The 72089-nt window shown below is 44.8% G+C and overlaps 2 protein-coding genes across 3 annotated transcripts; one reads left to right on the forward strand and one right to left on the reverse strand.

The window, feature by feature from the left end:
- Window positions 1-25445: 25445 nt before the first annotated feature.
- Window positions 25446-27585, forward strand: LOC125552031 (DNA topoisomerase 6 subunit A3). The gene is made up of 2 exons (XM_048715481.1): window positions 25446-26915; window positions 27314-27585. The coding sequence occupies exon 1, from the start codon at window positions 25572-25574 to the stop codon at window positions 26895-26897; it is 1326 nt and encodes a 441-aa protein (XP_048571438.1). The 5' UTR covers window positions 25446-25571; the 3' UTR covers window positions 26898-26915; window positions 27314-27585.
- A 3844-nt stretch (window positions 27586-31429) lies between these two features.
- Window positions 31430-39856, reverse strand: LOC125552036 (pentatricopeptide repeat-containing protein At5g02830, chloroplastic). 2 transcript variants are annotated; one of them, XM_048715485.1, is made up of 12 exons: window positions 39134-39856; window positions 37678-37765; window positions 37266-37470; window positions 36645-36752; window positions 35153-35317; window positions 34514-35071; window positions 33940-34005; window positions 33754-33834; window positions 33328-33425; window positions 32436-32646; window positions 32139-32199; window positions 31430-32038 (listed from the first exon to the last, which is right to left on the reverse strand). In XM_048715485.1, the coding sequence occupies exons 1-12, from the start codon at window positions 39726-39728 to the stop codon at window positions 31755-31757; spliced, it is 2520 nt and encodes an 839-aa protein (XP_048571442.1). In that variant the 5' UTR covers window positions 39729-39856; the 3' UTR covers window positions 31430-31754. The 2 variants fall into 2 exon arrangements, with proteins under 2 accessions (XP_048571442.1, XP_048571443.1); XM_048715486.1 differs by having other exon boundaries at window positions 31430-32032; window positions 39134-39854.
- Between the last annotated feature and the right edge of the window lie 32233 nt (window positions 39857-72089).

Consider the following 72089-nt stretch of genomic DNA (forward strand, 5'->3'; position numbering starts at 1 on the left):
GAGGCCCGTTCATGAGAGGCTTTCTTATCCCACACGAGGCCGTTTGAACAATGGTGTCAATCGGCCAATGCAAGATAATCAAAAAAGGGTCAGCAGGCAAGGGTGGCGTGCCAAATCACCAAGTGCTGAAATTTCAGAGCCTAGCAATCAAAAGGAGAAGAGTACTAGTGGTGAGACTATTATGATAGGCACTAAAGAATTAATAATCAAAGAGCCGATTGTTGTTGATAATCCGGCTGATTCTAATAAAGATGTGGCTGCAGTCCAGCAAGGCCCCATGGCTATTGATCATGAAGCTAGCACAAGCAAGGCCATGTCGAGGGATCCAAAATATACTCAACCTAAGTGGTGTCCTTCCGGTCTGACCAAGGCGCAAAAAAGGAGATTGCAGCGCATGAGGAGTCATGAGAAGGAGGAACAGGAAGCAAAAAAGCTAAGGGATAAATTATTCAATGAAAGCCGTCCCATGGTAACCCCAAACAAGTGTGGAAGCCAAAGCAAAAGGAAAACATAGCAGCTTCTGCATTGATCATAGCAACACCTACACCACAAACGGAGGACGATGTGGCTACTATTACATCGTCCACTTTGCCTACTACTTCCTCTTCCCTTGGAGATATTTCGGAGTCAGTGGACATGTTTGCGGAAGGAGATGAAATGCTTGATTATGAGTCTACACCGGTTCATGAAGGTATGGATATTAATATGGTGTATTACTTACCCGCTGAATTTCATGCTATAGATGAATAAGGGGAAGTATCTCAGCTAGATGTTGGTCCTAAAAATGCTATATTCGAGAAGCCAAAAGAACCGGTGACGCACTGGAAGCCATTGTTCCTTAAAGGTCATATTAATGGATCGCCGGTTGCTAGAATTCTTGTTGATGGTGGTGCTGTGGTGAATCTTATGCCATATTCGGTCTTCAAAAAACTAGGGCTGCGTGATGAAGAGTTAATAAAGACCAACATGGTGCTTAATGGATTTGAAGGCAAAGAGAAAATTGAAGCCAAAGGTGTAATGTATGTGGAGCTTACGGTGGGAAGCAAAACTTTGGCTACCGCATTCTTTGTCGCCGAGGTGCAAGGTAACTACAATGTGATATTAGACCGCGATTGGGTTCATGCAAACCAATGTGTGCCATCTACTATGCACCAGTTTTTAATTCAATGGGTTGATGATGAAGTAGAAGTCATTCATGCGGATAATTCGTCTTGTGTTGCTTTGGCCGATGCATCGGTGGATTGGCAACATCCCAATGCTACTTGCTTGACGGGGCACGACTTGTCAGAATTTGATTTTCTTAGCGCCACAAAAAGTGGTTTTGTGCCTATTTCTTTAAAGCCGGTTGGCGATAATCGGCTCCAAGGTATGATGTATTTAAATGGATCCTAACTCAGAGTGGTTACAAAAGCGTCTTGTAGAATATCGGTCCAATGAGAACGATATGTATGAGTCCATAGAAGAGTTAGATGATATGGATAAATTAGGACAAGGTTTTACATCTGCCAATCCATTAGAAGAGATAGATATAGGAGATGGTTCAATTCCTAGGCCGACATTTGTAAACAAAAATTTAAGAGCCGATCATAAAGCTAAGTTGATCGACCTATTGAAAGAATATGTTTGTTGCTTTGCATGGGAATATCATGAGATGCCAGGTTTAAGCCGAGAGCTAGTGGAGCATCGTTTACCTATAAAGGCCGGTTTTAGACCATACAAGCAATCGGCCAGAAAGTTTAATCCAAAAACGTATGACCGGATCAAGGAAGAGATCGTTCGTTTGCTTAAAGCTAATTTTATTAGACCTTGCAGGCATGCCGAGTGGATTTCTAACATTGTACCAGTAAAGAAGAAAGGCTCCGGCAAGTTGAGGGTGTGCATTGATTTCAGAGATTTGAATACAGCCACACCTAAAGATGAATATCCTATGCCAATAGCCGATATGCTTATTAATGATGCTTCTGGACATAAGGTCATTAGCTTTCTTGATGGTAATGCGGGGTATAACCAGATTTTTATGGCCAAAGAGGACATGTCCAAAACGGTTTTTCGGTGTCCCGGTTTCCTTGGTTTATTTGAGTGGACAGTGATGACCTTTGGATTAAAAAATGCCGGTGCCATGTATCAAAGGGCTATAAATTTATTTTTTCATGATTTACTTGGTGTTATACTTGAGGTTTATATTGATGATATTGTCGTCAAATCAGATGCTTTTGAATCCCATGTAGCCGATTTGTGCTTAGCTTTTGAGAGAATGAAAAAATATGGACTAAAGATGAATTCTTTGAAGTGTGCTTTTGGGGTATCGGCTGGAAAGTTTTTGGGTTTCATTATTCATCAAGATGGCATAGAGATTGATCCCAAAAATATAGAAGCTATACAAAAGGTGGAGGCTCCAACATGCAAGAGAGGTATGCAAAAATTCCTTGGCAAAGTCAATTACTTGAGGAGATTCATGGTCAACTTGTCAGGGAAGGTTGATCCATTCACTCCCTGCTACGTCTTGAGCTTGCGTTGGTTTTCCTCGAAGAGGAAGGGATGATGCAGCAGAGTAGCGTAAGTATTTCCCTCAGTTTTTTAGAACCAAGGTATCAATCCAGTAGGAGCCCACGCTCAAGTCCCTCGTACCTGCACAACGCGATAGCTACTCGCAACCAACGCGATTAGGGGTTGTCAAGCCCTTCACGGTCACTTATGAGAGTGAGATCTGATAGATAGAATATTTTTGGTATTTTTGATATAAAGATGCAAAGTAAAAAGTAAAGGTAAAGTAAATAGCAAAACAATATAAAAGTGATGGAGATTGATATGATGAGAATAGACCCGGGGGCCATAGGTTTCACTAGTGGCTTCTCTCAAGAGCATAAGTATTCTACGGTGGGTGAACAAATTACTGTTGAGCAATTGATAGAATTGTGCATAATTACGAGAATATCTAGGCATGATCATGTATATAGGCATCACGTCCGTGACAAGTAGATCGAAACGATTCTGCATCTACTACTATTAGTCCACTCATCGACCGCTATCCAGCATGCATCTAGAGTATTAAGTTAAAAACAGAGTAACGCCTTAAGCAAGATGACATGATGTAGATAGATAAATTCATGCAATATGAAATAAACCCCATCTTGTTATCCTCGATGGCAACGATACAATACGTGCCTTGTTGCCCCTTCTGTCACTGGGTAAGGACACCGCAAGATCGAACCCAAAGCTAAGCACTTCTCCCATGGAAAGAACTACCAATCTAGTTGGCCAAACCAAACGTATAATTCGAAGAGACTTGCAAAGATAACCAATCATACATAAAAGAATTCAGAGAAGATTCAAATATTATTCATAGGTAGACTTGATCATAAACCCACAATTCATCGGTCTCAACAAACACACCGCAAAAAGAAGATTACACGAGAGAGGGGGAGAACTTTGTATTGAGATTCAAACAGAGAGAAGAAGCCATCTAGCTACTAACTATGGACCCGAAGGTCTGAGGTAAACTACTCACACTTCATCGGAGAGGCTATGATGATGTAGAAGCCCTCTGTGATGACGGCCCTCTTCCGGCGGAGCTCCGGAACAGGCCCCAAGATGGGATCTCGTGGATACAGAAAGTTGCGGTGGTGGAATTAGGTTTTTGGCTCCTGTTCTGATTGTTTGGGGTACGTGTGTATATATAGGAGGAAGAAGTACGCCGGAGGAGCAACGAGGGGCCCACGAGGCAGGGGGCGCGCCCTAGGGGGCGCCCCCACCCTCGTGACCGCCTCTTTTGTTCCTTGGAGCAGGGTCCAAGTCTCCTGGATCACATTCAGTGAGAAAATCACGTTCCCGAAGATTTTATTCCGTTTGGACTCCGTTTGATATTCCGTTTCTTCGAAACACTGAAATAGGCAAAAAACAGCAATTCTGGGATGGGCCTCCGGTTAACAGGTTAGTCCCAAAAATAATATAAAAGTGGAAAATAAAGCCCAATATAGTCCAAAACAGTAGATAATATAGCATGGAGCAATCAAAAATTATAGATATGTTGGAGACGTATCAGGCATCCCCAAGCTTAATTCATGCTCGTCCTTGAGTAGGTAAATGATAAAAGGAGAATTTTTGATGCGGAGTGCTACTTGGCATAATTTCAATGCGAATCTTCTTAATTGTGGTATGAATATTCAGATTAGAAAGATTCAAGACAAAGGTTTATATTGACATAGAAAATAATAATACTTCAAGCATACTAACAAAGCAATTATGTCTTCTCAAAATAACATGGCTAAAGAAAGTTATCCCTACAAAATCATATAGTCTGGATATGCTCCATCTTCCCCACACAAAGTATTTAAATCATGCACAACCCCGATGACAAGCCAAGCAATTGTTTCATACTCTAACTTTTTCAAAACTTTTTCAATCTTCACGCAATACATGAGCGTGAGCCATGGATATAGCACTATAGGTGGAATAGAATGGTGGTTGTGGAGAAGACAAAAAGGGAGAAGATAGTCTCACATCAACTAGGCGTATCAACGGGCTATGGAGATGCCCATTAATAGATATCAATGTGAGTGAGTAGGGATTGCCATGCAATGGATGCACTAGAGCTATAAGTATATGAAAGCTCAACAAAAGAAACTAGTGGGTGTGCATCCAAATTGCTTGCTCATGAAGACCTAGAGCAATTTGAGGAAGCTCATCATTGGAATATACAAGCCAAGTTCTGTAATGAAAGATTCCCACTAGTATATGAAAGTGATAACATGAGAGACTCTCTACTATGAAGATCATGGTGCTACTTTGAAGCACAAGTGTGGTAAAAGGATAGTAACATTGTCCCTTCTCTATTTTTCTCTCATTTTTTTATTTTTTTAATTTATGGCCTTTCTCTTTTTTATGGCCTTTCTCTTTTTTTATTTGGGCTTCTTTGGCCTCTCTTTTTTTTGTCCGGAGTCTCATCCCGACTTGTGGGGGAATCATAGTCTCCATCATTCTTTCCTCGCCGGGACAATGCTCTAATAATGATGATCATCACACTTTTATTTTTCTTACAACTGAACAATTACAACTCGATACTTAGAACAAAATATGACTCTATGTGAATGCATCTGGTGGTGTACCGGGATTGCAATATGACAATGATGGATGTGTCATGATGAACTAGATGGTGGAAAGTTGCATGGCAATATATCTCGGAATGGCTATGGAAATGCCATAATAGGTAGGTATGGTGGCTGTTTTGAGGAAGGTATATGGTAGGTGTATGATACCGGCGAAAGGTGTGCGGTATTAGAGAGGCTAGCAAAGGTGGAAGGGTGAGAGTGCGTATAATCCATGGACTCAACATTAGTCATAAAGAACTCATATACTTATTGCAAAAATCTAGAAGTTATCAAAGCAAAGTATTACGCGCATGCTCCTAGGGGGATAGATTGGTAGGAAAAGACCATCGCTCTTCCCCGACCGCCACTCATAAGGAAGACAATCAATAAATAAATCATGCTCCGACTTCATCACATAACAGTTCACCATACGTGCATGCTACGGGAATCACAAACTTCAACACAAGTATTCTTTAAATTCACAACTACTCAACTAGCATGACTTTAATATTATCACCTCCATATCTCAAAACAATTATCATGCTTCAATCTTTTATTAATATTCAACACACTCAAAAGAAAGTTTCACAAATCTTGAATACCAAGCATATTATTATTAGGCAAATTACCATGCTATTAGGAGACTCTCAAATTAATTTAAGTGAAGCATGAGAGATCAATAGTTTCTTTAAAACGAATCCACCACCGTGCTCTAAAAGATCTAAGTGAAGCACATAGAGCAAAATTATCTAGCTCGAAAGATATAAGTGAAGCACAAAGAGAAAAATTATCTAGCTCAAAAGATATAAGTGAAGCACATAAAGCAAAATTATCTAACTCAAAAGATATAAGTGAAGCACATAGAGTATTCTATCAAATTTTAATTCATGTATGGCTCTCTCAAAAGGTGTGTACAGCAAGGATGATTGTGTTATACTAGCAAACAAAGACACAAATAATACAAGACGCTCCAAGCAAAACACATATCATGTTGGTGAATAAAAATATAGCTCCAAGTAAATTACCGATGGAAGTGGACGAAAAGAGGGGATGCCTTCAGGGGCATCCCCAAGCTTTAACTTTTTGGTGTCCTTGGATTATATTGGGGGTGCCATGGGCATCCCCAAGCTTAGGATCTTCCCACTCCTTGTTCCATGATCCATCAAAAGAATTCACCCAAAACTTGAAAACTTCACAACACAAAACTCAAAATAGAAAACTCGTGAGCTCCGTTAGCGAAAGAAAACAAAAGACCACTTCAAGGTACTGTAATGAACTCATTCTTTATTTATTTTGGTGTTAAACCTACTGTATTCCAACTTCTCTATGGATTATAAACTATTTTACTAGCCATAGATTCATCAAAATAAGCAAACAACACACGAAAAACAGAATCTGTCAAAAACAGAACAGTCTGTAGTAATCTGTAGTTAGCGCAAGATCTGGAACCCCAAAAATTATAAAATAAATTGCTGGACGTGAGGAATTTATCTATTAATCATCTGCAGAAAGAATTAACTAAATATCACTCTTCAAATCAAAATGACAGCAGTTCTCGTGAGCGCTAAAGTTTCTGTTTTTTACAGCAAGTTCAACAAGACTTTCCCCAAGTCTTCCCAACAGTTCTACTTGGCACAAACACTAATTAAACACAAAAAAACACAACCTAAAAAGAGGCTGAATAATTTATTTATTACTAAACAGGAGAAAATAACAAGGAATAAAAATAAAATTGGGTTGCCTCCCAACAAGCGCTATCGTTTAACGCCCCTAGCTAGGCATAACAAGCAAGAATAGATCTAGGTATTGCCATCTTTGGTAGGCAATCCATAAGTGGCTCTCATGATAGTTTCATATGGTAATTTTATTTTCTTTCTTGGAAAGTGTTCCATGCCCTTCTTTAATGTAAATTGAAATCTAATATTCCCTTCCTTCATATCAATAATCGCACCAACCGTTCTAAGGAAAGGTCTACCAAGAATAATAGGGCAAGAAGGATTGCAATCTATATCAAGAACAATGAAATCTACGGGCACATAATTCCTATTTGCAACAATAAGAACATCATTAATTATTCCCATATGTTTCTTAATAGTGGAATCCCCAAGATACAAGTTTAGAGAGCAATCATCAAAATTACGAAAGTCTAGTAAATCACACAAATTCTTGGGAATAGTAGAGACACTAGCACCCAAATCACACAAAGCATAAAACTCATAATCTTTAATTTTAATTTTAATAGTTGGTTCCCACTCATCATAGAGTTTTCTAGGGATAGAAACTTTCAACTCAAGTTTTTCTTCATAGGATTGCATCAAGGCATCAACAATATGTTCGGTAAAGGCTTTATTTCGACTATAAGCATGTGGAGAATTTAGCACGGATTGCAACAAGGAAACACAATCAATTAAAGAGCAATTTTCATAATTAAATTCCTTGAAATCCAATATAGTGGGTTTAGCAACATCTAGATTTTTATTTCTTTCCATCCCACTTTCATCAATTTCATCATTAAGATCCAAACACTCCAAATTTTTAGAACGCCCTCTAGGTAAAGGAAGATCATATTCAGTTTCATCAAGATTCATATTGCAAAACAAAGATTTAATTGGAGACACATCAATAACTTTTAGATCTTCATCATTACTTTCATAGGAATTGGAAGAACACGCTTTAATAAAGGCATCTTTGGAAGCACGCATCCTAGCGGTTCTTTCTTTACACTCATCAATTGAAATTCTCATGGCTTTAAGAGACTCATTAATATCATGCTTAGGTGGAATAGATCTAAGTTTCAAAGCATCAACATCAAGAGCAATTCTATCAACGTTCCTAGCCAAATCATCAATCTTAAGCAATTTTTCTTCAATCATAGCATTAAAATTCTTTTGCGAAGAAATAAATTCTTTAATATTAGATTCAAAATCAAAGGGTATCTTATTATAATTTCCATAAGAGTTGTTGTAGAAATTCCCATAATTATTAGAAGGATTACTAGGATATGGCCTAGGATTAAAATTCCCTCTATAAGCGTTGTTACCAAAATTATTCCTACCAACAAAATTCACATCCATAGATTCATTGTTATTCTCAATCAAAGTAGACAAAGGCATATCATTAGGATCAGAGGAAACACTCTTAGTATCAAATAATTTCATAAGTTCATCCATCTTTCCACTCAACACTTTAATTTCTTCTATCGCATGCACTTTTTTATTAGAAGTTCTTTCAGTATGCCATTGAGAATAATTAACCATAATATTATCTAGGAGTTTAGTAGCATCTCCTAAAGTGATTTCCATAAAAGTGCCTCCCGCGGCCGAATCTAAAAGATTTCTAGAAGCAAAATTTAATCTGGCATAATTTTTTTTATAATCATCCACAAATTCAAACCATGAGTAGGGCAATTTCGTATCATTAATTTCATTCTCTCCCAAGCTTGTGCAACATGTTCATGATCAAGTTGTTTAAAGTTCATCATATCGTTTCTAAGAGAGATGATCTTAGCGGGAGGAAAATACTTAGAGATAAAAGCATCTTTGCACTTGTTCCACGAATCCATACTATTCTTTGGCAAAGACGAAAACCAAGCTTTAGCACGATCTCTAAGCAAAAAAGGAAATAGCTTCAATTTAACGACATCATTATTGACATCTTTTTTCTTTTGCATATCACATAAATCAACGAAGCTATTCAGATGAGTAGCGGCATCTTCACTAGGAAGGCCGGCGAATTGATCTTTCATAACAAGATTCAACAAAGCAGTATTAATTTCACAAGATTTAGCATCAGTAAGAGGAGCAAACGGAGTGCTAAGGAAATCATTATTATTGGTATTGGTGAAGTCACACAATTTGGTAGCATCTTGAGCCATCGCGACAAGCAAGCAATCTAACACACGAGCAAACAAAAGCAAACGAGCAAAAAGAGGCAAGTAGAGAGGGAGGATAGAGAGAGGGGGCAAATAAAACGGCAAGGGTGAATTGAGGGGAGAGGAAAATGAGAGGCAAATGGCAAATAATGTAATGCGAGAGATAGGGATTGTGATGGGTACTTGGTATATTGACTTTTTGCGTAGACTCCCCGGCAACGGCGCTAGAAATCCTTCTTGCTACGTCTTGAGCTTGCGTTGGTTTTCCCCGAAGAGGAAGGGATGATGCAGCAGAGTAGCGTAAGTATTTCCCTCAGTTTTTGAGAACCAAGGTATCAATCCAGTAGGAGACCACGCTCAAGTCCCTCGTACCTGCACAAAGCGATAGCTACTCGCAACCAACGCGATTAGGGGTTGTCAAGCCCTTCACTGTCACTTACGAGAGTGAGATCTGATAGATAGAATATTTTTGGTATTTTTGATATAAAGATGCAAAGTAAAAAGTAAAGGCAAAGTAAATAGCAAAACAATATAATAGTGATGGAGATTGATATGATGAGAATAGACCCGGGGGCCATAGGTTTCACTGGTGGCTTCTCTCAAGAGCATAAGTATTCTACGGTGGGTGAACAAATTACTATTGAGCAATTGATAGAATTGTGCATAATTATGAGAATATCTAGGCATGATCATGTATATAGGCATCACGTCCGTGACAAGTAGATCGAAACGATTCTACATCTACTACTATTACTCCACTCATCGACCGCTATCCAGCATGCATCTAGAGTATTAAGTTAAAAACAGAGTAACGCCTTAAGCAAGATGACATGATGTAGAGAGATAAATTCATGCAATATGAAATAAACCCCATCTTGTTATCCTCGATGGCAACGATACAATATGTGCCTTGTTGCCCCTTCTGTCACTGGGTAAGGACACCGCAAGATCGAACCCAAAGCTAAGCACTTCTCCCATGGCAAGAACTACCAATCTAGTTGGCCAAACCAAACGGATAATTCGAAGAGACTTGCAAAGATAACCAATCATACATAAAAGAATTCAGAGAAGATTCAAATATTATTCATAGATAGACTTGATCATAAACCCACAATTCATCGGTCTCAACAAACACACCGCAAAAAAAGATTACATCGAATAGATCTCCACGAGAGAGGGGGAGAACTTTGTATTGAGATTCAAAGAGAGAGAAGAAGCCATCTAGCTACTAACTATGGACCCGAAGGTCTGAGGTAAACTACTCACACTTCATCGGAGAGGCTATGATGATGTAGAAGCCCTCCGTGATGACGGCCCTCTTCCGGCGGAGCTCCGGAACAGGCCCCAAGATGGGATCTCGTGGATACAGAAAGTTGCGGCGGTGGAATTAGGTTTTTGGCTCCTGTTCTGATCGTTTGGGGTACGTGTGTATATATAGGAGGAAGAAGTACGCCGGAGGAGCAACGAGGGGCCCACGAGGCAGGGGGCGTGCCCTAGGGGGCGCCCCCCACCCTCGTGACCGCCTCTTTTGTTCCTTGGAGCAGGGTCCAAGTCTCCTGGATCACGTTCGGTGAGAAAATCACGTTCCCGAAGATTTTATTCTGTTTGGACTCCGTTTGATATTCCGTTTCTTCGAAACACTGAAATAGGCAAAAAACAGCAATTCTGGGCTGGGCCTCCGGTTAACAGGTTAGTTCCAAAAATAATATAAAAGTGGAAAATAAAGCCCAATATAGTCCAAAATAGTAGATAATATAGCATGGAGCAATCAAAAATTATAGATACGTTGGAGACGTATCAGGCATCCCCAAGCTTAATTCCTGCTCGTCCTTGAGTAGGTAAATGATAAAAAGAGAATTTTTGATGCGGAGTGCTACTTGGCATAATTTCAATGCGAATCTTCTTAATTGTGGTATGAATATTCAGATTAGAAAGATTCAAGACAAAGGTTTATATTGACATAGAAAATAATAATACTTCAAGCATACTAACAAAGCAATTATGTCTTCTCAAAATAACATGGCTAAAGAAAGTTATCCCTACAAAATCATATAGTCTGGCTATGCTCCATCTTCCCCGACTTGTGGGGGAATCATAGTCTCCATCAATCTCTTTTTTTATTTGGGCTTCTTTGGCCTCTCTTTTTTTCGTCCGGAGTCTCATCCCGACTTGTGGGGGAATCATAGTCTCCATCATTCTTTCCTCACCGGGACAATGCTCTAATAATGATGATCAACACACTTTTATTTTTCTTACAACTCAACAATTACAACTCGATACTTAGAACAAAATATGACTCTATGTGAATGCATCCGGTGGTGTACCGGGATATGCAATATGACAATGATGGATGTGTCATGATGAACTAGATGGTGAAAAGTTGCATGGCAATATATCTCGGAATGGCTATGGAAATGCCATAGTAGGTAGGTATGGTGGCTGTTTTGAGGAAGGTATATGGTAGGTGTATGATACCGGTGAAAGGTGCGCGGTATTAGAGAGGCTAGCAAGGGTGGAAGGGTGAGAGTGCGTATAATCCATGGACTCAACATTAGTCATAAAGAACTCATATACTTATTGCAAAAATCTAGAAGTTATCAAAGCAAAGTACTACACGCATGCTCCTAGGGTGATAGATTGGTAGGAAAAGACCATCGCTCGTCCCCGACCGCCACTCATAAGGAAGACAATCAATAAATAAATCACGCTCCGACTTTATCACATAACGGTTCACCATACGTGCATGCTACGGGAATCACAAACTTCAACACAAGTATTCTTTAAAATCACAACTACTCAACTAGCATGACTTTAATATTATCACCTCCATATCTCAAAACAATTATAATGCTTCAATCTTTTATTAATATTCAACACACTCAAAAGAAAGTTTCACAAATCTTGAATACCAAGCATATTATTATTAGGCAAATTACCATGCTATTAGGAGACTCTCAAATTAATTTAAGTGAAGCATGAGAGATCAATAGTTTCTTTAAAACGAATCCACCACCGTGCTCTAAAAGATCTAAGTGAAGCACATAGAGCAAAATTATCTAGCTCGAAAGATATAAGTGAAGCACATAGAGCAAAATTATCTAGCTCAAAAGATATAAGTGAAGCACATAGAGCAAAATTATCTAACTCAAAAGATATAAGTGAAGCACATATACTTATCAGAAATAATTCTACATTATTTCCGATCAACAATATGTCATTCACATATACTTATCAGAAATGCTGTAGTGCTCCCACTCACTTTCTTGTAAATACAGGCTTCACCGCAAGTCTGTATAAAACTATATGCTTTGATCAACTTATCAAAGCGTATATTCCAACTCCGAGATGCTTGCACCAGTCCATAGATGGATCGCTGGAGCTTGCATATTTTTTAGTACCTTTAGGATTGACAAAACCTTCTGGTTGCAACATATACAACTCTTCTTTAATAAATCCATTAAGGAATGCAGTTTTGTTTATCCATTTGCCAGATTTCATAAAATGCGGCAATTGCTAACATGATACGGACATACTTAAGCATAGATACGAGTGAGAAACTCTCATCGTAGTCAACACCTTGAACTTGTCGAAAACCTTTTTGCGACAATTCTAGCTTTGTAGATGGTAACACTACTATCAGCGTCCGTCTTCCTCTTGAAGATCCATTTAATCTCAATGGCTCGCCGATCATTGGGCAAGTCAATCAAAGTCCATACTTTGTTCTCATACATGGATCTCATCTCAGATTTCATGGCCTCAAGCCATTTCGCGGAATCTGGGCTCATCATCACTTCCTCATAGTTCGTAGGCTCGTCATGGTCAAGTAACATGATATCCAGAACAGGATTACCGTACCACTCTGGTGCGGATCTCACTCTGGTTTACCTACGAGGTTCGGTAGTAACTTGATCTGAAGTTACATGATCATCTTCATCATTAGCTTCCTCACTAATTGGTGTAGTAGTCACAGGAACAGATTTCTGTGATGAACTACTTTCTAATAAGGGAGCAGGTACAGTTACCTCATCAAGTTATACTTTCCTCCCACTCACTTCTTTCGAGAGAAACTCCTTCTCTAGAAAGGATCCATTCTCAGCAATGAATATCTTGCCTTCGGATCTGTGATAGAAGGTGTACCCAACATTTTCTTTTGGGTATCCTATGAAGATGCACTTCTCCGATTTGGGTTTGAGCTTATCAGGTTGAAACTTTTTCACATAAGCATTGCAACCTCAAACTTTAAGAAACGACAGCTTAGGTTTCTTGCCAAACCATAGTTCATACGGTGTCGTCTCAACGGATTTAGATGGTGCCCTATTTAACATGAATGTAGCTGTCTCTAATGCATAACCTCAAAACTATAGTGGTTAATCGGTAAGAAACATGACATATTGCACTATATCCAATAATAGTACGGTTATGACGTTCGGACACACCATTATGCTGTGGTGTTCCAGGTGGCACGATTTTGTGAAACTATTCCACATTGTTTTAATTGAATACCAAACTCGTAACTCAAATATTTGTCTCTGTGATCAGATCGTAGAAACTTTATTTTCTTGTCACGATGATTTTCCACTTCACTCTGAAGTTTTTTGAACTTTTCAAATGTTTCAGACTTATGTTTCATCAAGTAGATATACCCATATCTGCTCAAATCATCTGTGAAGGTCAGAAAATAATGATACCCGCCGCGAGCCTCAACATTCATCGGACTGCATACATCAATATGTATTATTTCCAATAAGTCAGTTGCTTGCTCCATTGTTCCGGAGAACGGAGTCTTAGTCATCTTGCCCATGAGGCACGGTTCGCAAGCATCAACTGATTCATAATCAAGTGATTCCAAAAGGCCATCAACATGGATTTTCTTCATGCGCTTTACACCAATATGACCTAAACAGCAGTGCCACAAATAAGTTGCACTATCATTATTAACTTTGCATCTTTTGGCTTCAATATTATGTTTATGTGTATCACTACGATCGAGATCCAACGAACTATTTTCATTGGGTGTGTAACCATAGAAGGTTTTATTCATGTAAACAGAACAACAATTTATTCTCTTACTTAAATGAATAATCGTATTGCAATGAACATGATCAAATCATATTCATGCTCAATGCAAACACCAAATAACACTTATTTAGGTTCAACACTAATCCCGAAAGTATAGGGAGTGTGCGATGATGATCATATCAATCTAGGAACCACTTCCAACACACATCGTCACTTCACCCTTAACTAGTCTCTGTTCATTCTGCAACTCTTGTTTCGAGTTACTACTCTTAGCAACTGAACCAGTATCAAATACCGAGGGGTTGCTACGAACACTAGTAAAATACACATCAATAATTTGTATATCAAATATACCTTTGTTCACTTTGCCATCCTTCTTATCAGCCAAATACTTGGGGCAGTTCCGCTTCCAGTGACCAGTCCCTTTGCAGTAGAAGCACTTAGTCTCAGGCTTAGGACCAGACTTGGGCTTCTTCACTTGAGCAGCAACTTGCTTGTCGTTCTTCTTGAAGTTCCCTTTCTTTCCCTTTGCCCTTTTCTTGAAACTAGTGGTCTTGTTAATCATCAACACTTGATGCTCTTTCTTGATTTCTACCTTCATTGATTTCATCATCATGAAAAGCTCGGGAATCATTTTCATCATCCCTTGCATACTATAGTTCATCACGAAGTTCTACTAACTTGGTGATGGTGACTAGAGAATTCTATCAATCACTATTTTATCTGGAAGATTAACTCCCACTTGATTCAAGCGATTGTAGTACCCAGACAATCTGAACACATGCTCACTGCTTGAGCTATTCTCCTCCATCTTTTAGCTATAGAACTTGTTGGAGACTTCATATCTCTCAACTCGGGTATTTGCTTGAAATATTAACTTCAACTCCTGGAACATCCATATGATCCATGACGTTCAAAACGTCTTTGAAGTCCCAATTCTAAGCTGTTAAGCATGGTGCACTAAACTATCAAGTAATCATCATATTGAGCTAGCCAAACATTCATGACGTCTGCATCTGCACCTGTAATAGGTCTGTCACCTAGCGGTGCATCAAGGACATAATTCTTCTGTGCAGCAATGAGGATAAACCTCAGATCACGGATCCAATCCACATCATTCCTACTAACATCTTTCAACTTAGTTTTCTCTAGGAACATATCAAAAATAAAACAGAGGAGCTAAACGCGAGCTATTGATCTACAACATAGATATGCTAATACTACCAGGACTAAGTTCATGATAAATTTAAGTTCAATTAATCATATTACTTAAGAACTCCCACTTAGAAAGACATCCCTCTAATCTTCTAAGTGATCACGTGATCCAAATCAACTAAACCATAACCGATCATCACGTGAAATGGAGTAGTTTTCAATGGTGAACATCACTATGTTGATCATATCTACTATATGATTCACGCTCGACCTTTCGGTCTCAGTGTTCCAAGGCCATATCTGCATATGCTAGGCTCATCAAGTTTAACCTGAGTATTCTGCGTGTGTAAAACTGGCTTGCACCCGTTGTAGATGGACGTAGAGCTTATCACACCCGATCATCACGTGGTGTCTGGGCACGACGAACTTTGGCAAAGGTGCATACTCAGGGAGAACACTTTTATCTTGAAATTTAGTGAGAGATCATCTTATAATGCTACCGTCAATTAAAGCAAGATAAGATGCATAAAAGATAAACATCACATGCAATCAAAATATGTGACATGATATGGCCATCATCATCTTGTGCCTTTGATCTCCATCTCCAAAACATCGTCATGATTTCCATCGTCACCGGCATGACACCATGATCTCCATCATCTTGATCTATATCAATGTGTCGTCACATGGTCGTCTCTCCAACTATTGCTCTTGCAACTATTGCTATCGCATAGCGATAATTGTAAAGCAATTATTTGGCGCTTGCATCTTATGCAATAAAGAGACAACCATAAGGCTTCTGCTAGTTGCCGATAACTTCAACAAAACATGATCATCTTATACAACAACTTATATCTCATCATGTCTTGACCATATCACATCACAACATGCCCTACAAAAACAAGTTAGACGTCCTCTACTTTGTTGTTGCAAGTTTTATGTGGCTGCTACGGGCTTAGCAAGAACCGTTCTTACCTACGCATCAAAACCACAACGATAGTTTGTCAAGTTGGTGCTGTTTTAACCTTCTCAAGGACCGGGCGTAGCCACACTCGGTTCAACTAAAGTTGGAGAAACTAACACCCGCTAGTCACCTGTGTGCATAGCACGGCGGTAAAACCAGTCTCGCGTAAGCGTACGCGTAATGTCGGTCCGGGCCGCTTCATCCAACAATACCACCGAACCAAAGTGTGACATGCTGGTAAGCAGTATGACTTATATCGCCCACAACTCACTTGTGTTCTAATCGTGCATATTACATCAACGCATAAAACCTGGCTCGGATGCCACTGTTGGGGAACGTAGTAATTTCAAAAAAATTCCTACGCACACGCAAGATCATGGTGATGCATAGCAACAAGAGGGGAGAGTGTTGTCTATGTACCCTCGTAGACCGGCAACGGAAGCGCTGACACAACGTAGAGGAAGTAGTCGTACGTCTTCCTGATCCGACCGATCCAAGTGCCGAATGTACGGCACCTCCGAGTTCTGCACACGTTCAACTCGGTGACGTCCCTCGAGCTCCGATCCAGCCGAGTGTTGAGGGAGAGTTTCGTCAGCACGACGGCGTGACGACGGTGATGATGTTCTACCGACGCAGGGCTTCGCCTAAGCACCGCTACGATATGACCGAGGTGGAATATGGTGGAAGGGGGCCCGCACACGGCTAAGGAACGATCACGAAGATCAATTTGTGTGTCATGGGGTGCCCCCTTGCCCCCGTATATAAAGGAGGGAGGGGGAGGTCCGACCGGCCCCTAGGGGTGCGCCTGGAGGAGTCCTACTCCCACCGGGAGTAGGACTCCCCCCTCTTGCCTTGTTGGAGAAGGAAAGGGGAAGGGGGAAAGAGGAAAGGGGGGCGCCCCCCCCCCTTCCTTGTCCTATTCGGACTAGGGGGGAGGGGCACGCGGCCTGCCCTGGCCGGCCCTCCTCTTCTCCCTTAGGGCCCATGTAGGCCCATTAACCCCCGGGGGTTCCGGTAACCCCCGGTACTCCGGTAAAATCCTGATTTCACCCGGAATGATTCCGATATCCAAATATAGGCTTCCAATATATCAATATTTATGTCTCGACCATTTCAAGACTCCTCGTCATGTCTGTGATCACATCCGGGACTCCAAACAACCTTCGGTACACCAAAACACAAAAAACCCTAATTACAATCGTCACCGAACTTTAAGCGTGCGGACCCTACGGGTTCGAGAACTATGTAGACATGACCGAGACATGTCTCCGGTCAATAACCAATAGCGGAACCTGGATGCTCATATTGGCTCCCACATATTCTACGAAGATCTTTATCGGTCAGACCGCATAACAACATACGTTGTTCCCTTTGTCATCGGTATGTTACTTGCCCGCGATTCGATCGTCGATATCTCAATACCTAGTTCAATCTCGTTACCGGCAAGTCTCTTTACTCGTTGCGTAATACATCATCCCGCAACTAACTCATTAGTTGCAATGCTTGCAAGGCTTAAGTGATGTGCATTACCGAGAGGGCCCAGATATACCTCTCCGACAATCGGAGTGACAAATCCTATCTCGAAATACGCCAACCCAACAAGTACCTTCGGAGACACCTGTAGAGACCTTTATAATCACCTATTTACATTGTGACGTTTGGTAGCACACAAAGTGTTCCTCTGGTAAACGGGAGTTGCATAATCTCATAGTCATAGGAACATGTATAAGTCATGAAGAAAGCAATAGCAACAAACTAAACGATCAAGTGCTATGGTAACGGAATGGGTCAAGTCAATCACATCATTCTCCTAATGATGTGATCCCATTAATCAAATGACAACTCATGTCTGTGGTTAGGAAACATAACCATCTTTGATCAACGAGCTAGTCAAGTAGAGGCATACTAGTGACACTCTGTTTGTCTATGTATTCACACATGTATTATGTTTCCGGTTAATACAATTCTAGCATGAATAATAAACATTTATCATGATATAAGGAAATAAATAATAACTTTATTATTGCCTCTAGGGCATATTTCCTTCAGTCTCCCACTTGCACTAGAGTCAATAATCTACTTCACATCGCCATGTGATTTAATACCAATAGTTCACATCACCATGTGATTAACACCCATAGTTCACATTGTCATGTGACCAACACCCAAAGGGTTTACTAGAGTCAATAATCGAGTTCACATCGCTATGTGATTAATACCCAAAGAGTACTAAGGTGTGATCATGTTTTGCTTGTGAGGGAAGTTTAGTCAACGGGTCTGCTACATTCAGATCCGTATGTATTTTGCAAATTTCTATGTCAACAATGCTCTGCACGGAGCTACTCTAGCTAATTACTCCCACTTTCAATATGTATCCAGATTGAGACTTTGAGTCATCTGGATCAGTGTCAAAACTTGCATCGACGTAACCCTTTACGACAAACCTTTTGTCACCTCCATAATCGAGAAACATATCCTTATTCCACTAAGGATAATTTTGACCAATGTCAAGTGATCTACTCCTAGATCACTATTGTACTCCCTTTGCCAAACTCAGGGCAGGGTATACAATAGGTCTTGTACACAGCATGACATACTTTATAGAACCTATGGCTGAGGCATAGGGAATGACTTTCATTCTCTCTCTATCTTCTGCCGTGGTCGGGTTTTGAGTCTTACTAAACTTCACACCTTGTAACACAGGCAAGAACTCCTTCTTTGACTGTTCCATTTTGAACTACTTCAAAATCTTGTCAAGGTATGTACTCATTGAAAAACTTATCAAGCGTCTTGATCTATCTCTATAGATCTTGATGCACAATATGTAAGCAACTTCACCGAGGTCTTTCGTTGAAAAAATCCTTTCAAAAAATTCCTTTATGCTTTGCAGAATAATTCTACATTATCTCTGATAAACAATATGTCATTCACATATACTTATCAGAAATGCTGTAGTGCTCCCACTCACTTTCTTGTAAATACAGGCTTCACCGCAAGTCTGTATAAAACTATATGCTTTGATCAACTTATCAAAGAGTATATTCCAACTCCGAGATGCTTGCACCAGTCCATAGATGGATCGCTGGAGCTTGCATATTTTGTTAGTACCTTTAGGATTGACAAAACCTTCTGGCTTATGAATCTCTGAAATCCATGAATTGGCAAGTGGGCTTATGCTTTAATTGAATATGATTTGGCTTATGAATCTCTGAAATCCATGAAAGGCCAAATCGTTGCTAATTTTATTGTTGAGCATCGGATTGATGACAAGCAAGATATTGATATAAACCTTGTCTCATTAGTACCATGGAGATTATATTTTGATGGTTCAGTTTGTATCAATGGCCAAGGTGTTGGTATTGTTTATATATCTCTGAAATCCATGAAAGGCCAAATCGTTGCTAATTTTATTGTTGAGCATCGGATTGATGACAAGCAAGATATTGATATAAAACGTGTCTCGTTAGTACCATGGAGATTATATTTTGATGGTTCAGTTTGTAGCAATGGCCAAGGTGTTGGTATTGTTTATATATCTCCTCATGGTGCTGTTTTTGAAGCCTCATGCCGCTTAGAATATTTTTGCACAAATAATCAAGCTGAATATGAAGCATTGTTATTCGTCTTAAAAATGTTGCTTGCCGTAGGTGCTACACATATTGAGGCTTTTGATGATTCGTTATTAGTAGTGCAACAAATATCCAGAGTCTCTCAATGTTTTGACGAATCACTTAATGTTTATATAAATGTCTAGATATAATTTCTACTTTGGATTATTTTAGCATTGCTCATATACCTAGACATGACAGTTGGAGAGCAAATGAGTTGGCACAACAAGCATCTGGCTATCATGTTGATCGTGGCATGTTTCATATTTCTCAAAGGCCGATGTCTAGTCTTGCCAACATAGGGGAGGCCTAACCGGAGCCCACCGTTTCGGCCACTAATGAAATATTTAATGCATGAGAAAATCAAGGCTGGAGGAAACCCATTATTGATTATTTGTGTGATCCTAGTAAAAGGGTGGACATGACTGTTCGGCGTATGGATTTCAAATACACAATGAGAGATGATGGTCTCTATCGCTGAACGGTTGATGATGTTCTTTTAAAGTGCTTGGACGAGGACCAAGCGAGAGTTGCTATTGTTGGGGAACGTAGTAGAAATTCAAAATTTTCCTACGTGTCACCAAGATCTATCTATGGAGTCATCTAGCAACGAGGGAGGAGTGGATCTACATACCCTTGTAGATCGCGCGCGGAAGCGTTCAAGAGAACGGGGTTGATGGAGTCGTACTCGTCGTGATCCAAATCACCGATGATCCTAGCGCCGAACGGACGGCACCTCCGCGTTCAACACACGTACGGAGCAGCGACGTCTCCTCCTTCTTGATCCAGCAAGGGGGGAGGAGAGGTTGATGGAGATCCAACAGCACGACGGCGTGGTGGTGGAAGTAGCGGGATTCCAACAGGGCTTCGCCAAGCGCTGCGGGAGGAGGGAGGTGTGTCATGGGAGGGAGAGGGAGGTGCCAGGGCTTAGGTATGGTTGCCCTCCCTTCCCCCCACTATATATAGGGCCAAGGGAGAGGGGGGAGGCGCAGCCTTGGCCCTTCCTCCAAGGAAGGGTGCGGCCAGGGAGGAGTCCCTCCTCCCCAAGGCACCTAGGAGGTGCCTTCCCCTTTTAGGACTCTTCCTTTCCCTCATCTCTTGGCGCATGGGACTCTTGGGGCTGGTGCCCTTGGCCCATACAGGCCAAGGCGCACACCCCTACAGCCCATGTGCCCCCCCGGGGCAGGTGGCCCCACCCGGTGGACCCCCGGGACCCTTCCGGTGGTCCCGGTACAATACCGATGACCCCGAAACTTGTCCCGATGGCCGAAATAGCACTTCCTATATATAATTCTTTACCTCCGGACCATTCCGGAACTCCTCGTGACGTCCGGGATCTCATCCGGGACTCCGAACAACTTTCGGGTAACCGCATACTAATATCTCTATAACCCTAGCGTCACCGAACCTTAAGTGTGTAGACCCTACGGGTTCGAGAGACATGCAGACATGACCGAGATGACTCTCCGGTCAATAACCAACAGCGGGATCTGGATACCCATGTTGGCTCCCACATGTTCCACGATGATCTAATCGGATGAACCACGATGTCAAGGACTTAATCAATCCCGTATACAATTCCCTTTGTCTAGCGGTACGATACTTGCCCGAGATTCGATCGTCGGTATCCCGATACCTTGTTCAATCTCGTTACCGGCAAGTCTCTTTTACTCGTTCCGTAACACATCATCCCGTGATCAACTCCTTGATCACATTGTGCACATTATGATGATGTCCTACCGAGTGGGCCCAGAGATACCTCTCCGTCACACGGAGTGACAAATCCCGGTCTCGATTCGTGCCAACCCAACAGACACTTTCGGAGATACCCGTAGTGTACCTTTATAGCCACCCAGTTACGTTGTGATGTTTGGCACACCCAGAGCACTCCTACGGTATCCGGGAGTTGCACAATCTCATGGTCTAAGGAAATGATACTTGACATTAGAAAAGCTTTAGCATACGAACTACACGATCTTGTGCTAGGCTTAGGATTGGGTCTTGTCCCTCACATCATTCTCCTAATGATGTGATCCCGTTATCAACGACATCCAATGTCCATGGTCAGGAAACTGTAACCATCTATTGATCAACGAGCTAGTCAACTAGAGGCTTACTAGGGACATGGTGTTGTCTATGTATCCACACATGTATCTGAGTTTCCTATCAATACAATTATAGCATGGATAATAAACGATTATCATGAACAAGGAAATATAATAATAATCAATTTATTATTGCCTCTAGGGCATATTTCCAACAGCTATGGGAGAGGTCCATGAAGGTATTTGTGCCACTCATCAGTCGGCTCCCAAGATGAAATGGTTATTACGATGTGCTGGGTTTTATTGGCCGACAATGGTTAATGATTGCTTTCGGTATTATAAAGGATGTGAAGCTTGTCAAAATTTTGGTGATATTAAGTTGGCTCCCGCTGCTATGTTACATCCTATTATCAAGCAGTGGCCTTTTAGAGGTTGGGGATTAGACTTTATTGAAGAGATTCATCCTTCTTCAAAGGGGCATCGGTTCGTGTTGGTGGCGACTGATTATTTCATTAAATGGTCTGAAGCAATACCACTCAAAAATATGATGCGTACAAAGGTGATTCAATTCATAACTGAGCGCATTATTCATAGATTCGGCATTCCTCAAACATTAACTACAGACCAAGGTTCATCCTTTATGTCACATCAAGTTAGAGAATTTGCCGAATCATATAAGATAAAGTTTCTCAATTCCTCTCCATATTATGCCCAAGCCAATGGACAAGCTGAATCTAGCAATAAAATATTAATCAAGCTCGTCAAGAAGAAGATTGAGGATAATCCAAGGAGATGGCATGAGCTACTGTCTGAAGTTTTATGGGCGCACAGAATCTCAAGGCATGGTGCTACAAAGGTAACTCCATATGAGCTCGTATATGGTCAAGAGGCCGTTTTACCAGTGGAAGTGAATTTGAATGCTTTGAGAATAGACAAACAGAATGATTATCGGCAGTGGACTTTTATAACTTGATGATGGACAATATTGATGAAGTCGCTGATAAACGTTTGGCTGCTTTGGAGGCCATAGAGAGAGATAAGTTGAGGGTGGCAAGAGTTTACAATAAGAAGGTCAAGTTGAAGACTTTTCAAGTTGACGATCTCTTGTGGAAGGTGATTCTACCAATTGGTTCGAAAGACGGAAAATTCGGGAAGTGGTCTCCAAGTTGGGAAGGTCCTTTTAGAATTACAAGAGTAGCTCCTGGAAACTCATATTTGGTGGAATCCGTACAAGGGGCATTGTTACCTCGAGCTCTCAATGGAAAATATTTAAAGAAGTACCATCCAAGTGTGTGGCAAGAAGCCTAGATAGGCAACGGCCGATAAATAACTACCGCCCTTAGCATAAACATGGCCGATATATACTTATCGCCCAAAGAACATATAAATGGCCGATGGAGTGTTGACATCGTCCTTAGAACAAACTTGGTACAAGTTATTTTCCGGCACGCTAGTCATGCCGAAAAACAGGGGGCATGTGTTGACGCTCAAAAGTGGCATAGTCATAAAATTAGCTTAGGCTATATAAAGACTAATTCAAACTTAGGATTGGAGGTCACTTCGGATGGCTCTCTCTAAGAAGATCGAGATGGATATGAAGATGGTCTATAGCGGAGCTCGGATGTAATAGTTATGACAAGTTCGGAGATGCTCATGTTGACACCAGATTAAAGAATGGCATGAAACTCAATTAAGAAAGCCTCTGATGGAAAATGTTTCAACATGAAAGTTGTGCGTCTCGTCGAAACGGTGGATTTTGATATAAAAATCATCTTAATCCGAAGTCGTATGAAATCTGTGGAGGCAAAACGAGGTCAGAAATAGAAGCTGCAGAGTCATTTCAGACCGACCGAGTTGGTCCGAAAATTTACCAGAGAGTTGGCAATGTTGACTCGGTAGGACCGAAGCAAACCAATTGGTGAGACCGAGTTGATCCGAAAAATTACAGAAGGATACAGAGAGTTGGCAACGTTCACTCGGTGGGACCGAAATGAACCAATCGGTGAGACCGAGTTGGTCCGGGAAATTATCAAAGATTCCTGTCCGAATTAGATTAGGGTTTTTGATGTTTTGAACGGAATTCTTAATCGTTTTCTTGTACGGGAAGTCCAGCCGCTTCATAAATAGATGAGAGGTGACGGCCGATTGAACAACACACAATCACAAAAAACACATCTACTACTTTTTCATTTACGTTTTGTCTCTCCTCTGTTTTTGCTTCCTCGTTCTTCGTCGTTCTTCGTGTTGGAGAGCTGCGAATCCCGAGGCTCTAGGGGCGGTTGGACCAACCTGTGGCAGCCCATAGCCGCCGCACTCCCCGACGGGGTCGCTCCCGGGAGTGTGGGGTTTCGGTTCCTCAAAAGTTCTTTCCGTTGTGTTGCGAATCGCGTTTCCGGTAAGACTTCTTCGACGTGAGCTACAGTCAGTGACGGAGCCACAGGGTGGACAGGGTGGGCCGCGGCCCACCCTGGGATTTCGGACTAGGTTATTCAATGATGGAGGCAGGAGGAAAAAGCCCAGTAACAAGCAGTCTGCGCTTCTCGTCTGCTTCACTACTGCTGTCCCGAAGCGAACGCAGCTACGCACGAGATCGATCTGCCGCCAACGGAGCGCCCGAGCCGCCTGCCTCGCCATTGCGGCGTCGCCTCGCCGGACAGTCCTGACCCGCGGCCTGACTGGTGCCTGCCCCGCCTGCCTCCGGTGGGTTGTGTTGTCTGCATAGGCGCGCACGGCGCACCACCGCGCAGCAGTGCGCCCAGCCCAGCCGCGTTGCTAGCTGGAGTCATCTAGTCCGCTCAGGTGCTCAGCAGACAATTGATGCACCCCATCCCATCAGACCTTCTTTCATAGACAAGTAGTGATGTACTCCATCCGCTTATGTTTTTTTACAGTACACATATACTACATAATTTTGCACTACATCCCCATCTGAATTTGACTAGTATACATTGCAGTACATCATTCTAATTTTGGTTAGATGTGTATGACTTCATAATTTTGGCTATTTGACTGAAGGTAATTAGTCAGAACATTTACATGGATTCCTCAAAAACAAAAGAACGTTCACATGGCATATTTGTTGTCAATTTTTTGAGCCGGACCATCCTGTCGTCAAATGCTAGCTCCGCCACTGGCTGCGGTGCATCACCCCCGGCGTCGAGGGTACACGTGACGTGTTCGTGTGCGAACAGAAGGGAAGCACGAGCTCCTCAGATATACAAATGCCACAAACATTTGCATGAATCTTGCGTATATGAACATTTTAGATGCCTAAAAAATTCAAATTCTTTGGTATCTTCTACTCCCTCTGTAAACTACTTCCTCCGTTCCTAAATACTTGTCTTTCTAAGCATTTCAACAAGTGACTACATACGGAGCAAAATGAGTGAATCTACACTCTAAAATATGTCTACATACATTCGTATGTAGTAGTCATTTGAAATGTCTAGAAAGACAAATATTTAGGAACGGAGGGAGTAATATAAAAGCGTTTAGATTGAATTTATTGTTCAGGCCGGGTGTAGATGGACAGTGAGTAAAAAAACTTCACGGAGACAGTTGTTTTTTTTAACCTTCACGGAGACATCTGGCGGCTGGCGCACAAGAAAAAAAACGTCAGCGAGACGTGTTGCTGGGCCGAGCTACTACGGGCTTCGTGGGCCGCGCGCTTGGCGCATAGGGTAGGTGCGGAGTGCGGACCGTCTCCGTCCCTCCCATGCTCACCAAAGCCTCAGCCACACTCCAGTTCGAATCCCGCCGCCGTCTCCGCCGTAGTGCCCCCCACCCCTCCTCCCCGGTGATTCCGCCTCCAGATCTCTCCACATGTCGGAGAGGAAGCGCCGGGCGGGGGCAGATGCGGCCGCGGGGGGCTCGACCTCGAAGAAACCGCGCGGCGCCTCGGCCGCCGCATCCTACGCCCAATCCCTCCGCTCGAAGCTCCGCCCGGACGCCTCCATCCTCGCCTCCCTCCGCGCCCTCGCCTCCGCCGCCTCCAAATCCAAGCCCGCGGCCGCGTCCTCAGCCGGCGCGAAAGCCCTCTCCGAGGACGACCCGGCATCCGCCTCCTCCAACTACATCGTGGTCGCCGACCAGGACACCACCTCCGTCACCTCCCGCATCAACCGCCTCGTCCTCTCCGTCGCGCGGAGCATCCTGGCTGGCCGCGGCTTCTCCTTCGCCGTCCCCTCCCGCGCCTCCTCGAACCAGGTATACCTCCCGGACCTCGACCGCATCGTGCTCCTCCGCCGCGAGTCCGCGAGGCCCTTCGCCAACGTCGCCACCGCGCGCAAGGCCACCGTCACCGCGCGCGTCCTCTCCCTCGTCCACGCCGTCCTGCGCAGGGGCATCCACGTCACCAAGAGGGATCTCTTCTACACCGACGTGAAGCTCTTCGGCGACCAGTCCCAGTCGGACGCCATCCTCGATGACGTCTCCTGCATGCTTGGATGCACCCGCTCGTCGCTCCATGTCGTCGCCTCTGAGAAGGGCGTTGTGGTTGGCCGCCTCACTTTTGCTGATGACGGCGACGTCATTGACTGCACGAGAATGGGCGTCGGCGGTAAGGCCATCCCGCCCAACATCGACAGGGTGTCAGGCATTGAGAGCGACGCTCTGTTCATCTTGCTTGTGGAGAAAGATGCTGCTTTCATGCGCCTCGCTGAGGACCGGTTCTACAACCGTTTTCCGTGCATCATATTGACAGCAAAGGGACAGCCGGATGTTGCCACCAGGTTGTTCTTGCGCCGGCTTAAGGTAGAGCTGAAGCTGCCGGTACTCGCATTGGTGGACTCTGATCCATATGGGCTGAAGATCTTGTCCGTGTATATGTGCGGCTCCAAGAACATGTCGTATGACAGTGCCAATCTGACAACGCCAGATATCAAGTGGCTTGGCGTGCGGCCAAGTGATCTGGACAAGTACAGGGTACCGGAGCAGTGCCGGCTTCCCATGACTGATCACGATATCAAGGTAGGAAAAGAGATGCTAGAGGAAGACTTCGTAAAGCAAAATGAAGGGTGGGTCAAGGAGTTGGAGACGATGTTGCGAACAAAACAAAAGGCTGAGATTCAGGCTCTCAGCTCCTTTGGGTTCCAGTACCTGACTGAGGTATATCTACCCCTCAAGCTGCAGCAGGAGGACTGGATTTGAGATCTCTTCTGATGGCAGGTGAATAGATGATCGTGTTGCTCTTTATCTTTGTGTTCATGTTGAGTTTGGTTGGTTTCATTACTGATCCAATACATTCTCATCTTCTTGATGCATTTTACCAAGGACATAAGCCTTATGCAAGTTAGTATAAAAATGTTATCATCTGTGACTGGGAATTACTCCCTCTGTCCCGTAATATACGAGTGTTTTTTACACTAATATAAAAGTGTTTTTTACACTACACTAGTGTCAAAAACGTCTTATATTATGGGACGGAGAGAGTAGTATTCAGTGTACCTTGGCATTACATAAGGGCATCCTTCCTCATGATTAGTAGACTGACAAAAGCGTAGAATATTCAATCAGGATGCACGAGTTAACCAATATTGCTACTAAACGTGGTATCATGTTTCCAGGTGCAGATGATACAGAGAAAGAGCAGCTTGATCTAGGAGCATCAATTTGACACCTGCGGGGGGCTAGCTTAAAAATACCTCATCTGTGCTGCATAACATTTGTGCGGCAGTCCCTTTGTATGATTTTATGTATTTGAAAAACTGTATGTTGTGTACTTGTGATATCTGCATTTAGAAGTATCTGCATCTGTGGAATTAGATATGACTTATGTGTATTTGAAAATTTGTATGTTGTGTTTTTCTTGTACTGCTGAAGATAGAATTTGGTGTAAGTTCTGATGCCTGTATTTAGAAGCTAGCATTCGCATCTGGAAAATCGGTTGCAAGAGATTAGAGCTACTGCCATACTTTAGTTTTTTTTTGGAAGGGATACTTATGTTTATCTGTATATCCTGCTAAAACAAAATGTAGTTTGTTTCAATATTTATCTGTGCAAACGCATGCACAGGTCAGATCACCTGAAAGCTTTGGCCTCTTTGGTTGAAACTAGCATAGCCCGTGCGACGGCACGCTGCGCCTGGTGATGCATTATATTTATACGGATCGTAAAGGCCATTGTTATATTTTTAATGATAGAATTGCATAACTAAAACCCAGAAAGAGTTCTAAAAGGTGGAAAATGAGTACATTTATTGCAGCCATGTATGATAAATACTGATCAACAGAAGTGTACACGCTACTCATAAGGTCCACTTATTGGCACATTATAGAGACCGTTCTACTTCCTCGGTCACGGTTTAGAAGGCGCGCTTGAAAATTCTCTGAAACCTAGGTGGTTATCTATTGGTTGTGAGATGGGCTAAAAAATAGCATTCACACTACGCATGCATATAGAAATAGAAAACCGGAGTACTAATTAGCTACTAGAAATAAATACAATACGCCCTAAACCTTGTTTATTGTGGAAACGCATGCAAATTTAACTGTGCCTTCTAAACTGTGACGAAGGGAGTATGGAACATACTATATACAATGATGCAACTGCATGAAAGTAAATGATTGCGGATGGCCTAATTGAGTTAAATCATCCTAGTGTAGCCTCCTGTAAGATAGTTTGTAATGAAGTAGTCAAGAGCTTTTGCAAATTCCTTTACCTGTTCAACGGGTGTCTTAGCTCCTTTTGTATGTAATGATGGGATCATCTCTATAAGGACATTGGGATACATGCGAAGAAGTGCCACGTCGGAGAAATCATTGCATATTATCACCAAGATCATTGTTTGTCTTGCAAATTCATTCTGTTGGGTACTTACTTGCTAGCGAGCCATGTTGAATTTCCATACCCGTGCGGTGGCACGCCGCGCCTATTGATACTTTATGTGAGAAATTCTATGTACAATAATATTAAACTTCATATACCAATTATTTAATTATTTTATTCACTTTTTACGTGTTCACTTCAAATTTTATATTATGGTGTATGTAAAAAAATTATATTGGTACAAATGCTATAATCTTTCATAAAGAAAATTTTTATTGAATGAAAAGAGTCAGTACATTAATTGTACATAAAGAGAATACATATTGATATTGCATGATAAATTTCTGATTCCTTGGTAATTCAAGGCATCCTTGTTTGACCGCCCATTGGTTTTGTGTTCGTAATGAAATGATAGCTGAGGAAGTTCACATCAGTAGTTAACATGATAGAGCTTGTATATGGGGCAGTTGTTCGTAAGAAAAACAGATTGTTAATGCCTTGCAATTGCTTCCGGCTTTTCACCCCGCAAGGGTCTTATTATGTAAGTTAATAGTATGTCATCCAAATTCATCATAGCTTGATGCATCCATACAATAAATATGAGAAGGGATCGTTCAGAAAAAAAATATGAGAAGGGGTTAAAACCATATCTCTAGTATTGATGCCTACATACAACAAATATGATAAGGGGGTAAACCCATATTATTTAGTCTTGATGCTTGCATAGAACAAATATTAGAAGGGAGTAAATCATGGTCATCCCAAAAACCATATCATCAAATTAACAGCAGATGCAGCAAATGACACGGGACCATGAAGAATATATCCCACACCGGAACCGCCTTGGGTTTAATGGTTGCAAATTCTTGCACCAAGGACAGATAGTAAATGTTTGCAGTAATGATGAAAGGGATACTATACCTTAAAAGCACAAAAATAAACCTGAAGCTAAATAACACCAATCAGTTAATGGCCATCTCTGAACCTTTAGTCTACAAGAAAAGGCTTCAAAATAATCGACAGAAGCAATCCCTATATGGATTATCAAGAAGAAAGAGGATCAGGAGAAACCTTGTCTTATTACATAGCAATGATAGCATCAGAATTTTGACCACTTGCAAATCTCCCTTGCTATTGAGCTGCACAAAAAATATGAGAGAGAGAGAGAGAGAGATGATCACACAAACGTGGACGTACACGAAACCTCGTCGGACCATGCAAGGGGATACAACGCGGATGGCATGCATCACGGTTTGAGTGCACTTCGTGTTCAATAGCATCACATAGCAGTGCAGTGCGCAACGCCAGGCCGTGCCTTGCTGATGGACGTTTCACGTTGAGATCCACATACTCATCCACATGCCCACAGCATCATCAGCAACAGCCGATCCTGGCTAACAACGGACCACTCCGGCTCCAGTCGCTCCTGCGCAGTGTGGCCGCCTTCGAGACCATCCTATTGTCTGCCTCCCCTCCGCCCCGACGCTACAACCTAACCCCTTGTCGGTGCCACAGAGCAACCTGCTGTCTGCTGCACCAGGAGCATCCGCCCTCGCCACTGTCACACCGCTCGCACTGGCAAGTGATCGTTATCCGGCGGTGGTGATGCCATCGTCGTTGTCATTGAGTTGTTGCCGCAGGATTTATGCTCCCCGAACAGGGCGTCCTACTACGTCCGAGCGGAGACCATGGCCCCGCCAAGGGGATACGCAAGCGTCGGCCGCCGGGACACCCGGTTTCTGCGCAGCCCATAACCAATCGACAACATCTTCGACGTAGTCACCGTCGGCCGCGGACAGCCGGTTGGACGGACTCACGGCGATGCCGGAGCCGAAGCTGTGGCTGATCCTCACCAGGCCCGCCAGCACCGCAAAGAAGGTTAGGGGAGATTACGAGGCCCGGGGCAGCAACAACGAGTTGCCGACAGCCAGGGCGCGGCGGCGGCAACGGCCGATCATCAGAGGACGAAGCATGCTCCATACATACGGGCCGAGCCGAGACAACGGTCGACGCAACAAGACAACCCCAACCACCACACCAGCCAACCAGAGCTCCCCGCGACGGAGGAGGCCGAGCAGGACGCCGCGTTCCATTACGACAGGAAGAAGGATATACCATAGAAACAGTATATGCTAACCCAAAGAAAACCTAGCACAATGATATGAGAAGAAGGACGATCTATTTATAACCCTCAGGACGTAAGCGATGGTGGTATGTGGCGAGGTTTCGAGATCAAACGACTACAGCGGCGCAAACCAGAAACAAAAAGCAGACTCTAGATCAAAACATGAAAGCGGCATCGATCAGAAAACACAAGAACCCTCCAGATCAGGTGATGGAAGCGGCACCGTTTTTCACCATAGAGCGGCAAAATCGCTAACCGCACCCAACCGCACCCAAGAATTCAGCACACAAGTTCAAAAAATTTGAAACTGAACACCGAATCCACAAAGCGTTTGTACACAGCCATTTACCAAAATAATACCATGTGCCAAGCCCAAAATTCACCATGGGTCACTTTCATCCAAGTGGATGAATGTTGGGGCAAAAACCTTGCCTGGAATAGAGGCTTGGGTATGATTTTCGTAGATTGTATGGAGGATTAGAATCTTTAGAAATTATTTCCCAATTAGTTGTTCTGATTCTTCAGAAATTATTTCTGGATTGGTTAGGATTGAATCCTATAGGAACTTTTCCTAAGGATTCCACTGTACTACATCTCATAGAAAAGTTAAGCATCCACTCAAACCTCTTGGAAAGAACCCTTTGTTTCCCAATCAAACAAACCAAAATAATGCAAGGTTGGAATAGGCATGACATTCAAATCCTGTATTTTTTTTTCCTAATGCTGTGTTTTGAGAATCCTGTGAATTAAAGAGGCCCATAAATCTGTTGTGAAAAGATGGACAAATCAGTACTGTGTCAAAATGTTTGTCATTTGATGTGGAAGATTGGCGATTACAACAATCATCTAATCACTTCAAAATTTTAACCTGGGATGCTACCCGGTTGAGGATTGACGTGGTTACATTTACAGCCCCAAATAATGTGATTTTCCATATATCTGAATATACTGGACCAAATCAGACTACATTGGCCACCAACAAATCTTTCCTTCTGGTATCGTCCTATGCCGAGTCCCGGGGACATCAGAGCAATAGCCCTATTGTTGTATGTACATCATCCATCCAGGATAGTCTTGCGGGTATAAATTGACCAAAGAAATGCCCCAAGGAGATGTCACTGTACATCCCTCGCAGATTTCCTCTTCAGCCAATGATTCAATGAGTTGACAGTTATTTTTATCATTCCCTGTGGTCTCCTAGGGCATGGGGGGGCTCTGAGTTTGGATGAAACAGGAGGACGGCTTTCTGGTCCAACGAAAACTTCAAGACCCAGTTCATCCTTCAAAACAGAAGTTATTGCATACTCGACGTCGATAGCAGTCGTTTCGACATCAGTGTATGATGTCTTCTCATGACCCGTGATGATGACCAAATCATCCTGGACTGCTCTTCCTACTCAAAAAAATAAGAATAACCAAGTAGGCTTGAATTGTCAGTAGAATATACACCATCTTGATTCTAATAGTCATACAGATAAAGTTACAGCGCTGAAGGTTACCTAAAAGATGCTTCTCTTTAATTTTGCGGAGAGTTGAGAGAACAACTATGCGAGCTTCAACCTGTGAAACATACAGTTGAGTAGATGGCTTAGAATATATTCAACTGAGCTCAAAATATGCCACTGGAGTTACTTCACTCATGGAGAATCATTTATCACTTTGATGCAAGATGACACTTCCAGTTAGTACAACAGATTGTAAGGTCTGTGGGTTGTAACTTCCTTTCTATTAATGCAAAGATTTGAAACACTAGCATATGATACATTAGTAGACAGATACTCTCAATCTCAGATTACCTTTGAAAGCCCACGAACATCAACAGTTTGGTTTTGATCAACATCTTTTTGCAAGAATCTTGCCACTTTTTCAAGAAAAAGGTTGAATGATTCATTCCTCTCATCTTTTCGATCTAAATGGTAAAAATTTCGATTCCCACCATCACTAGACAAGACTCCTTCACTCCATTCCACTATCAATTCCTTGAGATAATAGTCATATGCTTGATACCTGTCACGGGCAAAACAACAAATTTAACCCAGAAACAAAACATATACTTATATACCCTTTGCTGTGATAGTATCAGTCTATCCGCTGACAGCTTGTCGGCATGCTTCCTATCATGGAACAATAGAAGGATTATCAACAAAAAAAAATGCTCGCACGATTGCTCCTCTGTTGATATTTGTTTGTATTATTTATAAATCATAACTTCGTAACTTGAAGGAATTTCTACTATACATTATTTCTGTTATGAAAACGCTTCTATACAAAAACCTGTATATCAAATAAACCTTTTAAACCCCTTTTCTTCTAGAAAGAAGAGATTGGATTTTGTCCTTGTATGGGTGGATGCTCCTAATATCTCAACCATGAAATGTGACTCGAGATGAGCACACGCTCTCTCACCTGATTGCCTACATTTATTGCGATAGGTTAACACAATGTGTTGGATCTCAAGGCACATTTTCTCAGCACGAAATGTGACTTCAGATGCACACACATTATCACTTGATTGCTTACATTTATTGAGATAGGGTAAGAGAACGTGTGTAGATCTCAAGGCACATTTCATGGGCAGCATAGTAGACGCTTCCATCTATACAAGCACAAATTTCTAAACTAAAATAACTGGAGAAGAAAAGCAAAGGAATGCCAAAGAAACAGTATACAGAAGTTCTAGTCACATACCCTGCTTGTCTCATTTCCTGATAGATTGCCAAGCATTTCTGGATTTCCTTTAAAGATCCATATTTGGAGCGCGCTTTCAGGAGAGTTCTGTATGTCACCTGGAACATGAACTTGTACCTCAGTATCTGATGCAACCTTACATCAATGCAATTCTTGATAATTGACCATAGGAATCAAAAGTTTAATTCCTCTAATAATAACATGGATGTTCGGTGAAGAGCAGAGAGACCAGGTGCCATATGAAACTATCTAACATCAACAACTAATAGATATATAAAGAAATAAACCCAACCAGTTATAAGAAAAAAAATCTGTACTCTCAGAATATAAGAAAGAATAGTGCAAGAAAATATGCATGCATCCACAGAGTTGAGTCGTCAAATAGAACAAAATTATCCTCGATAACAATCAACAATTTAGACTCACCATATTGGGCTTCAGTTGGTGTGCTTTCATTTCTTCAAACAAGTGCAACGCCAACTTCAAATCTTTACTTTCTACACATGCCTGCAGGAAATTGACACATAAGCTTACTGGTACTATAAGCTTACAACAAACATGATGTGGTGCCCTGTATCTTAACCAAGTCAACTACATTGTCTAATGGCCAACCTTAATAGCTACAGTATATGCAGAGACATTAAGTTTTATTCCAACACGTTGCATTCTTCTGAGCGCCTGTACCCAGAAAATTAGACAACATTAGTCCACATTTAGCAAGGAAGCAACTTGTCCAAATAAACCATGAGATAACACTTGCAAATTGTCATATGATTACATAAAAACTCTTCCATGATATGCACTAATTTTAGGAACTCTTCTCTCTCTATGATTACACTATCATATACTCATACAGTAAAGTAGTATGCACTGTGATCTTAGATGGAGGAGGGACTATTCACCATCTAAACTGCAGAAAAACTGAAGACTCTTGATTGGCTGTACTAATAAATAGTTCAAAATCTTGCAGATTGTATTTTAAATTCATTATTAGTTATTGATTCTACAAGAGACGCAGTCAGCTCTATATAGTGGAATACTTCAACTAATGAAGAGACAATTTAGGTCATTAGTTGCTACAACAGGATATCAGGGAAATATCATAGCAGCATTTAGTGTGGAGTGATCATACTTCGTTCATCAGTTGCTACAACAAGACATATCAACTTAAAGCTTTAGTACTAACCTGAATAGCTCCATTCCTATTTTTAGATGTTCCATAAATATCCATCAGAATGGACCAGCTAATACGGTCAGGACAAAGACCATTCCGCTTCATTTCATTCATTACAGACTTTGCACGTTCATCATTAGTACCACATGCCATCATCAAAATGTTATAAGTTGTAACTGTTGGCCTAAATGGAACCACCAAGATAGTGCCGCCATTGGTGCCCGGATGCTCTTCACAGAATGTGAAGTTGTCTGGAAGGGATCCTTTCTGTTCAAGCGACAGAGATACCTTGATTCCAAATTCTATCCAGCTATTGAACAAGCGGAAAGCTCTATCATATTGGCATGACTTGACCAAAGCAGTAAGGATAATATTGAAGCATGGGGCAGTAGGTTGACAGCCATCCCTTATCATTTCTTCAAGGATCTCTATGGCACCATCAACCAAACCAGAATTTGCATAAGCATTGATTAATGATGACCATGTGACTAGGTTAAGACGAGCACCAACTGCCCGCATGTCATCTTTGATGTTGGAAGCCATCTTCCACATTTTTGCCTCTGCAAACACCTGAAATTCAAAGAGAAGAATTACGGGGGCATAAAAAGGAAACACATATGGACTAAGACAATAACAACAGAAGCCTCATACCTTCATCATCGTACTGTATGTAAAAACATCTAACTTTAAAATCCCATCGTGTTCCTTTTTCTTCATTTCCTCATAAATTTCTTGTGCCGTGTTGAACTCTCTAGCATTGCAACATGTCTTCAGAAGTATGTTATATGACGCCAAATCAGGATGGACACCAAGTTTCTGCAAAATGGAATATGTGGAGCATTAGGTTGCTGCACATGAGTTGTGTAATTTAATCCACCAGGACTACACTTTCTGTTAGGGTTTCTGATTTGCATGTTTGCTTCTAGATTTGAGCTGACTGTATACTTGCCACTGCAAAGATGGGAAATGAGATCGATTTGCCAGTTGCTACTCCAACAAGAGTCAACGGAGTTGGCCCGTGAAAATGACCATTTAACCTGTTAATTTTTTTCAAAAAACATAGCATTCAGGCATTTCATCAAGCAGGTGGTGCACCCAAGTTAAGATTGGGTGGGCAGCACAACTATGATGACCTTGGGTTACGGTCTTGGAGGTACCCGCCACTGCAAGGCCCTAGCTGTAAGTATGTACAGAGAGACAGACTATGCAGGTGCATTGACGAACGCTAATCAGAGCTGGTCCCGTGCCATGATGGCTCGAGGCAAGTCGGGCTGAGTTCGGTTCCACCATGCCTACTCATGCTAGCCCCTTGCACCCCAGCCCCATCTCAGGCTCTGTGCAGGGACACTGGCTGGGACTACAGCGCAAGCTCCGTATATATCCATGCGGTCACGCTCCACATCAGTCACAACTTCACCAAAACCTCCCTGCAGACACAGGATCAGGCTATCCCAGGGGCCATGGTCACAGCAGCGGCAACCTCACAGTTGCATGCACTGACATCAAAGGCGATGAAAGCAAACAGCTCATCCAGTTCTAACTTGAAAGGAAAGAAGACAGCATAACAAGGATGAAAGAAAGTACAAGGGTAGACTGGGAATTTATGGAAATTGGAGCCAACAGTGCACATCAAAAACTCATTCCCATTCTTTCCTATGGCATGACTATGGTGCCAATTAGCAAGATTTCGATGGCAAATCCCAAACCTTTATAGTGGCAAGCATGAAATTATTCAAAAAATGAAAGGTGCGACTAGACGCACGCACAATGTACACGCTTATTCTAGTGAATATAGAGTACTTGGTTTCGTGCCAATAATTGGCATGCCAATTGTTGGCAAGTTCAAAAAATTGGCTATCAATTGGTTCTTGCCCATCTCTCAAAAAAGTTACCAAGTTTTGGCAACTTTTGGTTTTGTCAAATTCTGGCAGCAAACGAATTAGCCTCATAATGCAAAACAACCTGAGCAAGCATGTAAGAACAAATAAATAGTAGCCAAAGAAATGGGGATATGATAGCCTCTAGAAGCTTCACTGGGAAAAGTGGAGTTGCAGGGAAGATTTATTATGATGTAGTGGAAACAATCGCTTGAAGCTAAATAGCCTACCTATGAACAGCAACAATAGGGTAGAAGATGCATTACTTGCATATGCTTGTAGACCGAAAAATTGTAGCTCATGCTGTGGGCATTCGCATTCATAAGGCTGTTGAAGACATGTGTATTCGGAGTAATCTTCTCAGCAAGCAGCCCCTGTGTAAGAGCCATACATATGAGTGAAGACTGAACCTGACTACCTAAAGTATAGCATTTGTTTACAAAAGTTGAGCACAAGGTAGTAGTATTTCATTAGATGCATATTGTTAATCGCAGATGTTTTTTTTCCTTCATATAATTTCCACTTTTGTTGGTTTTTATGGTCCAACTCAAGGAATATGCATAAATTTCTCTTCTGGGGAACATCTGAGGTTTCGACACAAACTGAAAAGATTAAGGAAGGGCAATTTGTTCAGAAATTTACAGGTGTACTAAAATTTCTGGTTTACCATCCTAGATAGTACAGTTTCTTTTACCAGAAATAGTACAGCTTGAAAGATATTTTTATTGATTTATGTTTAGGAGTTTCCCAATTGATGAATCATAGCGGAACTAACAGCACCTGTGATTTATGGTGCTCTGGAATGTGTTCACCTAGATCTTCATATAATTTTTCCACTTTTACCTATATGCAAGTATAAATTTGAACTGCGTTCGCTAGTCCCATACCTCAAATATGATCCGAGCCTGTACAGAAGAACCACAGTGACTACATATATCGATGATACTTCGGCACGCAAACATATTGATACCTCCCAACTGGTCCTTGAGTGCTCCAAAGACCTTTAGGGCATGTTTCAATTCCTTTCTTTTCCCAAAAGCTTCCATAGTATTGCAGAGTAGAAGTTGGGAGTGCGGAAAGATACGTGCATACCTACATGTCAAAGGCAATGCATGAGCAGGTATGAAGATACCCAAAAGAGTAGGAAAATCTAATGTATCACAAAGCGAAATTCCTGATCATCGGAAAGCATAGTTTTCAAATTGATTAACGATTTTTATAAATACAAAAATCTGCCACAAGAAAGTGTCATTGGCAAAAGTAAAACCGAATGAAGAGAAATGTAACAAGTATGATTACCTGATCGCCATATCTGGATCTCGCTTCCTGACGAATATTTTCAGTACATCCATTGGATCCACGATGCCTTTAACAAAGAATCCACAGTCTAAAAGAAAAATAACAAAGAAAAACATTAACAGCGATAACTTCAAACTAACATGAGCTTCACAAGTACATCACCATCCAAAGCATGAAATAGCAGAAATCCATAATAAGAAAACTGCATGTGAATAATGTTAAGCCCTAAGAGGAGTAATCAGCAGAACAGTGAGTGCCACACTGCCACTCCATCCGTAATTCATAGCTAAATCGTACTTACATGTAACATGTGACTAGAAAACACACAACCAACAGGCCGTGAGAGTCATATCATGTCTACACTCAGCGTGGCAGAGAATTTATGTTCCTACCCTACCAAGTTCCTTAAAAGTTCAGTAAGTAACTAAAATAGGGCCAAATTAAATACAAAGATATCTTCAACATATACATAAGAATTTATCCTCCTGCACACTGAACATTCGATGTGCGACTGCTAAATAAAACGAATAAATTGTACCTCAAGTGATGGGAAAATATATATTGATCAAGAAACATGATGCAGGACTGATGCTAGAATGAAACCACAATCCCTTGTGCTGCTACCAAGTACCAACTGGTGTTGAAAAACTCATGGATTCCAGATATTCCAGATACCAAGCTACTATAACTGTATGTTAACAAGTAATATAAACATTCATATGACAGATATCATTATATGAATCCAACAGGATGCCGTGCAGAAATAACACCACCGTCTTCAGGATTAACATCGTGAACAAAAAATAGCAACAACTCCATGATTTACGGACTGCTACTTGGCAAACAGAAACGGTACTTCTGAAACAAAACAACTATTGAGTAACCATATCAAACTGACAAGTGCAGCGTGCTGATGTAACATCTGAATCAGTCAATAAACTCGATTACATACGGTCTGTGAATGTTACTTTTTAGTCAAGGAATTAAAGCATCTAAGAGCAAAACCTACTCCCTTCTTCCATCTATATAGGGCCTAATACGTTTTTCAAGACCGCCTTTGACTATTGACAGGACTAATGGTACATGAGATGTGTATAATACAACAACAAAGCCTTTAGTCCCAAACAAGTTGGGGTAGGCACATGAGATGTATAATGTGAAAATTATATCATTGGAAGCTTCTTTCACATACGAATTTGACCGTATGTTTTGTGTAAGTTGCATGTCATATATTATTGCTCTAACATTTGGTCAAAGTTAGTCTCGAAAAAACGCATTAAGCCCTATATAGATGGAAGGAGGGAGTAACAGTAACTGTGAGGTTTCAGCCTCTGCACGAACCAATTGTAAAAGCAGGGTAAACGAGTGATGATTGGTAAGCACCAAATCCCGATCGATGTATCACCAAGCTTGATGAAACGCACAGGATAAGGAGGTTCGAGGCGACATTACTTACTAGCTAGGGCCTCGATGGCCTCCACAAACTCCGCCATGATGCGCTCGTCCAGCAGCTGCCGGCAGGCGGCCGCGACGGCGTCGGACGCATCAGCGTCGAGCATGACGGTGGCGTGGAGGCCGATGCGGTCGGCGTCGTGGAGAAACTCGAGCACGTGGGGTAGGCCGTGCTCGCGGAGCGCGGCGACGACGCCGCGCGAGAGGAGGTGCCAGTTGATGCGGGCCGCGAATCCGGCATCGCCGGAGGCCGCGCGGAGGCCCTCTGCGGCGATGAGGAAGTCGCCGAGGCGGCCGGCGCCGGCGAGGTTGGAGGCGACGCGGGAGTAGTAGTCGATGGCGGATGGGTTGCTGCCGACGTCGGAGAGCAGCGGGAGGACCTTGCCCTTGGGGCTGGAGTTAGGATTGCCGTTTGGTGTGGGAGTGGGAGTGGCGGACTGCAGGCGGCCGACGTCGGAGAGAAGGGGGAAGGCCTTGGCCTTGGGGTTGGGGTTGGGATTGGCACTGGGGGCGGAGATGGTGGTTGCCGACTGCAAGCGGCTGCGGCGGCGGCGCGGGGGAGGTGGTGGCTGTGGGGAGGAGGTCATGGCCATCCCCATGTTGACTGGTGAAGGCTGAGGAGCTGGGGGATTGGAGGTGGAAGAGCCAAGCCAGAGCAGTGTGACTTGGACGGTGGGGCTTTCATGGAGTGGCGCGGATATTTTCGTTCGGATAGGTGCTCAACACAGCACTGCCATCTCCAGTCTGCACTGCACGACGGCCTCTGAACACAACTCTGATTCCGAATGCACAAAATGCAGGCATTAGACAAAATTGACAAATATGACCTTGAGACGAAAGTTTTTTTTTTTTTGAAAAACCCGGCTGATCACCGGCTTCATTGATTTAGCAGAAAGCAGTGAAAACATGTAGATCAAGTGATCAAATGGATGAAAAGAAAAAACAACTAGCTCTTCCTTTCTTTCGGCTAATTTTCATTAAATGTGTCCCCGAACGGGGGCGCCATGCATTTGGCTTCGGCTAATCTCCACTGCTCGATGTTGTTCCTGATTGCTGAGATGACATCTTCAGCCAGGGGTGTTTTTGCCCGAAAGACGCAATGATTCCTTTCCTTCCATAATCCCCATGCTATCATGATGATAATTGATCTGACTCCGCGCCTATTGGCAGCTGCTGCCTTACTGATGATGAGATGGCAGTTCTGGGCCGAGCACAGCTGAGGTCTCACCCGTGGTGCGAGCGAGGAGCATCCAAACCAGGTGGCACATTTCCTCTAGACTTCTTGGGAGAAGCTGCAGCTCCAGATCAGATGTGTAGATGTCTCCAAATTCCTGATGCACAAGGGACAGAAGTAGTCGTTGGCCCAGCCTCTTCTCTGCAATCTATCGTTGCACCATAGGCGGTTCCTGACAAGAAGCCACATGAACATGTTGAGCTTGTTGGGAGCCCAGACCTTCCAGATAAATTTGTTGAAGTTTGAGTTTGGATCCTGCTGGCATTGCATCTGGTAAGCTGATTTAGCCGTGTATTTGCCATCGCGCGTTAGCTTCCAAGTGATCGCATCTTCTTGACCAGGGACCAGGGCTATGTGTGCCTCGTCGATCAGCCGCCACATCTGTAGGTATTATGGTGCTATTGCAGATGTGTCTCCATGTTGCAGGTCCATAATCCATTGATCGTTGGCGAGGGCAGCCCCAACCGATCTGTTTTTGCGGCGTGCGTGACTGAACAGGGCAGGGAAGGTCGCGCGCAGCGGTGCTTCGCCGATCCAGTTATCCTTCCAAAAGCTCGTCTTGTTTCCATTGCCTATGTGGACCATTGTCGCTTGGTCGAACAACGCCTAGTCTTGATCATCAGGAGGTGGATGCATGCCAACCTAAGGTTTGTCTGGCTGCACCCAAGCTAGCCATTGCCATCTTATTCTCAGAGCCCGGCTGAATTTGTTCAGATCCAGGAGACCGAGGCCTCCTTGAGCTAGTGGAGAGCAAAGCTTGTCCCAAGCAACTTTACATTTTCCTCCAGAGAGTTCTTTGTCTTGAGCCCAGAGGAAACGTCGTCGTGATTTGTCCACTTCTTTCAGTATTTTCTTTGAAATCTTCAGCGATGTCATCGCAAAATGTTGGGACAGAAGAGAGGACGCTTTTGACGAGAACCCGTCACCCCGCCAGGTTAAGCAGTTTGCCTTTCCACCCAGCCAACATTGCCTTTACCTGATCGACGAGGAATTGGAAGTGCACCATTCTGAGCCTAGTTGGCATGATTGGTAGACCCGGGTAGGTTATTGGAAAGTTGACAACCTGACCACTGAATCCCTGTAGCACATCCGGAAAATGCAGTCCCTCACAGCGAATTGCAGCAACAGAGGATTTTCTTTGGTTCAGTTTTAGTCCAGTGGCTTCTCCAAAACTATCCAGCAGTTCCATCAGCTTGCCCACCTCCTGCGTTGATGGGTTTGCAAAGATGATCGCGTCATCTGCATATAGACTCACCCGCATGCTTGGGCCTTGGCCCGGCAATGGCGCCAGAATCCCAAGGTCTGAGGCAGCAGCAAGCAGATGATGAAGCGGGTCGATTGCAAGAATAAAGAGCAGAGGGATGGGGTATCCCTGTCTTAATCCTTGCAGGTGCCAGAAGTGGTCACCTGACTCCCCGTTTAGCAACACCGAAGAGGAGGCCGACGAGAGCATCATCGCGATCCAATCTCGCCATCTTGCAGGGAAACCTAGTCTTTCCATCAGTTCCAGCAGGTATGCCCATGAGATTGAATCAAAAGCTTTTGCTATATCCAATTTGAATAGCAGAGCCCGCTTTCTTTGCCGGTGCACTGCCCTCACGCAGCCCTGTTGTACGTATTGGTAGCTTTCATGCAAACATTTTCCTTTCTGAAACGTAGTTTGCATGGGGAAGATCAGATCTTGTAGCTGAGTAGCCAGCCTCATGGACAGGACTTTTGCGATCAACTTTGCAATGGAGTGTATGAGGCTGATCGGCTGAAAGTGGCTCATCTCCGTGGCTCCATTCTTTTTTGGCAGTAGAGCAATGAACACTGTATTCAGTTCAGCGAGGTTCTCTCCCGCTAAGTTGTAGAATTTTTGGAAGATCGCCACAATATCATGCTTGATGATGTGCCAACATGATCTGAAGAATTTCCCGGTGAAGCCGTCCGGCCCGGGCGCTTTCTCGGCAGGAGATGCCTTGATGGCCGCCCAGATTTCTTGCTCGCTGAAGGGGAGATTGATGCCCTGCAGGTCAATGGCTGGTAGATGGAGTTGTTCCCAATTAAGCGTGCAACTCCGATGTTGTTTCCGACCGAGGCTGCGGGCGAAGTGATCAAAGGCTAGCCTTGCTTTCTCCCGCGGCTCCGTTATAATGGCGTTGCCCTCTTTGATGGAGTGGATGTAGTTTTTCTCCTACGAGATAGGAGGCGAGCATGGAAGAACTTTGAGTTGGCATCGCCCGCTCGGAGCCAAGAAATTCTAGAAGCATGCCTCTTCCGGGCCCTCTCAACTGCTGCCAGTCCAAGTACTTTCAACTTTAGTTGTTTCCGCAGATGGTGTTCTTCTGCCGTCAATGATCTGGCCTCCCGAGCCACATCAAGACGGAGAATGACCTCGTTGGCAATGTGGAATTGCAGGTTTGCACCCCCAAACAAAGTGTTGCTCCAAATTTTTAGGTCCGTCGCTACTCTCTCCATCTTCTTCTTCACCCTGATAAACGGGCAGTCGTGATGACCTGGCCTCTCCCAAGCATGCTGCACTGTCTCCTGGAAGTGTGGGAAAATTGTCTAGAAGTTCTTGAATCTAAATCTAGCCTTGGTGACAGGTCTATCTCCATTAGCTAACATTAGAGGGCAATCTGAGAATGATGTGGATGCCGCCATGAGGACAAAACTCGGGTGCATATTCTCGTAAGCTAAGTTGCATAAAAGCTTATCTATACTACACACAGTTGGATCCTCCCTCTCGCTGCTCCATGTAAATCTCATGTTTTTGCATTTAATCTCTTTGACCCCTGCCAGATCAATTGCCTTGCGGAAACGGCCCATCATTCTCCTATTGATGTTGCAATTGTTTTTGTCTCTGGCTTCGTAGATCATGTTGAAGTCGCCATTGATCATCCATGGCTCTGATGTGGGTGGCGCAATCGCTGCTAATTCTGAGAGGAAGTTTACTTTCTGCAGGTCATTCGTGGGTCCATAGACTATGGTCATCCAGAAGGAACACCCACTACTGATGATCTTCACCTTTGTCGTGATCGAGAAGCCGGCGATGATCTGATTCCTAATCTCTACTCTCTGTTTATCCAAGAAGATTGCCGCGCCCCCTTGCGCCCATAGCTGGGAGCACAATGCAGCCTTGCAATATGCTGCCCCCTACATCACATGCCATGGCTGAAGTCCATGTCTCTATTTTCATTTCTTGCAGGTTTAGGATTGCTATATTATTTGCACGCGCCACCTCTCTAACTGCTGATCACCTGGCCGTCGAGTTCAGGCCCCTAATGTTCCACGACATAATCCTGTAGTTCGTGTCAACCATGGAGACTACAATGTTCGCTTCGTCGACTATCATTAATACTGAAAATATCACAGCACACATTATTGCTAACCGGGGGGCGTCGCCGGCCTCCAATAGACCCAAAATTCCGGCGACGTCTAGATGCTAATCCTGCTTTCCGAAGACTACACATGAAGACTAAACCTAACTCAAACTAGTTTAAGACCAGTCGCCGACGAAGACTAACTAATAAACCTAACATGATCAAACTACGTCATCACCATCCGGGCCTGCCATTCCGGTCGCGATCTCCAGAGCCTTGCTGTCCAAGCCGGTGAGCTTTGCGATCGCTTTGATGTCGCTGTGTGTCAGTGGCTCCTCGAAGCGCTTGAGCAGGGCCGCCACCGCCTGCGGGGTCATCTTGTCCTCTGGGCCGAGACCGCCGAGCTCCCGGACGAGACATAGAGCCGCGCGCTGGGCCACCGGCACGGAACAGCCGGCCGCAGCCTGACGTGCGCTCCGGCGTGAGGGAGCGGAGGTGGCCCTCGCTTTTGGTGGAGCAGAGGAGCGTGGCCGGGTGGGCGGGGCGTCGAGGATGGCCTTTTGGGTGGGTTTGAACAGCTGCTGGAGCCCGTCAGCCTGGCTGGTGCTCCCCTGGCCGGTGTTAATGTGGAGGCAGTCAACCCTCTAGGTGATGGCGGTGACCTGGAACCCCACCGCTGAGGGGGCCGGAGTGTGATGCAAGAGCTGCTGAGAGGAGCGTCAAGGTCGGCGATGCACGGCAGGATGTCATCTTCCGGGAAGTTGTCGATGGCCCCGTGGCGCGTCGTAGTGTGGGGCAGCGAGCGGCCACCATCTTCGAAGTCCAGCGGAGAGTTGAGCGCCTCGAGCATGGCGTTCTTGATCTCTAGTTGCATGATGTCGGTGCGTGGCGGGGGCGAGAGAGCACGGCCACCAGGGAAGGAGAAGAACTGGGCCACCGGGTCTGGCTCGGTGGTGCTCAGATGGGGAGCCTCGCGTGGCCGGAGAGGAAGCGATGGAGTGGCCTTGAGGCTAGGCACCTCGTGAGCCCTCTTGTCCTCGGCCCTGCCCCTGACTTGGGCGTCGTGACGGCGATCGGCGGGGGGCTTGCTGCGGGGTCTTGGAGTGGCCTCGACGACGTCGGTTGACTTGCCCTTCGCATGGCAGGAGTTGCCCAGGAACGCCTCCTTCGAAGTGCGTCGCTGGCCACCTTGCTCTCCGTCGTGGTCATGGTCTATTTCACAAATTGAACTATTAGTGAAAGTATTTTACTCCGCAGATCCTTTTGTGTAGCGTTTAACAGTTAGACGTCACACTACACTGTGCAGCGTCTGACTGAAAGGCGCTACACATCTGGTTTTGTAGCGCCTAGACAAAATACATTGCACAATGACTTAGCGTTCTCTGTGACTGGCCAGCCTTAGTTTGCTCTCTGTACTGGTTGGGGCTTGCTAAATTAATTAAGGGTTGTTTGGATCGTGACTATCTTTGTCATATATTGCCACATTATTTTTGCCACACTTGCCTTACTTGAGTTGCTCAAATTGTTAGCCACACTTTGGCTTGCCTAAGAGAATCTTGCCACACTTTTTGTGTGTATGACATGTGGGGTTCACTGCTTATAAAATAATTCTTGCCTAAGGTGTGGCCAGAACCAAACACCTACCTAACTTGGTCAAAGTTGCCTAAGGTGAGATGTGGCAAAGTGTGGCATGGTGTGGCTAGAAACCAAACAGCCCCTTAGTGTAGCGCCTAACATCCATGCATTACACAATGTAGTGTAGTGCCCCTATGTCGTCAGGCGCTGCACAATGAGCCCCAGCTAATACATAGAGAAAACTGGGGCTGGTTAGGCAGAAACGTCAAGTTATTGTGCAACACCTTTCGTCTAGGCACTGCAAAAACAGATGTATAGCGCCTATCAGTCAGACGCTGCACAATGTAGTGCGGTATAAGGTGCTACACAAAAAGGTCAGTTGGGTGAAAAACTTTTCACCAACAGTTTAGTTTGTGAAATAATTTCATCCAGGGATGGAGCTGCTTGGTAAGCATTGGGGTCAATTGAGCCCAATGAAATTAGGCAATCCTTCATTGGTTTAGTACTAATGACTACTCATTTATGAAAGATAACCCCACTGTCATAGACATGACCCAAGTAGACTTTTTTCTAGCTTCATCCCTGCTTTCGTCTCAAGGTCAAATGTGTCCATTTTGCCGGAATCTACCATACTAGGGAAGGCTCTCTTGGGCATCTCCTGTGCTGTATCGTAAAATGTTCGGATCGACGTGTCCAAACATTTTTGTTATCCAACGCGGTGCCATTCTCTCCATTCCTAAACATATGTATTTTTAGAGATTTTAATTTAGACTACATACGAAGCAAAATGAGTGAATCTACACCTTAAAATGTGTCTATATTCATTCGTACATAGTCCATATTGAAATCTCTGAAAAGACGTATACTTAGAAACAAAGGGAGTATATTCGCAGATGTGTCCGAGTGTCTTAATTCCTATAAACTGGATGCAAAGTTGAGGAAGATTTGCAGGAGTTCGAACCTCTGCCACATAGTACTCGACAACCCAGCCCACCTAAAACCCCACCTAGAGCCCACACAATTTGCCACATCCATAATGTTTTCGCTCCAAAGCCCGCACATTCCCACCATCTTCATTTGATCGCCGACGCCCTCCATCCCTGTTCTCGTCCTTTTTGTCATTCGTCATCGCATGAATCCATTTATAGCATTGCTGGAGCCAGTGGAGGAGGATTTAAAGGTGGTGGTCGCCTGGAAGATCAACTGGGCGACCCGCAAATCACATCGCCGTGTCCAAAGGAGCAAGGAGAAAGCGGCTTTGGCTGGCGGCCAGCCACCCACCACCTCTTAAGAAGGGCGGTGTGCTGGGACGGGGACGGGGGCGTCGTCATCGCCACCGCCAATTCACTCGCTGCCCTGGCCGGCGAAGATGCAACCGTCATACTACTACACCGTCTTGTAGCTCGATCACTAGCAACCATCCCCGACCACTTCTAACACGTTCATGCCATGGGACATTGACATGAACACACACACTTTCCCTTTATTGAGTTGCCATCATCGCATCTTATCCGGTCACAGACGTCGGGGTGGATCAACTAGGTGCCCTCTTCCTGTTCGCCGATATGTCTTAGCCGGGCGTGACGCCTGCATATGATGGGGAGATGTTGGATATCATCCACGGCAGATGTGGCTTCGAGGACGAACAAGTGGATGACTCCTAGACAAAGATGTACACCGAGCAGCCGAGCACAGACAACGAGCTGTCGTGCACGTACAACAAGCAAACGGAGTTGTACGTCGAGCACACGAGCCTTGATCCAGACGATTGGTCGGTTGGTGACGACCCAAAGAAGAGGTTGAGGGGATAAAGTCTGGTTCAAGGGAGGAAGAATTGTTTTGTGATTCTTGGTTGGTCGCTAGCGTCGATCCGTTTCAAGGCACAGAGCAAGTGGACCAACCTTTTAGTCCAATGTTCATAAGTACAAGAACTTTGATCCGTTGGAAATATGCCCTAGAGCCAACAATAAATTGGTTATTATCATACTTCCTTGTTCATGATAAAGGTTTATTATTCATGATACAATTGTATTAACGGGAAACTTAAATACATGTGTGTACGTACATACTAGTCGATCGGTCTCTCTACAACAATGAACCGTGACCGAGCAAGCAATGACACGTGTAGTAGTAGAGCCCCTGACGTAGCAGTTTAGGCAGTCCCTTCTAAACTATGTACATGTACGTACAACCACATGCCAAAAAATATGGCCACGTACATACATACGGGCGGGGTCTCGAACACTACTCGCGCATATGTACGGCCAGGGCTCGTGTACATGGAGAGGCAGTGGACGGCAGCAACGACGTCCTGTTCATCGGCAACCAACAGGCTGGGTCGAAATGGAGAAACTACGCCGTGTTCATCGGGAGGCAACGGAATGCATCGTGTTCATTGGGGGCCAACCGGCTTGGATGGAACAGCCGAAACGGGGCCTAGCGTACCGCAGAACAGAGGAAACGGCCTTCTGTTCGACTGCCTATAGTCGAAACGGGATCCTATTTATCTGGAGGGGTCTGATGTATCGCAAAATGGAGGAAACAGACTTATGTTGGAGCGGCTACGGTCGAAACGGCATCCTGTTCATCGGGAGGGGTGTGGCGTACCGCAAAACGGGACTCCATAGGTTACTGTTCATCCACCGCCGTCCTCCAGTAGGCTCCACTGGGTACTATTCATAGAGCCTCCACGGGGTCCTATTCATCCACCCCCAACCGGCTGGGGTGTGGCGGCCTCCTCGGGGTCCTCTTCATCCAGCGGCAACCGCGCCTACTACCATGAGATTGTGTTCATCCAACCTCACCGGCTGGGGTGGGGCGTACACGTATGTACGAACGGGCGGCAGCAACGGGAACTGTACATCCATAGTCAACCAACCGGCTGGACTCACCACACATCTCGACTCGTTTCTATGTATAGCGTGCGCGGTAGCAATAGGCACTGTTCATCCAGAGGCAACCCAACGCACCGACTGGCTACATCTCGCACGGGGGCTCGATCGGCTTTAGTGAGCAGCAAAAAGGATCGATCGGATTCAGTTAGCAGCGAAGTAATCGACCGGCTTCAGTTAGCAGTGAAGGAATCACTCGAGTTCAGTTAGCAGCGAAGGGGTGGATCGATCGGCTTCAGTATGTAGCGGGATCGATCCCTCATGTTCAGTACATAGCTAGCCAGTGCAATCGCTCGGATTTAGTAAGCGAACACCTCGCAAGGGTTCAGTTAGCGAGCGCCTCACACACACGCACGTACGAGAGAAACGCGCAAACCACACTACATCGCTCGGTACCGACCATCCACCGTAACTGGGAACTCCCCGATATTTTCCTCGCCCTCACTTCTACCATGGTTTTTTACGTCATGCACGGCCCAAAGAATGTCATGGAGGTGCGTCTCCGGCCGGCCCAGGACGAAAAGCCCATTTTCTGTCATGATTTTCTGTCATAGAAGTAGGAGCCCACCACATCTATGACGATACGTATTTTTGTCACAATTATTGTCATAGAAGTGTCATAAGCATGACATAAAAAGTTTTTGTTCGGGCCAAAATGTCATGGATGTGTCTTTTTCTTGTAGTGCATTAACTAGGATATTTACTATAGGGAATGTCATCCTCGTCGAATCTATAAAGAGAATTTACCTTTACTACTTGTGTCGGATATCGAGTCCATGAATTTCTTCAATATGTGGTACATTCTTAACATCTTTAGATTTAATACCCTTTTCTTTCATAGATTTCTTAGCTTCTTGCATATCTTATGGACTGAGTAATAGAATACCTCTCTTCTTTGGAGTTGGCTTAGGTGGTGGTTCAGGAAGTGTACAATCATCGGTATTCTTCAACATATTATTCAATAAATCTTCAGCCTATTGAGTGATTCGTTCTCTGAAAACACAACCAACACAACTATCTAGGTAGTCCCTAGAAGCATCAGTTAGTCCATTGTAAAAGATATCAAGTATTTCATTTTTTTAAGAGGGTGATCATGCAAAGCATTAAGTAATTGGAAAAGCCTCCCCTAAGCTTGAGGGATATTCTCTTCTTCATATTGCACAAAGTTAAATGTTTCCTATAAGGCAGCCTGTTTCTGATGAGCAGGAAAATATTTTTCAGAGAAGTAATATATCATATCCTGGGGACTGCGCACACAACCAGGAGCAAGAGTATTAAACCATTCTTTCGCTTCACCCTTTAACGAGAAAGGAAACAATTTAAGAATATAGTAGTAGTGAATTTTTTCCTCATGAGCAAATAGGGTGGCAATATTATTTAATTTAGTAAGGTGTGCCACAATAGTTTCAGTTTCATAACCATGAAAAGGATTAGATTCTATCAAAATAGTTAATTCAGGATCAACAGGGAATTCATAATCCTTATCAGTAACAAAGATAGGATAAGTAGCAAATTTAGGACCATATTTCATTCTCTCTATCATTACAAGCAAGAAATTCTCTAGCTATCTCCCCATCCATAAGATAACCCTTAGGTATCTTAGGCAATTTAAATCCAGTAGGAGATCTAGGCATAATAGGTGAATCATAATTTTCATCGGTTTCAGCTATCTCAAGTTCTTTAGCTTTAGCAATTTGTTCATCAAGAAATTCACCTAGTGGCACAATATGATCTAGCAAAGTACTAGCATCAGCACAAGTTTCATTTATAACAGAAGTAATAGCATCAATTACTTGTGACATATCAGAATAAATAACAGGTGGTGGTGTCGCAAGCCTACATAAAATGAAGGTGAATCAAGTGCAGAGCTAGATGGCAGTTCCTTACCTACCCTTGTCTTAGAGGGTACGATCTTGGTCTTAGCGTCTTTCAATGTTGGAGTATAATGTCCTACCCTCTCCCATAGATCAGTCTGTTGGTTGCATTGGCTAGAGCATGCACTTCTACATGGTATCGGAGCCAAGAGGTCTTGAGTTCAAGACCCGACTGGTGCAATTAAATTACAGCCCACTTCCGGTCCACGTTTAGGCCTGAGGGAGCCACACGTGAGGGGGAGTTTTGACGTATAATTGTATTGCCTAGTCTCTTCCCTCAGATCGGTCTGATGGGTGAACTGGTTAGGTGCATAAGCTTGCAACCAAGAGGTTCAGGGTTCAAAACCCAATAAACACAATAATTGCGGCATGCCCCCGCTTCCATTGCCCATGCCATAGACTCCAAAGGAGCATAGACATGTGTGTGTGTGGGGGGGGGTTGGAGTATAATGTCCAGCCCTCTCCCATAGGTTGGTCTGTTGGTTGCTTTGGCTAGAGCATGCACTTCTACATTCAAATTCTTCATAATGATAAGGAAATATAAAAATCCCCAGCAACAGCGCCATAAAAAGGTCTTGATAACCCACAAGTATAGGGGATTGCAACATTCTTCGAGGGTAGTATTTCACCCAAATTTATTGATTCGACACAAGGGGAGCCAAAGAATATTTATGAGTCTTAGCAGTTGAGTTGTCAATTCAATCACACATGGGAAATAATATCACTACAACAAAGTGTTCACTAGCATAGCAGTTTGATAGTTTCGATAGTATCAATAACAAGAACCGTAACAAAAGCAGTTTGTAGTGATTGTAACAACAGCAACAGTAGTAACTTAGCAAAGATCAATGTGAGAAAAGCGTAGGCATTGGATCATAGATGGATATTTGTGTTGGATAATATTTATCATATAATAGTCACAACCTAGAGCGATACACAATAACTCCAACTCATCAATTCAATGTAGGCATGTATTCCGTATATAGTCATACGTGCTTACAGTAAGAACTTGCATGCCATCTTTTGTTCTACCCTCCCGTGGCAGCAGGGTCGGGCCCACAGTGGTGCAGAGTGTGCAGCCAGCATAGGGCCCTGGAATTTTTTTATAAGCCTATGTGTGTATTCCTGTGGGCTGGGCCGTGCATGGCGCTGGGTCGTTGGTCCTCTGGGCGCTGAGTCGAGCGTCCCAGCCTCACAGACCGCTCGATGCGTTAACTACTAGCCAGGACGTTACCCTAAAAGAATAGGTTAGCCCCCAGCGTGATTAACGCGTTATTGGAGGCTGTCGGCCGCCGCTGCTGCTTCTTGTTCACTAGTCCTGATTAGATTTAGTCTGATTAAACTAGGCGAGACTGCATTGGGAAATTCTTCATACCGCACTCCAATTCTTCGATGGTCAAGTCAACTAGTCAAGGTTTAGCACTAGCGAATTGTACATCCAAGTTTTTATAATATTTGATTGTGTGATCTACTATGCTATTGATTCATATATATGGCAACCGTGTGGGCACCTCTGATCGAAAACATGTAGGTGCATCGAGATGGTAGTAGATATTGATCGCATTCAAAGGCAGGTGAGATGGCACATCTAGACCAGATCAAAATCGATCGCATCCAGAATTGGCGACAGGCGACACGGCGATAGGCGGGACAACGAGCATGCCACTTCGGATTAACTTCATCTGATCGACATGTTCCTCTCACCAAAACAGGTAGCCTACTGCCACTGGCTTGTCCTCTTGATAAACTTCGACTCGTATAGTCCTACAGTCCCACTCCTAATTTCTAAATCCTAATTAACTTTTGGCAAGGATCGTTACATTTTTAGTGATCGGTTCTTGCCTCCTTGGTTGAAGATCATAATATAGCAGTTCAACTCGATAGGGCACGAGACTAGGTGAGTTAGACATTATATCATATACGTTATAATTGCGCGTTAGTTCATTTTTTCTAGTGAAATAGGGCCCCATTTTTTTTGTCTCGGACAGGGCCCCAGATTTTGCTGGCACGGACCTGCATGGCAGCGGGGTCCATAAGGAAATCTAAGGGATATTAAGGCCTCCTTTTAATATAGAACCGGAACAAAGCATTAGCACTTAGTGAATACATGAACTCCTCATACTACGGTCATCACAAGTGAATACCAATTATTGTCACATTGGGGTCTGTGAATCATAACACATAGCGGGTGCATACAACTTGCAAGATATGATCCAAAACACACTTATATTCATGAAAACATAAAGGTTCAGATATGAAATCATGGCACTCGGGCCCTAGTGACAAGCATTACGGATAGCAAATTCATAGAAACATTAATCTCAGAACATAGTGGATACTAGGGATCAAGCCCTAACAAATTGACTCGATTACATGACAAATCTCATCCAATCCATCACCGTCTAGTGAGCCTATGAAGGAATTACTCACTCCCGGTGGTCAGTGAGGGAGTCCTAGACTAAGGGGTCCTCGGGCGTCTGGCTTATTAGACATGGGCCGGACTGATGGGCTGTGAAGATACAAATACCGAAGACTCTACTCGTGTCCGGATGGGACTCTCCTTGGTGTGTAAGGCAAGCTTGGCGACCAAATATGAAGATTCCTTTCTCTATAACCGACCTTATGCAACCCTAGATCCCTCCGGTGTCTATATAAATCAGGAGGGCTAGGTCTGTAGGGATATATCCTCATAATCATAGTCAGACAGGCTAGACTTTTAGGGTTTAGCCATTACGATCTCATGGTAGATCAACTCTTATAATACTCATATTCATCAAGATCAATCAAGCAGGAAGTAGGGTATTACCTCCATAGAGAGGGCCCGAACCTGGGTAAACATTGTGTCCCTTGTCTCCTGTTATCATCGACCTTAGACGCACAGTTCGGGACCCCCTACCCAAGATCCGCCGGTTTTGACACCGACATTGGTGCTTTCATTGAGAGTTCCACTGTGCCGTCGTCAAAAGGTTTGATGGCTCCTTCGACCATCTACAACAACGCTGTCCAAGGGGAAGTCTTCCTCCCCGGACAGATCTTCATATTCGGCGGCTTCGCACTGCGAGCCAACTCGCTTGGCCATCTGGAGCAGATCGAAAGCTACGCCCCTGGCCATCAGGTCAGATTTGGAAGCTTGAATTACATCATGGATATCCGCGGAGACTTGATCTTCAACGGATTTGAGACCACGACAGCTACTCCTTGCCACCACGATGAACACGACGTAAATCTATCATCGGACCATACCCAAGAGATAGTACCTGTAGCTGCTCTGGACTCAGATCCGGAGCAGACCGCGCCATTCGAGGATGGGAAGTTCAACCCCGCCGCGGAAGCTGCAGACTCAGCGGCGTTGGAGCTGCACACAAACCTAACTTCAAGTGACATCTGTGTCACCGGAACCATGGACTCGTCTCCGGCTACAGGTTCCGAACCTTGTGCGTCCGCATACGTTGAGCTTGATCGGTCATCGAACGTCGAATTCAGCTCCGCGAACATCTTCCGGCACTCGCCTTTGGGCGACGTGTTAAACTCGTTAAGAGAACTATCCTTGGCGGGGGACTCTCAGCCGAGTTATATCCGGTCCGAGCTGGAGGTTGATGACGGAGAATTTCGTTTCCCACCCACCGCCCACTTCATAGCCACTGTCGAGGACTTAACCGACATGCTCGATTACGGCTCAGAAGACATCGACATTATGAACGACGATGTAGGAGAAGAGGAGGACCAAAACCCGCCGTTCACCGGACGATGGACAACCACCTCCTCATATGACGTATACATGGTGGATGCACCAAAAGAATACAACGGCGATGACAAAGGGAATCCAATTGAGGATGAACCTCCTAAGATAGAACCAAAGCGCCAGCGTCAGCGGCGCTGCTCTAAATCACGACGCAGCAAAGACAGCAACACCGGCATGAGAGACAATAACACTCCAGACGGTGCCGAAGACAGAGAAGATCCCGATGAATGAACTGTCGAACAGGACGGTCAGGAAGATGGGCAAGTTAGCCCTAATGAACATGCCACAAACAAAGACTCGGAGGACAGTAGTTATCTCCCGCTCTCTGAGGAGGAGGTGAGCCTCGACAATGAGGATTTTATCGTACCTGAGGAACCTCTCGAGCAGGAGCACTTTAAGCGCCAGCTAATAGCCACTTCAAGGAGCCTGAAAAAGAAACAGCAGCAGCTTCAAGCTGACCAAGATCTGCTCAATGATAGATGGACCGATGTCCTAGCAGCCAAAGAATATGGACTCAAGCGCCCAGCCAAAAGCTACCCGAAGCGCAAATTGCTACCTCAGTTCGACGACGAGGCACCGGAGCCCATACCACCATCGTGCAATGCGGCTGACCCACCGACACGTGGTCGGGATAAAATGGCAACTCAAGCCAAACACTAGCCCACCCCGCCTCATCGTAAAGGCAGAGATAAAACAAGTCATGGTTATACATATGACCTTTGGCAGGACCTGGACAATAGAGCAGGAGATACCAGATCGATCTACAGATCGCCAGGACGTGCCCCGACACGTGACGACGGCTATCTATTCGGACGTGACAAGCCTAGTCATGCGCGGGCCAAAAACCGTAGACGGACTCCATCGGAGCTACGTCGCGATGTGGCCCGATATAGAGGCGCCGCACACCCTCTTTGCTTCACTGGCGAAGTAATGGAGTATGAATTCCCAAAAGGGTTTAAACTCGTGAATATTGAATCATACGATGGAACAACTGATCCCGCGGTGTGGATTGAGGATTTTCTTCTCCATATCCATATGGCCCGCGGAGATGACCTCCACGCCATCAAATACCTCCCATTAAAACTCAAAGGTCCAGCTCAACACTTGTTGGGGATATGACTACCAGGAATGACCCTCTCAGGAGGGGCCGGGTTAATAGCAATGGCGGGTTAACTAAAGGAAGCCCGAAGAGTACACAAGGTGATGGTTTATGATAAGGTTTGTATTAGGCCGAAGCCTAGAGGTGTCTTAAGGCCCATGAGTATAAACTGCCATGTATGATAAGACTTGTAAAGTAAGGCATGTAAAAGACGTCACAGAGCCGGACACGTTGTATGAGCCGGCCGGGATTCTGTAGGCCGCAGGGCGTCAACCCGTGTATATAAGGGGACGACCCGGCGGCAGCTTAGGGCAAGAAACAACAGATCGAGAGCCAAGCTAGCGTATTTCACTCCTTGGTCATCGAAACCTAGCAATACCACAACAACTGGACTAGGCTTTACCTTTACCGCAAGGGGCCGAACCAGTATAAACCTCTCGTGTCCTTTGTCCCGATTAACCCCTTTAAGCTTCCTAGTTGCGATGGCTCCACGACTAAGTCCTTTCACTAGGACATCTGCCGTGACAATTCCACGACAGTTGGCGCCCATCGTGGGGCCAGCGCACGGTGGATTTGAGTTCTTGAAGGGCAGATTCGAAGGGCTCAAGGGATACGTTGTGGGCCGGATGACCAAGAGTCGTCGCGGCAAACTCTACATCGACGACGAAGGCTGGGGCCCCGACGCCGGATCGGTGGAGTACGGGTACCGGGTCCCCTTTGGCAGAATCCACGTCTTCATCGGCCGGATCACCGAGCCGGGCCCTGAGCCGGACATCTGCACCGACCTCATCGAGACGGCTCAGCGTGTGAGACCCGCCCGGACTCAGCCCGCCGTGAAGTGTGCCTTCGTGGGTTGCATCCATGGAGGGGAGTTCTCTAAAGGATCTGTGGATGGCGGTGAGACAGCCGTCTATTCTGATGGTGAGTTGTCCACAGGCGAGACGGATTCATTGTGTCAACTATAGGATGGCGGGCTTGTGGGCTGTTCTGATGGCAGTAGTATTCTGGACCCCTTTGAGCCGCCGAACAGAGCGGGGGTCTTCGTGACTGGTACACAGCCCACACAAAACTCTACAGCTGCGGCAGCAATAACCTCCGGGACGGCCGCGACCGGGTCAGGAGACCTGGCGCGCCCGCCGACTCAGGTGCTGATGGATCTTATGGACAAGATTACGACCCTGTTGACCGCCGTGGTTGAACCGGCGAATAAGGCTCAGCATGATGCGGAGGTGGCACGACTACGTGAGGAGGTAGCACAGGCCAAGGAAAACTTGGTGGCGGAGGACGTCAGGATGGCAGCGGAGCGGATGGCTTTGGATGCCCGGGCTCAGCAACTTCAATCAGAGGCTTTTCAGCTCACGATGAATCTGAACGCATCAAACGAGGTCATGAGGAGAAGGCACCAGAAGGCTCAATCACGACTGCCTTTGACTTACGATCCTAGGAACCTCTTCCACACACCTGAAGTAGGTACCAGTAACCCGCCGGAGGCAAACCAGATTACAACACCCAGAGCTGGGGCGCCGGGTCAGCCGCGGGCTATGGAACCCCCTCGTGTGAATACTGCTCCACCTCGTTATACACCAATGCCACCAGGTCACTTTCCTAGCCCTCTGGAGAATCTGATCGCTGCATCAGCGTGTTTGGCGGCTCTCCCCATGGAAGGCGACTCTCCGACAGCGATCGAAACGCGAAGGGTCAGAGAACTTCTTCAGACGGCTCTGGCACAGCAGGAATCATACTCTTATAGTCGAGACAGAATTCATTCAACCCCTCGCCCGAGCCGGAGCCCAAGCTATAGCATGCATATGGATTCAGTGGCCGTGTCAAGCAACGCCCAGTGCCATAACCAGCCGCGCAGGTATGACCCGGCGCATGATGGGGCTCTTAACTTGGCTGACCAGGAGAGGATTCGCCAAGAGGCTGAGCGGGCGGCTCAACAGGCAGCTGAGCAGGCGGTTCACCAAGCTTTTACGGTTTATCCGACGACCTCTGTTGAAGCAGATGTGGCCACAAGGACAGGAGGTGTCCCTTGCTTGGTGTCGGCTCTACATAATGAGCGTTTACCAAAGGATTTCAAGGGGCCTCGGAAGGTGCCTAATTATACGACTAATTTACAACCCGAGGCATGGATCGAAAGTTATGAGATGGCCATGGAATTGCTGGAGGTCAGTGATGTAGCATGGCCAAGTACTTTACCATGATGTTGGATGGGACAGCTCGCACTTGGTTGAAGGGGTTTCCCCCCAACTCCATCGGCTCATGGGCAGAGTTAAAGGCCCGGTTTATTTAGCACTTCAAGGATACATGCAAGCAACCCATGTCGATTGTGGATTTAACTAATTGCAAGCAAGAGGAAGGTGAATCCACGACCCATTGGGTGCGCCGGGTAAAGGAGATAATACATTCATCTAATAAGATGGATGCCGGCTCCACGGTCTTAATGTTGGAGAAAATTGCTGTTTTGAACCTCTGAAACAGAAGCTGGGCCGGCTCAAGCGTGATTGCTATGACATGGGCCAGCTGATGGCGGCTCTGGTCAAATACGACGATTCTGACAGTACCAAAGATCCCGCCTCTGATGAAGAGAAGACAAGGAAGGGAAAAAAGAACGGCAACGGCAAAGGTCATCAGCATAACCCGGCAAATCAAGGAGGTAATAATAAACGTAAGGCTGACGGTAGTCTGGAGTTTGTGGCTAACACCAACGCACAAGGCAACAATAAACGACATAAGGGGAGGCCACCTCCTCGGTCAGGCGGGCCAGGTCCTACCCTTGAGCAGTTGCTAAATGAATCCTGTCCAAGACACGGCACCCGGGAGAAGCCGGCCACCCATCTATGGAAAGATTGTACGATCATGAAGGCGTTCAAGAATTCTAACATGTTCGATGGTAATCATGGGCCTGGCAACGATTCAGGCGATGTCGGCTTTCATGGCTCGGGCGGCGGCTCAGGCGGTGGTGGTTTTCATGGCCAGGGCCCTCAGGGCAATCAAGGTGGCTATAGTCAGCAATCTGGCCAAGGTAGTCAACAGCAGCAGCAATCCAGGTATCAAAGTAACCCAAAGCAGCTAAATAGTGGGTAGTACCACATGTTCACCACCAGTTTATGCAAAAGGGACCAGAAACTTCACACGTTATTTGAGATGGTCTGAGAAGCCTATTGTGTGGAGTAGGGAAGATCACCCTCCCCGGGTCGATAATCCGGGTCACCTGGCTTTGGTGGTGGCCCCTCAGGTTGGTGGATACAAATTCACTAAAGTACTCATGGATGGAGGCATTAGTATCAGCATTCTCTATTATGAGATGTTCCATCGCATGGGGTTGACTGACAAAAGTCTTAAGACATCCAACACCGTTTTCCATGGAGTAGTGCCTGGTAAGTCGGCATATCTAGTTGGTAAGATTGAGCTGGAAGTAGCCTTTGAAGATGAGCATGATTCTAGGGCGGAGAAGTTAACTTTTGAAGTGGTCAAAATCAAAAGCCCGTACCATGCCCTGTTTGGACGGCCAGCTTATGCAAAATTCATGGCACGGCCGTGTTATGTTTATCTGCAGCTTAAGATGCCGGGTTATAAGGGCACTATCACAGTGCATGGAAGTCAGAAGATAGCTTTGGAATGTGAAGAAGGTTACGCTGCTTACGCCGAATCTGTTTGTGCGACAGAGGAATTGAAGTTTACAAGGATAATGTCGACCCGGCGTACATGACATCTTTGAAAAAGCTAACCACGGAACATGAGCCGGCGCTGAAATTTAAGTCCGTTGATGATACCAAGATGATTGATTTTGTGCCTGACGACTCATCCAAACAATTCATTATCAGTGCTAACTTGGATACCAAATAGGAAAGCGCGCTCATCGAGTTCATCCGTGAGAACCGGGACATCTTTGCATGGAAGCCTCCTGACATGCCGGGTGTACCGAGAGAACTCGTTGAGCACACTCTCAATATTGACCCCAAGTTTAAGCCGATCAGGCAGTTTCTTCGGTGGTTCAACGAGGAAAGGCATAAGGCTATTGGAGAAGAGGTGGCCCGGCTCTTGGCGGCCGGGTTTATTGTTGAAGTTTTTCACCCAGAGTGGTTGCCTAACCCGGTGCTTGTGCTCAAAAAGAATGGCACTTGGCGTATGTGTGTGGATTACTGTAAGTGCATCTAGTGCCACCCCTAGTTGGTTTTGGAGTATTGACGACAAACCTAGTTGAGGGACTAATGTGTTTGTGAGAATTGCAGGAAAACACAGGTAGAAGTCCCTCATTGATTCGGTTTTACTACCAGAGATGACCCCTAAAATGTGCGAAGACATTGAAGACAATGGTGGTTTATGAAGATATTCATATTGAAGACAATGACATGAGAAGACTCCCTATGAAGCTTTTGAAACTCGAAGACCTAGATCCTTCGTAGTTTTATTTCATTCATGTTGTGTCATAGGAACCACCGTACTGTTAAGTGGGGTCGAAGAGAACCAGTCAGAATGACTGAAGTGATGCCTAATTCAAATCCTATGTCTTCGAGCGAAGCCTATGAGAGAAAATCTTGTCCAGAGTCAGACAAGTCAGCTTTACTTGTAGCCCAAGTAAAGTTGCCGTGTGAGTTCGAAATCCGACCGTTGGGTACACGTGTCAGTTCCTTAGTGACCCAGGGTCATTTCGGACAGATCAGGTCGGGTTGCCAAGTGGCTATAAATAGTCACCCCCCCACAACCTTAAATGGTTGGCGGCTCAAATTTCAATGCACGGCTTTTGTCGTTTGAGAGCAACCCACCTCGAAGCCTTTGAAAGAAAAATTCCCAGTGAGGAGAGAAGCCCTAACCACCCAGAGCCAGAGTAAATTGGGCATCACTTAAGTCTTCATGTCTGTGTGATTTGAAGACTTATTACACTTGAGGACTGTGCATCCTCCAGACGGTTAGGCATCGCGTTCTGAGCATCCAAGAGAAATTGTGGATTGCCAGTGAACGAAGTCTGTGAAGGTTTGGGAGTCTACCTTGAAGACTTACCTGAGTGATTGAGCGAGGTCTGTGTGACCTTAGCTCAAGGAGAAAACGGTGAGGACTGGGTGTCTTGGACTAAGTGTCCTTGACTGGGTGTCCGGGACTGTGTGTCCTTTGGTTTAAATCCCTAGCCGCTCCAACCAGACGTACAGTTGTCACAGCAACTGGAACTGGTCCAACAAATCATTGTCTTCAACGTGTCACTGGTTTCATCTTCACTTCCCTTCACTTACAGTTATTCATTGTGAAGCCATTGCATGCTTGCTTTATCTTTTGTCTTCACAACATGAATGTATGATCTGTTCGGCTTCATAACTTCTTCCTCCCTGATCCTTATTACACTGAAGCTGTTTGTCATTGCGCTTTCACTCTATTGAATACATGACCATGGCCGGCCTAGTGTAATCTAACTTCCGCCGCATAGTAATAGGCATAATCTTCACTGTTTGTCTTCATAACTCTCACGTTTTGAAGACTTTCATAAAAATCGCCTATTCACCCCCCCTCTAGTCGATATAACGCACTTTCAATTACACAGATTTAAACAAAGCTTGTCCGGCTGATCCTTTTGCTCTCCCTCGTATTGATCAAATCATTGATGCTACGGCGGGTTGTGAGTGTTTGAATTTTTTTGATGCTTATTCTGGCTATCATCAGATCAAAATGGCAGTTAAAGACCAGGAGAAGACGGCTTTCATTACTCCGTTTGGAGCCTTCTGCTATGTGTCTATGCCTTTTGGGCTTAAGAGTGCCCAGGCGACTTATTAGCGGTGTGTACAGAATTGCCTTCATAATCAGATTGGGCGTAATGTTCATGCTTACGTGGACGATATAGTGGTGAAATCCAGAGAGAAGGAAACCTTGGTAGCTGATCTGAAGGAAACCTTCGATAACCTCTGGGTCTACAAGATGATGCTTAACCCGGCCAAGTGCGTTTTTGGAGTCCCAGCTGGCAAGCTTTTGGGCTTTTTGGTGTCTAACAGAGGCATTGAGGCTAATCCGGAAAAATTAAGGCGATTACATCTTTGGCTAAACCGGCGTGCATCAATGATGTTCAGCGGCTAGCGGGTCACGTTGTAGCTTTGAGCCGGTTCATAAGTCGGTTGGGTGAGAAGGCTATGACGTTGTATCAAATGATGAAGAAGACGGATGATTTTTTCTGGAGTGACACTGCTAATTCTGCCTTTGAAGATCTAAAAAGACAGCTCACCGAACCGCCGGTTCTTGCGGCGCCGGTTGAGAAGGAGCCACTGTTGTTATATGTGGCTTCTAACGCACATGCTGTCAGTGTGGTCATTGTTGTCGAGCACAAGGAGGTTGGCAAGGAACATCCGGTTCAACGGCCGGTTTATTACGTCAGTGAAGTGCTCATTGAGTCCAAACAGAGATATCCACATTGGCAGAAGCTTGTTTATGGGGTGTTCATGGCAAGCCAGAAGCTTAAGCATTATTTTCAGGGTCATCCTATCATTGTGGTTAGCTCTGCTCCTTTAGGAGATATTATTCAAAATAGAGAATCCACAGGACGAGTCACCAAGTGGGCCATTGAACTTGGGTCTCATGGTTTAAAGTATGTGCCACGTACTGCCATCAAATCTCAAGCACTGGTGGACTTCATTAACGATTGGACAGAGTTGCAGATACCTGAAGAGAAGCCAGACAACACATATTGGACGATTCATTTTGATGGGTCCAGACAATTGGAAGGCTCGGGGGCTGGAGTTGTTTTAACTTCTCCTCGAGGTGACAAATTTTGTTATGTGTTGCGATTGATGTTTCCTTGTACTAACAATGCAGCTGAGTATGATGCCTTACTCCATGGGCTTCAAATGGCTAGAGAGATGAGTTTAAGCCGTGTACGGTGCCTCGGCGACTCAGATCTGGTGGCTCAGCAAGTATCAGGCAAGTGGGATTCAAAGGACCCTCTCATGGCGGCTTATCGCCATGAGGTTGACACTGTTGCTAGACACTTCAAGGGTTATCAGGTGGAGCACATTGACCGCAGAAAGAATGAAGCGACCGATGCTTTAAGCCGGTTGGGATCTCAGCGTAAGCCGGTGCCGCCTAACACCTTTTTAGATGTTATGCATAACCCTTCTGTCAAGTTGCCTACAGAAGAGGACTTGGCTATTCCTGACCCAGAAGCACAATTGGTGGTGGCTCTTCATGTCATTCCAGACTGGAGAGTGCCGTATTTGGCTTACATGACCCGGGGTGAGTTGCCGGAGGATGAGACCTTGGCTCGACAGATAACCCGGCGGTCTAAGTCAATGACAATTTCCAATGGTGAGTGTATCATCGCAGTGTCACCGGAGCGTTTCAACATTGTGTCTCTCCTGAAGAAGGTCAAGAAATTCTTCGTGAGATCCATGAAGGAGATTGTGGCCATAATGCTAGTTCAAAGTCTCTTGTGGCCAAAGCTTTTCGTCATGGTTTTTACTGGCTAACGGCTCACGCGGATGCGGAGGATTTGGTCAGTAGGTGCGATGGGTGTCAAAAATTTGCACAATGAGCGCACGTGCCGACTCAAGAATTGCGGATGATTCCAATCACTTGGCCGTTTGCAGTCTGGGGGCTTGACATGGTCGGACCTTTCAAAAGGTCTAAAGATAAGAATACGCACCTTTTGGTGGCAGTGGACAAGTTCACAAAATGGATTGAGGCAGAGCCGATCAATAAGTGTGATGCGGCCACGGCGGTTCAATTCATGAAGAAGGTGATCTTTCGTTTTGGCTTTCCACATAGCATTATCACTGACAATGGCACTAACTTGTCCCAAGGAGACATGGAAGAGTTCTGTCAACGGGAGCATATCCGGCTTGATGTTTCATCAGTAGCTCACCCCCAATCCAATGGTCAAGCTGAACGAGCCAATCAAGAAATCCTGAAAGGTCTAAAACCCCGGCTTATGGTTCCTTTACAACGGACGTCGGGTTGTTGGCTGGAAGAATTACCCTCTGTGATATGGAGTATCAATACTACCCCTAACAGGTCTACGGGTTGTACGCCTTTCTTCATGGTTTATGGAACAGAGGCAGTTCTGCCCAATGACATCCGTCATGACTCGCCCCGCGTGGCGGCTTACGTTGAAACTGATAACGAGCAAGCCTGACAGGATGCGCTTGACTTACTAGATGAGGAGCGAGACTTGGCAGCAGCCCGACTAGCAATTTACCAGCAGGACCTGTGCCGTTATCACATCTGCCGGGTTAAGTCCAGAACCTTTTAAGAAGGTGACATGGTGCTCCGGCTCATCCAGGATCAGCCTGATGCACACAAGCTATCCCCACCTTGGGAAGGACCCTTTGTGGTTAGCAAGAACTTAAACAACGGGTCATACTACCTTATCGATGTTCGAGAGCACCAAGACTCACGTAAATCGGAGGAGGAGACCCGCCGGCCGTGGAATATTGCTCATCTTCGGCCTTACTACACTTGAGCCACCGACTCTCATAATGTACATACTTTGACGTTGTATATATTATTATAAGTAATAAAGCAGGACCTCTGTCCTTTTCATCTTCAATGATCATATGTCTTTATTATTTTTAAACGACCAATTTGGGGCTGATCGTATTCGAATCTAGCTTAATCCTTTTGGTCCGACTCATGATCATATTCGAATCTAGCCGTTAAACCTCATGGTCACCAGGGGGCTTCCTTTTCAAACATAGGTCGTATTCAAACCAAAGAGAACATAGCTGTCGTAACCCTTTTGATCGGCACACTGCCAAACTCACTAGGGGGCTTCCCGATCGTATTCGAATCATAGCTCAACCCCTTTTGAGTCTGACGTTGATCGTATTCGAATCAGCATCGTTAAAAAACTCTCAAGGTCATTTGGGGGCTTCCTGTTCAAACATAGGTCGTATTCGAACCAAAGAGAACATAGCTGTCGGTACCCTCTTGATCAGCGCAATGCCAAAGCCACTGGGGGCTACATGATCGTATCTGAATCCTAGCTTAACCCCTTTGGTCCGGTTTACTGATCGTATTCGAATCAGAAGCCTCCAAAATTTTCTTAATGCTTGATTTACATTATTTGAAAGATACTCTTTTGTTTTATTGGTTTTTTGTTGTCTCGAATCTAACTGTAAGGTTGGTTTCAATTTAAACCAGCTTGGTCCTTTGACAGTAAGTTGCCAATGTATAACAGTCATTAGGCATATGGAGTATTGACTTATAAAACGATTGGGTTATCACCCTTACTGTCCGGGTCATACAAGCCGACAGTTCAGAATCAAAGAACACAGGTATGACATTGTCGTTCATAAACAGACTTATCTATGTTTTTCGTTAATCAAAGGCTTTTTCAGCCTTGTTTATCTTTACATCTTGTCCTGATTATTCCACTATGGTAGTTTCATAGTTATGTATTGGGTGTTTTGACCCGTCCAACGATAAACCGCCAGGATGATTTTTCATCTTTTACATACAGGAATAGGTTTAAACATTGCAGATGTGATAAAGGATATAATGCATATATTGGCATGACGGGTAAAACAGTCATACGCAACATAAGATGCACGACGGCATAGGCAAAGCATGCAATTTTCAAGCTAACCTATTACAAGGCATTGAGAGCCCAAAAGGTTAAAATTGTTCTCTCCTAAGCAGATGTCAAGCTAAGGCCGGTTCATTAAGTCTTGGCCGGATTATTCGGATGGTTATGACTCCTCCCTCGTCGGTTCACCTCCCTCCACTGGTTGGAAGCTAGGTTTGGACCAATCAAAGCCATCCAGAGCAATGAACTCAGCGTCATCGTCAATTAGACTAGCCGGGTCAATTTCTGGGGCAAAGGTGTGTTGGCGAACCGGTGGGATAAGATCTGTCACTTTATACGAGGGAGTCGCCATCTTCTTATTATCAACGCCAAAACCCGGCTGATATTTATCAATGTTGGTTTCCTCGCCAAGGATGGTAGCATGAGGACGAACTCCCCTCACACAAGCAACAAAGTCATCTTGATCAAACGGAGTCCCGTCTTCCTTCAAGGGAGGGTACCCCTTGGCTATGTCTGCCGGGTCTAGCTCCGGCACCCAAGCTTTGGAGTGGCTTAGGGCAGTTAGGGGCTCCGGCTCTTGCACAAGACCGCTTGACCTCTTGGAATCTGGCGGGTATAATAGATAGCTTCTTCAAAACGTCACTCAAGAGGTTGAGTCCTTGGTTGGCTGGGGAGATAATAGCAAGTGCTCGTTGAGCCCCAGTATACAGTTGCTCCACCAAGGTGTAAACTGCCTTGAGTTTTGTCACGCTGTTTTGACTCAGATTGTTACTCTGTGGACCTATGAGTATTTAAAAAAGGTTAAGCAGGCGGCTTATATTTCTGGCAAAAATAGAGTGTAAGTAACTAATGCAAATGACTCACCAAAGATTGCGGAGACCATCTGAGACACACGGTTTTTTAAGCCGGTGAGCTCCGTGGTGACCTCCTTGAGAGCCGCCTCCGCTGTCTCAGCATGTTGTATCAGCAAGGTTTTCTCATCGGCCCAGGATTTCTTCTCCGCATCAAAACTGGTCTTCAGTTTTTCATCTTTAGAGAGGCTCAACTGGAGTTTGGAGTCAGCGTTCTTTATCTCAGCCTCTTGATCCACCAGCCGGGTCTTTGCATCAGTCAATCGAGAACCCAATTCAGTTAGGGCGGTCTACAAACATGCACAGGTGTGTTAAAATTTATTTCACTCAAGGTTATAATGATTAAAGTCCCAAGTGCTTTGCAACGCAACACCACTCGGCACATGGGGGCTAATGTCTGCCAAAGCAATTTTTTAAAATGCAAAATGGCTCTTCTATGTTTAAAGTCCCAAGTGTTTTGCAAGTAACAACGCTCGGCACTTGAGGGATAATGCATGATATTAATAAAGTTTTTTCATGTTGAGCCGGATCACACTATTTGTTTGGACTGATTCAAGACAGTTATGAAGTCAAGTACCGGCTCATTCATGATAAATTGAGCCGGCCCTTGGGGACTACAAGTGAAATTTATGCTGGACTGAAGGAAAATCTAAGACAGAGCATCAACCTATATCACAAGTCTACAAATCATTCAGGTTCATCATAATCCGGAGACTTGGGGGCTGGCAGAGCATATGTAAGATAGTGAAAGCCGGAGAACGTACCTCATATTTCAGTTGCAGTTGCTTGACCATCTCAATTTCCGAGTCACGGTTGGAATGCACATGACTGAGGTATCCAGACAGCACGCCACTAACATTCAGGTGAGCGTAGTGAGAGACGTCAAACCGCACCTTCTGCCTTTCTAAAGCCTCTTGCTTGGCAGAGTGCCGGGCTAGTATAGTTGGGTTGCCTGGCTCAACGAATCGACTACAGTAATTAAGACATCATTGTCAGATGTCGTCGGTGGGTTAGCTGAGCTAGATGGCTCAGTGGTAGACGGATTGAGAATGGTCTCATCAACTGACGGCTTAGGAGGGTCTGATTGAATGTGGACAACAGGGTCTTCTGGTGCTTCAGATTGTTCAGGAGGAGTTGGTATTGCCGGTTTAGGAGTAGGGTCTTTCGGGTCTTCCGCCGACTCAGCCACCTTGGCTTTCTTGGACTTTACTTGACCGCTAAAAAGGATTTCATGAGTTAGTATAATGATGTAGACTTAAAGATGCAGAAGAAAGATAATTTCCCTTACCCAGGGGCAGTCTTGAAAGCCGGGAATTGAGTTTGTGAAGAATCGCTAGAAGAGCGAGAAACCTCCTGCAAAAGTAAAATAAAGTTAACAGAGTAAGGAAATAGATTCATTGATAAAATCAAGAGACAAAGGTGAAAGAAACCTCATTCTGGCGTTTTCGAGGAGTTTTTGGTAAGCCGGAGGGCAGTTCATTGTCGTCATCAGTCCTGGCCTGACGGCGGCTCTCATATTGCTGCTTTTTCAAAAGAAAATGAGGATCCAAATAAGCCAAAGGGTGTGAAAACCTTACTTTCTGGGTTACCAGTCGGGGTTTCGGTCTTAGCAAAGGTTCTAAGTCGGAGGAAATAGTTATCTCTTCTTCTACTACCTGGCTGGCCCCCGTGTCGTCCTGGAAATAGTCAGTGTCAATAAGGTTGTTAAAAAATGGCCAAGGGAGTCAAGGGCTACCTCCGACTCAGAAAGATCATCCAACTTGAACATATCAGAAGCAATCTTTTTCTTCTTGGACTTTCGGGTTGTCTTCCTGGCGGCTATGGCAGCGGCTCTAGCCTTCTTGGTGACTTCATGATCATATTTGGCCTTCCAGAAGTCAGATTTGGCCTATAGGCAAATAATAGGTTAAAAGTCATGCAAGTACTTAACTACTGAAAGCAAAAGGGGGTCAAGGGGATTTACCTCTGGTGCCGGGTTAAGTTTGCAGAAAGGATTTAATCCAACTTTACTACAGTCCTCGTATTTTCCATTTATGAGGATGGTTGACATTGCAACAATGTCCTCTTCAGTCAGTTGTACAGAGCTATGATGCAGAGGGTCATCTGGGCCTCCGCCATATTTATACATCAGGTTGGATCGGCGGCTCAGAGGGATGACCCGCCATGCGATCCAGCAACGGATCATGTCAACTCCAGTTAGGCCATTTCCCAATAAAGCTTGAATCCTTTTGATGGATGGTAAGAGCTTCTTGCGTTCAGCGGCAGTCAGCTTGTCAGGGATCACAAACTTAGATTCAAGACGCTCCACGCGATAACCTAGCAGTGGCTTTTCATCAGCTGGTGAAGTGTCTTTGCAGTAAAACCAAGTTTGGTCCCAATCCTTGGGATGGCTTGGTAAGACTACTAAGGGAAAGATAGCGCCCTGTCGGCGCTTAATCGAAATTCGACCAAGTTCCAAGCTAGGACCATTGGTGCATTCATTCTGGCGGTTTAGATGGAAATACTCTCTGAAGAGTTCAACGGTCGGTTCTTCTTGAAGATAAACCTCACAGAGAACTTGGAAATTGCAGATGTTGGATATGGAGTCGGGTCCAAGATCTTGAGGATGAAGTTTGAAAAAATGTAGAACGTCTCTGAAGAACTTTGAACCGGGTGGTGAAAAACCCCGATTCATGTGATCAGTAAAAATGATGACTTCATCGTCTTTGGTCTGAGGCCGTTCTTCGGCCAGGTCAGGAGCACGATAGGACATAATATTCTTCTCCGGCAAATATCCGATGGTGACAAAATCTTTCAAAGTGTCGTTAGTAACCGTGGAAGGGACCCAGTTGCAGACTGTTGGCGCTTTTGATGGCATGATGAAAAAGGACAAGCTGAAAAGAAAGCAATTTGCCGGTTCAAATTAATTGGTGGAGTTATAGGTTAATGATTATAGTGCAGATGAGTAATGGCGACTTAAGTAAGGGATAATGATATATAAAGGAAAAATGAGCCGGCATGATAAGCCGCCATGACTAAAGATATTCAAAGGTTGCCTGAGTCAGAATTGGCTAAGTGCTGAGATAAACAAGTTTCACGAGTTGTTGCTATTATTTTGGATCAAAATGGTTCAAAAAAGAAAAAATAAATCTAGACCTAAAAAACCAGCACAGAGGAGTTTGTCAGTTCTAAAGAGGCCTTTGTACAAGAGAAAGGGATCTATTAGCATCTGAAATGGATGCAAAACAACTACCACGTAGGTTTTATACTTCTTTTAGATCAAAGGAGGGTGCGGTGGAGAAACTGCAAGGAATATGTGATGAACAACAAAAAACACCGACGAACTTGCAACCCTAATGCGGATCTAAAGGTGCGGAAATGTAAGAACTTACAGATGCAGATCTACTGCGGAGGGTCGCCGCCGTTCTCTGGACAAGCTCAGGGTGATGCAGCGGCCAAAGTTGAGGACGAGGGTGAGCACTGCAGCGGCGGAGCTTGAGCGGCAGAGAGGTTGCGAGAGAAGGAAGAAGAAGGAAGAAGAAGGACCGGCCGTGCCTATTTATAAGGAGATAGGTGAACAGGCAGGCACGAAAATCGAGGAAGGCTAAAAGCAATGATTATCCAGCTACATGGAAGCCTCGATTCTCGGAAACCATTTAAGATAAGGATCCGTTACAGATGACATCGTGGCGGGTTTCCAAATTTTTTGAAGATGACGTCATGGCGGGTTCCAGAGCTTTTATAAAACAGCGGAAGATGGATTTCGTCTAAGTGTTGGAGATTGACAAGAACAAAGTTCAAATCAACCTGGGGCCTAATGTTGGGGATATGACTACCAGGAATGACCCGCCCAGGAGGGGCCGGGTCAATAGCAATGGCGGGTTAACTAAAGGAAGCCCGAAGAGTACACAAGGTGACGGTTTATGCTAAGGTTTGTAGTAGGCCGAAGCCTAGAGGCGGCTTAAGGCCCATGAGTATAAACCGCCATGTATGATAAGACTTGTAAAGTAAGGCATGTAAAAGACGTCACCGAGCCGGACACGTTGTATGAGCCGGCCGGGACTCTATAGGCCGCAGGGCGTCAACCCGTGTATATAAGGGGACGACCCAGCGGCGGCTTAGGGCAATAAACAACAGATCGAGAGCCAAGCTAGCGTATTTTGCTCATTGGTCATCGAAACCTAGCAATACCACAACAACTGGACTAGGATTTACCTTCACCGCAAGGAGCTGGACCAGTATAAACCTCTCGTGTCCTTTGTCCCGATTAACCCCTTTAAGCTTCCTAGTTGCGATGGCTCCACGACTAAGTCCTTTCACTAGGACATCTGCCGTGATAATTCCACGACAGCATTGGTTAAACAGTCTGCCCGAAAACTCTATTGACAGTTGGGAGGATTTGGAAGACGCCTTCCGCGACAACTTCCAAGGTACATATGTCCGACCACTAGATGCTGATGACTTAAGCCATATAGTTCAACAGCCCGGAGAGTCAGCCAGGAAATTCCGGACTAGGTTCCTAACCAAAAAGAACCAGATCGTTGACTGTCCGGATGCCGAAGCCCTAGCGGCCTTTAAACATAGCATCTGCGACGAGTGGCTCGTCCGCCACCTTAGCCAAGAAAAGCCGAAGTCCATGGCAGCCCTCACGGCACTCATGACCCGCTTTTGTGCGGGTGAAGATAGTTGGCTGGCCCGTAGCAAAAACAATGCAAGCAACACCGACACCTCTGAAGCCAGAAATAGCAATAACAAGTCCTGACGTAACAGACACAAGCATCGAAACAACAATGACAACACCGATGATACGGCGGTCAATGCCGGATTCAGTGACTCTATGTCCGATCAGTGGAAGCAGCCGTTCAAAAAGAACAATTCGGGCTCATCCAGCTTGGACCGCATACTCGATCGTCCGTGCCAGATCCATGGCACCCCAGACAAACCACCCAATCATACCAACAAAGATTGTTGGGTTTTTAAACAGGCGGACAAGTTAAATGCCGAAAGCAAGGAGAAGGGATCGCAAAGCGAGGACGACGACGAGGAGCCCCGACCACCGAACACAGGGGGACAGAAGAAGTTTCCCCCTCAGGTCAAAACGGTGAACATGATATACGCTACCCACATCCCCAAGAGGGAGTGCAAGCGCGCGCTCAGGGACGTCTACGCGATAGAACTAGTCGCCCCAAAATTTAATCCATGGTCGTCATGCCAGATCACTTTCGATTGTCGGGATCATCTGACCAGTATCCGTCACGACGGTTCAGCCGCACTTGTCCTAGACCCAATAATTGATGGATTCCACCTGACGCGAGTCCTGATGGACGGTGGCAGCAGCCTCAACCTGCTCTACCAAGATATAGTGTGCAAAATGGGCATTAATCCATCACCTATCAAGCCCACAAAGACTACCTTTAAAGGAGTAATACCAGGTGTAGAGGCCCGCTGTACGGGCTCAATCACACTAGAGGTTGTCTTCGGATCTCCGGACAACTTCTGAAGCGAGGAGTTAATCTTCGATATCGTCCCCTTTCGTAGCAGCTATCACACACTGCTTGGACGAACCGCATTTGCTCGATTCAACATGGTGCCACACTACGCTTATCTCAAGCTCAAGATGCTCGGACCACGCGGCATCATACCAATTAATGGAAACACGGAACGCACCGAGGAGCACACCGCTGCCTTAGCAGTAGAAGTACAGAGCGGCCTTTCCAAGCAGAACCTTAATTCGACGACCGAGCTCCCGGAAACTATCAAAAGAGTTTGGACTATTCTGCAGCAGGACAACTCAGCTCGTCAAGAGCTCGACTAGCAATTCGCCTCCGTACCAGCCCTGATCAAGCAGCGGCATCCGTACCGCGCGTACATAACTACGCACTCAAAATACCTTGGGCATAGACGGAGGCATAACTAGCTTGTGATCCACAATACGGCTCGACCGCCCCCGGACACACATACTTTCGCTGGTTCCTTTTTCTCCTTTTCAGGTTTGCTTTTTACAGGCCTTCCCTGACGGCTTGACCATCGATTCTTTTTGAAGGATAAATACACCAAGACGACAAGAAGCATGGACGTACTGGGGAATTTTTAGGTGGTTTCTTTAACGAGCCCTTTACCTGTTTTCAGGACCCACACGCATCTCTCCTTTGGTTAAGGCATATTAAATAGCCTTCTGCTTATTGCACCACTTGTATAAATGCGCTTTAACACACTACTAAAATTATAATGGAAACAGTTTGCGGCCCAAATTTTACGGCTTTTGCTTACTACCCTTTCTTCTTTTTCTTTTTTGATAACTTTATCAAATAGCACCCGTACACTTTGGTACGTTTCAATTTGCCAGGGGCTTCATAGCGCCCCACAACATGGCAACAAAGTCCGAACACTTTGTACAGTATAGTTCAGCACCCCGAATTTAGCACTATATGCATTGGCTCCGAATCATGTCTTTGGTCAATAGTTGGGTTGCCCGGCTCCTGTGCTTGCTACCTTATGTTTCGTTATATCGGCTAGGGTAGTAAAGGGAGAGCTACTGCGATTGTGCCCTGGTTTACCTGGAGGAGCACCTCAGTAGAGAAAGCCGAAAACTGACTGTCATGATGCGGCGAGAGCCGGTCAGCTCTTCGGAGGTCTCAAATCCTTAGAGATTTTTTCCGCATTACGCGAGGGATCGGTACTTACCCGATCAGGTGTTTACAACATCCTAGTTCAGATACTAGGGGCTGCGCCTATATTTTCATTGTCAAACTCCTATGGCTAAGTGAGGGTGCTAAAGCCGCATAGTTCGATTGACTGGTTCGTCGCGCTAAACACCTCCTTCAAGGACCAAACAATTGGATCAAGAGTGTTTAGATTACATCCCGAACACCCCCGTACTACCTACGTGGGGGCAGAAGCCGACGACT

This window comes from Triticum urartu, chromosome 4 (genome assembly GCF_003073215.2).
Source record: "Triticum urartu cultivar G1812 chromosome 4, Tu2.1, whole genome shotgun sequence".
Lineage (NCBI taxonomy): Eukaryota > Viridiplantae > Streptophyta > Magnoliopsida > Poales > Poaceae > Triticum > Triticum urartu.

Excerpts from the sequence above, each read along its gene's own strand:
- LOC125552031 (XM_048715481.1), top strand. The coding sequence starts at position 25,572 with ATGTCGGAGAGGAAGCGCCGGGCGGGGGCAGATGCGGCCGCGGGGGGC.
- LOC125552036 (XM_048715485.1), bottom strand. The coding sequence starts at position 39,728 with ATGGGGATGGCCATGACCTCCTCCCCACAGCCACCACCTCCCCCGCGC. Across the intron at positions 34,006-34,513 it reads ATAGGAATGGAGCTATTCAG|GCGCTCAGAAGAATGCAACG; the intron begins GTTAGTACTAAA and ends TTCTGGGTACAG. Across the intron at positions 32,200-32,435 it reads ATGTTCGTGGGCTTTCAAAG|GTTGAAGCTCGCATAGTTGT; the intron begins GTAATCTGAGAT and ends TATGTTTCACAG.